At 42.6% G+C, this 71,560-nt stretch overlaps 1 protein-coding gene and 2 long non-coding RNA genes across 7 annotated transcripts; 1 reads left to right on the top strand and 2 right to left on the bottom strand.

Annotated features, from left to right (window-relative positions):
- Positions 1–17,992: 17,992 nt before the first annotated feature.
- Positions 17,993–30,127, bottom strand: LOC131194408 (uncharacterized). The gene is made up of 3 exons (XR_009154162.1): positions 29,136–30,127; positions 26,647–26,755; positions 17,993–18,163 (listed from the first exon to the last, which is right to left on the bottom strand). It is a non-coding gene; the product is annotated as an uncharacterized LOC131194408 (long non-coding RNA).
- A 137-nt stretch (positions 30,128–30,264) lies between these two features.
- On the top strand, positions 30,265–57,185 carry TFAP2A (transcription factor AP-2 alpha). Of its 5 annotated transcripts, none has more exons than XM_058175359.1 (8): positions 30,404–30,422; positions 39,310–39,336; positions 40,667–41,101; positions 44,488–44,539; positions 47,365–47,596; positions 49,424–49,542; positions 53,185–53,326; positions 55,418–57,185. In XM_058175359.1, the coding sequence occupies exons 1-8, from the start codon at positions 30,408–30,410 to the stop codon at positions 55,704–55,706; spliced, it is 1,311 nt and encodes a 436-aa protein (XP_058031342.1). In that variant the 5' UTR covers positions 30,404–30,407; the 3' UTR covers positions 55,707–57,185. The 5 variants fall into 5 exon arrangements, with proteins under 5 accessions (XP_058031343.1, XP_058031342.1, XP_058031340.1 ...); XM_058175357.1 differs by lacking the exon at positions 30,404–30,422 and adding an exon at positions 34,877–35,181; XM_058175360.1 differs by lacking the exon at positions 39,310–39,336 and having other exon boundaries at positions 30,265–30,422.
- On the bottom strand, positions 36,971–38,508 carry LOC131194407 (uncharacterized). The gene is made up of 2 exons (XR_009154161.1): positions 38,354–38,508; positions 36,971–37,420 (listed from the first exon to the last, which is right to left on the bottom strand). It is a non-coding gene; the product is annotated as an uncharacterized LOC131194407 (long non-coding RNA).
- Positions 57,186–71,560: the final 14,375 nt, after the last annotated feature.

Below are 71,560 nucleotides of genomic sequence, written 5' to 3' on the forward strand. Positions count from 1 at the left end.
GAAGCAACTTAGAACTAAGAAGAAATTTCCTGACAGTTAGAACAATTAATAAGTGGAACAACTTGCCTGCAGAAGTTGTAAATGCTCCAACACTGGAAATTTTTAATAAAATGTTGGATAACCATCTGTCTGAGATGGTGTAGGGTTTCCTGCCTGGGCAGGGGGTTGGACTAGAAGGCCTCCAAGGTCCCTTCCAACTCTGTTGTTATTAAAGGGCTGTGAGGTGAGGATAACCTTGAAAGAAAGGAGAAAGAGGCAGGCAGAGCTTGGACAATGGTCTGGTACATGAAATCTGAATGAGTAAAAAGAAGACTGAACAAAGAAATGAACAGAGTGAAAAAAGAATACCCAAAGAAAAGGGGGTCAATCTATTTTCTGAAGCATTAGAAACAATGGATGGAAACTAATCAAGGAGAGAAGCAATCTAGAACTAAGGAGAACTTTCCTAACAGTGAGAAGAATTAACCAGTGGAACAGCTTGCCTTCAGAAGTTGTGCGTGCTTCATCACTGGAGGCTTTTAAGAAGAGACTGGACAGCCACTTGTCAGGAATGATATAGGGTCTCCTGTTTGAGCAAGGGGTTGGTCTAGAAGACCTCTAAATACCTTCCAACTCTGTTATTCTCTTCTGAAAGCATCTCAGAAGGGACTTTCCTTAATTCTCTGAAAAGTAAAGGCAAAAGAGGAAGAAGTGCTTTTAGGCTTGTGAGCTTCTGTTACTATATCTGTCTGGGCTGCCTCGAAGGGCTGACATGCTTGTTCCAATGTCAGATTAGGTAAAACTAATCTGAACTGGCCAAGAAGCAAAAGCTTCTGATTGTTATGGTGTAGAGTGAGCATATGCCTCTTGTATTCCTGCAAGGCATGGGGGAAACCTTTCCTATCTCCTCCCCTTCCCGTTTCCCATTTCTTGGAGATCCAACCAGAGGTGGGTTTCAGGAGGTTCTGACCAGTTCTGGAGAACCGGTAGCGGAAATTTTGAGTAGTTCAGAGAACCGGTAGTAAAATTTCTGACTGGCCCCGCCTCCATCTATTCTCTGCCTCCTGAGTCCCAGCTGATTGGGAGGAAATGGGGATTTTACAGTATCCTTCCCCTGCCACGCTCACCAAGCCACACCCACCTAGCCATGATACGCCCACCAAGCCACACCCACAGAACCGGTAGTAAAAAAATTTGAAATCCACCACTGGATCCAACTATATGTGCCCCATAATGCAGTGCAACTTTGAATAGTCACTAAATGAATGGCTGTAAATTGAAGACTATCTATAAATAAAACATTTCGGAAGTTAGGAATACTGAACAATAACCTGAATAATAACCCTAGAAGTTTTGATCTAATCCAGAGCTTACTCTACTCTCAGGTTTTCCTCACCTGATTTTCTGTATCTATGGACAGAGGTAGGTTTTGAGGGCTGTATAGAAACCTTAGACCAGGAAACTCAGCTTGTATCACTAAGCCCTGACCTGTCTTCTGCTTGTCCCTGTGGAAAAACAAAACCACAGAAATCTTTGGCAACAGTGTTATTTTAACTGGGCATATTCACGGTATAAAAGAATGGCTAGTAAGATTACTTTCTAGTTACTGGTAGAATAGAATAGAATTTTTATTGGCCAAGTGTGATTGGACACACAAGGAATTTGTCTTGGTGCATATGCTCTCAGTGTACATAAAAGAAAAGATACCTTCATCAAGAATCATAAGGTACAACACTTAATGATGGTCATAGGGTACAAATAAGCAATCAGGAAACAATATCAATATAAATCGTAAGAATACAAGCAACAAAGCTACAGCCATACAATCATAAGAAGAAGGAGATGGGTGATGGGAACGATGAGAAGATTAATAGTAGTGCAGATTTAATAAATAGTCTGACGGTGTTGAGGGAATTATTTGTTTAGCAGAGTGATGGCGTTCGGGGAAAAAATTGTTCTTGTGTCTAGTTGTTCTGGTGTGCAGTGCTCTATAGCGTCGTTTTGAGGGTAGGAGTTGAAACAGTTTATATCCAGGATGTGAGGGATCTGTAAATGTTTTCACGGCCCTCTTCTTGATTCGTGAAGTATACAGGTCCTCAATGGAATGATGATATATGATGAAGAGATGCCAAATACTGTAAATCCAGATGGTGGATGCTAGGCAAGCATGAATTCTGCTTTATAAGTTACATACCCGTGGCAATCTCTTCTTGTTTGGGATGATAGGAACAAAATCACCACAAAACAATTTTTCTGCTAAACAAATTCTAGCCTTAAGCAGGACTAACCACTTGAGGGCACCAAAGGCTTGGAAAAAGATACCTTTGTATTCTTTTTTTTTTTCTTCAGGAAAATTTATCAACCTTAATTTCTTTCTTACTAGATATAAAATGACATACATTACCAATCCAAGCAAGTAACCTTAGAAGAAATCACTGCTAATTAATTTGTTACTGTGAATAGCGAAACTTATCTTCACGTAATGGTAACTGGATATTTTCTTGTTGGTATGAGACGTTTCTTTGCTCATCCAAGCAGTTAAAGTAAAAATTCTGACTGGCCCCGCCTCCATCTATTCTCTGCCTCCCAAGTCTCAGCTAATTGGGAGGAAATGGGGATTTTGCAGTATCCTTTCTCTGCCACGCCCACCAAGCCACACCCACAGAACCAGCAGTAAAGAAATTTGAAACCCACCACTGCTGCTGATGCACCAATGCAATTCTCTTTCTGCAAGGACACAAACAAATTTAAAAGCCGATAGGGGTAAGAAAGAAAAAAACCTTAGATATGTAAACTGGAATACTTCTAAACCAGTACTTTTCAATTTGCACATAATCCTTTTGGATGATTACCTAGAGATTTTGTTTATCAATATGACCATATTAAAAAAATCAGGCATCATATTTACACATATAAACATTTAGACAGAGTAATTTCTGCTTTCCTGGGTATTGCCAAACATCCTTTCCTGCCCTCTCCTTATAGCTTGAGTTTTTGCCTTTCTAAACTTTCGTCCTCCCATATGTTCCCAACCTATTTCCATCACCCATAGATTTCATCTTCATTTTCACCACCTCCCTCTAGTGTCCCCCTGTTGTTTCCCTGATCTTTGTGGCCCAGCTGTACGACCAGAAGTCCTTCTGCTTAAACTAGGTCAAAGTCCTGCTACAGTGTTTTCCCGAAAATAAGACCTATCCTAAAAATAAGACCTATCATGTTTTTTTTACACGGGTACCTAATATAAGCCCTACCCAAAAATAAGCCCTACTTAAGCACCTGTGCAGCTGGCCATCCATCCATTCCATCTGGCTGTTCATGGTGACGCTGATATGAGGTGAAGTAGGGGATGGAGCTGCCCGATGTGGCCTGCACCAGCTTATCTCAGGGCTGCTGCAGCCAGGCCATCCATGCCCCGACAACTGCCTTGCGGCAATAGCACTGGCAACTGGCCACTGGCCAACTTCTGCTTGCTTGCAGTGGCCACTACAGAACAGGAGGCTGAGTGATGTGTTGCTGCCATGGCTGGAAGGCAAGGCGGGGGGACGGGGTGAAGCTGCCCCACATGCCTCATACCAGCTTACCTCAGGGCCCTCGCAGCCAGGCCACCCATGCCCCAACACCTGCTTCACCTCATCGCTTGGCCTCCTGCTCCATTGTGGCCGTGTGAGCAAGCAGAAGTGGGCCAGTGGCCACGTGAGGTTAGATGGGGCTGCTGGACCTGCTGCTGCAAGGCGAGGCACTTGTTGGGGCATGGGTGATCTGGTTGCAGGGGCCCTGAGGTAAGCTGGTGTGGGGCACATGGGGTAGTTTCACCCCCTGGCCTCATGGTGGTGGCACTGGCATGCCGCACAGCCTCCTGCCCCACCGCGAGTAAGCAGAAGAAGTGGGAGTACATGGGAGTACAAATACATGGGGGGAAAAGAACACATCCCTGAAAATAAGCCCTTGTGGTTATTTATTTATTTATTTATTTATTATTTATTTTTCGCATTTTTATACCGCCCTATCTCCCTAGGGACTCAGGGTGGTTCACAGCCAAAATAAAACATACATATAAATACAGGATAAAACAACAATTAAAAAACTTATTAAATAAGGCCGAGTATTTAAAATAGAAATACAAATAATAAAACCCCATTAAAACCAAATTCAAAATTTAAAAATTCTAGTCCAGTCCTGCGCAAATAAATAGATGTGTCTTAAGCTCGCGGCGGAAGGTTCGAAGGTCAGGAAGTTGGCAAAGTCCTGGGGGAAGTTCGTTCCAGAGGGTGGGAGCCCCCACAGAAAAGGCCCTTCCCCTGGGTGTCGCTAGTCGGCACTTCCTGGCTGACAGCACCCTGAGGAGTCCCTCTCTGTGAGAGCGCACGGGTCGGTGAGAGACAATCGGTGGCAGCAGACGGTCCCGTAAGTAACCCGGCCCTATGCCATGTTATTTTGGAATCCAAAAGAAAATAAGACAACATGGTACCACCAGCCATAATAAAAGCCAATCCTTACTGGGAAGATCAAACAGATGTAGAACTGTAGAATTGCAGTTGGATTTTCAGGATGAAGTGAGATGTAGGAGGGAAGCAGAACTCTGGTGGACACCACTCTGGGTATCTGAAAGAATGTTGATGACTTGATTAGGTTTTGCCCTCCATTTAATTCATTGCAAGCTGAAGGCCTCTTCTTCATTGAAAGTGTGTGGACTATAATCTACCACGATCCTTGTGGGTTAGTAGATATAATTTTCCAATCTACAGCCAAGAGAGAGTGACTGGGACAAAGTGACCCAGCCAGCCTCCATGCCTAAGGGAAGGCTAGAACTTGCATGATTCTCCTCCTAGTTCAGAACCTTCAATTATTATACCAGCATGGAATGATTTGGATGCGGTTTGGCTATGAATAGGGTCAACCTCTTCTTCAAAGCACCTGAAGGCAGAACAAGAAGCAATGGATGGAAACTCATCAAGAAGAGAACCAACCTTGAAGTAAGGAGAAATTTCCTGATAGTTATAACAATTAATCAGTGAGATGGCTTGCCTCCAAATGTTGTTAGTGTTCCAATACGGGAGGTTTTTAAGAAGAAATCTGACAAGCATTTGTTTGAAATAGTATAGAGCTTCCTGCTTGAGCAGGTGTTTGGACTGAAAGACCTCCAACTGTGTCATTCTGTTATAGTTATGGATTTAGAACTACATTGAGCATCTAATGGACTGTCTGTTGATGGGATGTTCAACTTGATAGACTATGAATTGGACAGATCTGTGGATGAAATATCTGATGTCTGTTTATAATATATATAACTTTCTTCACCCCAATTTTCTAAACAAGAAAGCAAGCAAGAAAACAAGGAAGATCTCAAAAGGTTTGAGCTCCAGACCTAATCCAGTAGTAACAACTCCAGTTGTGTGGGTGGGTGATAACTGAGTTACTTAAGTGAGACTCAGGCACACAAAAAGCACTGGTCATGAAAAAGATGCAATCCGGAATTAAAGTCAACTCTGGGAGCATCCGCCTCCCAGCACGTTTATATAGGCAAGCCACTCCCTGTTTGATGCCTTCGTTCTCTCTCCAGCTGACTGTCAGGAGAAATTCTATATCGTAACTAAAATTTTAAATAGCTATGTGCAAATTTGATATTCCAGCTTTTCATCTAAGAGTGTTTCAGGCAATTGACAAAAATCACATAAGTATAGCAAGGAAAACTCTCATTTGAAAAGCTGATAAAAAACCACGTTTGCAAAATAGGAAGAAAACTTCCTCTGTGGCTCAGACTGGTAAGACAGTCTGTTATTAACAGCAGCTACTTGCAATTACTGCAGGTTCAAGCCCCACCTGGCCCAAGGTTGACTCAGCCTTCCATCCTTTATAAGGTAGGTAAAATGAGGACCCAGATTGTTGGGGGCAATAAGTTGACTTTGTATATAATATACAAATGGATGAAGACTATTGCTTAACATAGTGTAAGCCGCCCTGAGTCTTCAGAGAAGGGTGGGATATAAATGCAAGTTAAAAAAAACACCCCAGCCCCTAAGAAACGTTTAATAGTGGAAGGATTAATTTAACTTTTTTGAATGCATTTGACTGTAGCTGTGAATTGCCTGCCTGGATCAAAGTTCTGTTTCGCTATCTTCACAAGTCTCTAGTTTCACCCCTTAATACCAAGATGTTATATATGCATAGTACTTTGAGTCCACTCGGAAGTAGCTATTTGAATTGTTGTGATCTTCTACTTGATTTCTTCATCTCTAAGGCATCATTGAAGTTTACATCACAACAGTGATAAAATCCATTAAATTGCTTTTTTTTTGGTGTGTTTCATTATGGCTACCAGATTAAGGCAGCTAAATGCTGTGTGACCACCTGCAGCCAAGAAACCAAATTATCTAACTCTCTGCTACCATTTTGGTGGATTTTCAAATCTTCCTATGGATGGCCTATCACAATAATCTTCTCAACCTGTTGGCTTTCAAATGTGTATTGGAGTACAACTCTTATAACCCTAGACTTAGTTACTGGACAATATCCAGTGGTGTATCAACTCGCAAGAGCCAATTGATAATTTTTCTGGAATTTTGCAAGTTTCTTCACAACAGAGCTGAATCACAACACCTAGTGTGCCGATCAGCTGCTCTGTTAGTGCACCAATGATGGGGCCAGCAGAACTGGCTCTTAAACTTTATCCAGGAAACCACTGGCTCTGTGGTGAAATCTGAACTGGTTTACTACCGGTTCGCTGACTATGCATGCGTTCTGTGCGCATATGCGCAGTGTGCACCATACACCAAATGTGAGGTGCGCGCTAGCACTACACGCTAAAGGGAGGCATGTGGTAAGTAGAACAGCACACGGGGGTGGGGAAGATCAGCAGTGGCGTGCAATCTTTTTTATTATTTTTAAAAGCATTTTTTTTACAACCTATTTGGCCAAAGAGGTTGTAGAAAAAATGCTTTTAAAAGAAAAAAAAAGCCTCTGACGATCTCACAACTCAGCTGTGATTGTCAGAACCTTTTAAAAGCAATTTTTTACAATCTCTTTAGCCGAAGAGATTGTAGAAAAAATGCTTTTGAAAGTAAAAAAAAGACTCTGATGATCGTGCGGCTCAGCTGTGATCGTCAGAGCCTTTTAAAAGCATTTTTTTACAATCTCTTCAGAGGTTGCAGAAAAATGTTTTTAAAGAAAAAAAGGCTCTAATGATCGCGTGACTCAGCTGGCATGAGGAGGGGCAGGATTTCTGTTACCGGTTCTCCGAACCACCCGCCGCCATCCCTACTGGATCGGTCAATCTGGTCTGAACCGGGAGCATTTCACCCCTGCATTGGCTGTACCCAGATGTTTGGAATCGATTGGGACTGCATTTTTCAGGCAGGCATTAAAAGAATTAAACCTGGAAAGAGAAATCTATAATGGATTTTGGAATAATTGGTTGTTGATATGCATTGCTTTTCAACATCTATTTTAATACTTCCTTTCGTTAGTAGTTTGCTTTACAGAAAGTCTAGGAAGACTTCTAAGCGATTTGGCAAAAAAGTTTTTACTTCTATTTATAATATCTTTTAAGTTTTTTCTTCTCTTATAATTATTAATTTTATTTTTAATATTGTTGCGTGTTTGCATACTTTTCTTTTGTTGATTATTTGCTATGTATAATCCGATTGCAGCCCTTTTTTGTTTGTTTCATTAGAGCCCCCTCTGGTGGCGTTTAGAAAAACAGTCCTGTAGTGGAAATTTGTGGCATGGTTTTACAAAAGTCTGGGTGGGAGATACAAAAAACTAAATCCACCACATCTGAGCTGCAAAAATCTAAACAAGTACTGGACGAAAAGTAATGTAAGGCTATATATATCTATGCATATTTCTCTTTCTGTGTGTACTGTATATACAAAGTCCCATATTTATTTATTTATTTTGTCACAACAATATATGTAGGTATCATACAAAAAGATTATATAGCATATAAACACATATATGAGTAAATATTAGGAGGTATAAGCATATATATATATATAGGAAGAAGAAAAGAAAAACAATAGGACAAGAACGGTAGGCATGTTTGTGCGCTTATGCACGCCCCTTATGGTCCTCTTAGGAATGGGGTGAGGTCAATAGTAGAAAGTTTTTGGTTAAAGCTTTTAGGATTATGAGAAGAGACCACAGAGTCAGGTAAAGTATTCCAAGCACTGATGATTCTGTTACAGAAGTCATATTTTCTGCAATCTAGATTAAAGCGGTTGACATTTAGTTTAAATCTATTAGTTGCTCTGGTATTATTGCAATTAAAGCTGAAGTAGTCTTTAACAGGAAGGACATTACAATAGATGATTCTGTGAGTTAAACTTAGGTCTTGTTTTAATATGTTTTAATACACATGAACACAATAATTGCAGCGTCTCTGGCCAACTGTTCTTTCATTTTATTTCATTATTTCATTTTCATTTCTTCTTTGAGATGGTTTCTCAAGGTTCTGACTCAGCTTTTGGAAGTCCCATTCTTATCTTTGCCATTTGTTTGTGATCAGGCTGGGCAAGGAAAGAAGATGGTTGCCATGAAGAAAACGTTGGTCTCATGTCTCCAAGACTTGACAAGAAGGTTGGGCAAAGAGGCAATGCAAAGCAGGAATAATCCCATATTCTGGGAGTCACTCTGTAGGAAGTTAGCACCCACCCCTCTCCTAGAAGAATGAGATATTTTGGGAAATATTAAAAACCCACAATATATTTCCCTTAATGAGAAATGGGGAAACATGTTTTAAAGACTCCCACCTTCCTGCCTCTCCCCCACACCTTTATCAATGGATCATCATCTGCAACACAATAGGACCCATCTAGCAACAGAAACTCCCCACATGGCACCTGGGAAGATTACATCAGCCAGCAAGGCTAGCTAAAAACCCCACTCCCTGAGAGTCTGACAACCAATCAGGATACTCTTCCTGTGCCCCAGGAAGTTCAAAGCTCAGAGAGGGCATAAAACCAAGGCACGCTTAGCATCTCTGCCCTTTTCTGTTCAGGAATTCAAACCATGTGATCCTATCCACCATTAAACCATCTTTCCAAGCAGTCTCCATGTTTCCAGTTCTTTTCCCCACTTGGAACTGAACCCAGATGGACATTTCTTCCAACAAATCATAAGAAGCCAGGACAGGAAAATACTGACAGGAAAATTATATTTCAGATTTCTTTATAAGGAGCTGGAGCAGGGGCAGGCAATCTATTTGTAGGCTAAATTTCAATTGCAGGATTATTATTTTTTTGGTGTGTTTCCCTTGTGTTCACAGGGGGCATGTCTGGTGATGCAATGCTGCTGACTCTCATTTTGGAATTTAATAATGGGGAAAGGGCTGTGATTTACATTGCAAAGGCTTGACAGATCCATCTCCATCTTTACTTTTGCACTGCTGAAAAATTTACCATAACAATAGTATGTTTTTAAAACAGCCTGCAGGGTTCACAGCCTGAGGCTTAAGGGGTTTCTGTAGCTTTTGCATAGGTCAGAAAAAAACATTGGTGAAAAAAACTATTTTATTCATCTTAATTTGCCTACTTAAATTTTGCAGAGCCTTAAGATAAAAAGGGGAAATGGTTGATGACAGGATATAAAAGGAATAATATGAAAATTCAGGGGAAGGGTTTCTGAATTCTCTTCAGAAACACTGAACACAGCCCAATCTGTAAGAATTGTTAAGCCTCTAGATTTCAATAGTTTAAGGTGATTAAATGAATACTGAGACCACTGAAAGTTTAAATATGTACTTTTGCCTTATTACATGGACTTTATTTAGAGCTACAATGTTGCTTAAAAATTTGAGAAGCCTTTTGAATGTTACTTCAGCATTAACATGACCTTGTTGGAAGAAATATCCATCTGGGTTCAGTTCCAAGTGGGGACAAAGACACTGGAAACATGGAGACTGCTTGGAAAGATGGTTTAATGGTGGTCAGGATCACATGGCTTGAGTTCCTGAACAGAAAAAGGGGCTGAGATCCTGTGTGCTCCCTGGCTTTATGCTTTTTCTGAGCTTTGAACTTTCTGGGGCACAGGAAGAGTATCCTGATTGGCTGTCAAACTCCCAGGTGGTCTAGGGGTCTTAGTTAACATTGTAGGTTGTCCCTCAAGCTTGCCTGAGCCTTGCCATGTGGTGAGTTTCTGTTGCTAGATGGGTTCTGTTATGTTGCAGATGATGGCCCATTGACAAAGGTGGGGAGAATGAGTTTCTACCTCTGACCCATTGACAAAGGTGAGGGGGAAATGAGTGACCTTGGTTGAGGCTTTAGTGGCCCATTGACAAAGGTGGGGGTGGCAGGGAGTTGCAGGGAGCTGCTTTGTCTTTAAAACATGTTTCTCCATTTCTCATCCAGGGAAATATATTCTGCCTTTTTAAATATTTTCTAAAATATTTCATTCTTCTAGGAGGGGGGTGGGTGCTAAATTCCTACAACCTAAAACTTTGATTTTCCATACAAGTTCTAAGCACTACTGTACATACAAATGCATATTTAATTATTTGCATATGCACACTTTTAGTTATCGTTGCCTACACAGTTAGCAGTGTATTTTATGACAAAGTGATGCTTATCTAAATGGTTGAGTGCAAAGATATCATTCCATTCATATGACTTTATTTTTAAAAATGGTTATCACTTCATTTGTTAACGTAAGATTTTGTTTAAAACATTAAAATTGTATGTCACCTTGTAGACATTTCTGCAGCTGAGAGCAGACTCATGTAAAAAGAAAAAAGAAAATCTCTATGCACCCATGATAGAAATTGCTCTTGACATTAGTTCTTGTCTTTGGAAGCATAGATATTCAAACAGACCATTTTTGAGAGAATCACATATATTACACAAGACAGTTTAAGGAAAGCTAAAAGCTATGAAACGGGAGCTTCTGGAGGCCTTGACTTTTGCCATTTCAAGTTTTAGTTGTTGAATGGAGAAGAATTCAGAGAACAAGATGCAAAACTTAGCTCAGAAGGTCCAGTTTTCATTACATCTAGTGTTAGGTATGAAAAGTATAGTCCCCTCCCCAGTTTTTCTATTACTTTTCTATGTATTTCTATATACAATATATCACATTGTTTAGATACTATGCACTATCAGAACATAAAGAATTCTAATAAAGGAGAATATTATAGCTCAGGGTTGACATGAGAGGGTCCTTGGTGCTCTTGCTTGTTTTCTTGCAGATGTTTCATTTCCCAAACTAGGTAACATCATCACTGCTAGTCTAGACTAGCACCAGTGGTGGGATGCAACCAGTTTAACAACCAGTTCGGTGAGTGCCTGACGCACTTGCGTACAGTGTTCAAAATACAGCAATTTGAAGCTTAGCTGCTTACCTTCTAAGGCAGCCCCGGTAAGTAGAACAGTGGACGCATGGAAATCAGTTGTTGTTGTGTCTTGTCCGCTCTCACTGCAGCCGGGGTCTGCTTATCTGCTCCTGAACACGGAGGAATGTATGCCTCCCGGCCCCAGTCCTGGCTCCATGCCCAGACAAGCTGCAGAGGAGGGAGCATCCCCCGGCCCCAGCCCTGGCTCCATGCCCAGGCAAACGGAGCAGCTAGACCCCTCCCCCTCCTCCACAGCATGTGAGCCTGAGGAAAGTTTACTTCCAACAGCTGATTGGAGTGACCCTCGCATCAGAAGATTGGATAGGCGGAGGCAACAGAAGGAAGGGAGGGGCAGGCCTTAATGAGTGCTGAGTCATGGAGCCACACCCCATGGCCTATATAAAGGATCTGCTTTCTGGCAGTCTCTGAGTCAGGCAAAGTCAAACTTATCTTGCTGAAGTCACTTACTGGTCTCCTGCCTGCTCTGAGGACTTTGCTAGGACTTTGGGCAGAGCTGCAGAGGCAAGCCTGATTCGGATTTCCCTGACCCGGCTGTCAGCGGAGGAGTGAGACACGACAGTTGTGCTCCGCGAATCAGCTGAGCCAGAAAGAAGTAAATATAGGGCAGATAGGGCAGTGGTGGGTGGGCAGGGCCAGCTGATTATCGGAACTACCGGTTTGCCTGAACCGATCTGAATCAGCTGAATCCCACCCCTGACTAGCACTCCTTATTAGCACTGATGGTGTTACCTAGTTTGGATAATGAAACATCTATAAGGAAACAAGCAAACTCAGAGAACACCAAGAACCCCTCATAAAGAAATCTTTCCAAGATGCTACGTAGTATTGGAAGAAATATCCATCTGGGTTCAGTTCCAAGTGGGGACAAAGACACTGGAAACATGGAGACTGCTTGGAAAGATGGTTTAATGGTGGTCAGGATCACATGGCTTGAGTTCCTGAACAGAAAAAGGGGCTGACATCCTGTGTGCTCCCTGGCTTTATGCTTTTTCTGAGCTTTGAACTTTCTGGGGCACAGGAAGAGTATCCTGATTGGTTGTCAAACTCCCAGGTGGTCTAGGGGTCTTAGTTAACATTGTAGGTTGTCCCTCAAGCTTGCCTGAGCCTTGCCATGTGGTGAGTTTCTGTTCTATTGTGTTGCAAATGGGGGGATTGAGTGACCTTGGTTGAGGCTTTAATGGCCCATTGACAAAGGTGGGGGGGAGTCAGGAAGTTGCAGGGAGCTGCTTTGTCTTTAAAACATGTTTCTCCATTTCTCATCCAGGGAAATATATTCTGCCTTTTTAAATATTTTCTAAAATATTTCATTCTTCTAGGAGGGGGGTGGGTGCTAAATTCCTACAGTAGAAAGTACACACAAATAATTAAGTGATTGGATAAGATTGTTCCAGTGTTCAATAGTCAGGTAACATTGTATGACACCACAAGAGTTTCACACTGTAGGTTATACTTTTTTTTTAAAAGAAAATTTATTTTTCCACAACAAAAAGAAAAAAAACATTCACATCAAACAATTTCAATATGCTGAAGGGGTGTTTACATATCTTCTTATGCAATCTCAAGATAAATATCTCTTTCATAAATATATCTTTGTTTTTCGAACATATTTTTCCATCTAGCCAGTTATCGAATAAATCCCATATTTTATAATATTGCTTGTCTTCTTGATCTCTAATTTCAAATGTCAATTTACTCATCTCTGCACATTCCATCATCTTCCTAATTATTTCATTTTGCAAAGGTAATTTCTCATTTTTCCAATTTTTAGCAAACACAGTCCTGGCTGCTGTAATAATATTCACAATCAAATATTTTACATCTGTTGGAAGAAATATCCATCTGGGTTCAGTTCCAAGTGGGGACAAAGACACTGGAAACATGGAGGCTGCTTGGAAAGATGGTTTAATGGTGGTCAGGATCACATGGCTTGAGTTCCTGAACAGAAAAGGGGCCGAGATCCGATGTGCTCCCTGGTTTTATGATTTTTCTGAGCTTTGACCTTTCTGGGGCACAGGAAGAGTATCCTGATTGGTTGTCAGACTCCCAGGGGGTGGGAGTCTTAGCTAGCCTTGCTGGCTGTCTCTCAAGCTTGCTTGAGCCTTGCCATGTGGTGAGTTTCAGTTGTATTGTGTTGCAAATCATGGGGGGATTGAGTGAGCTTGGTTGAAGCCTTAATTGCCCATTGACAAAGGTGGGGAGAATGAGTGAGCTTAGCTGAGGCTTTTAATGGCCCATTGACAAAGGTGGGGGGGAGTCAGGAAGTTGCAGGGAGCTCCTTTGTCTTTAAAATATGTTTCTCCATTTCTCATCCAGGAAGGTATAATATTCTGCTTTTTAAAATATTTCCTAGAATATTTCATTCTTCTAGGAGGGGGGTGGGTGCTAAATTCCTACACATCTCTAGTATATATCTCAGGAATAATTCCCAACAGAAAGACTTCTGGCTTAAAGTCTATGTGTTTTTTAATCATTTTCTCCAACCACGTGTGTATCTTAGCCCAATATCTTTTCGCTTCAACGCATATGGTAGTATGATCCAGGTACCTGATGACATTTCCAACATTTTTCAGATTTGTCCTTAAACATTCTTGCAATTCTTGCCGGGGATAAATGCCACCTGTAAAACATCTTATACAAATTCTCTTTAAATGCTGTAGACATTGTCATTTTATAATTATAAATCCATAGTTTTTGCCAGGCATCTAAATCTATCCTATAACCAATATTCTTCCCCAAGCAATCATAGTCTCTTTTACTTGTTCTCCCATGTTTTCTTCTAATAGATATCCATACAGTTTCTTAATCAGATTGTCATCAGAACCTGTTAAAATCTTATCAAAAGCGACATGGTAGATAGTCCTTGACTTACAACTATTTGTATAGTGACTGTTTGAAGTTACAATGGCACTGAAAAAAGGGATTTATGACCGGTTTTCATGCTTAATGACCGTTGCAGCATCCCCATGGTCATGTGATCAAAACTGAGGACCTTGGCAACTGGCATGTATTTATGGCAGCTGCCCTGTCCTGGGGTCATGTGTTCATCATTTGTAACCTTCCCAGATGGCTTCTGACAAGCAAAGTCAATGGGGAAAGTCGGATTCATTTAGCAACTGCATGATTCGCTTAATTTGCTTAATAGTTATGGCAAAAAAGATCATAAAATGGGGCAAATCTCACTTAACAAATGGCCTTGCTTAGCAGTGGAAATTTTAGGTTCAATTTTGATCACGTCGAGGACTACATATTACCATAGTTATGAACAGAAAAAAATAAGATGTTTATTCATCGTAAGGTCTATGTGCAAAGCTATGCCATTCTTTTTTTCGTCTAAAAAATAATAAAAGTTTTCCCGTGTAATATTAGTCAGCCTTTTTGTTGGACCAAGCAGTTGTCATGACTGGAGTTGGGTTAATCCCTGCTTGAGGTGTCTTGTCAATAATCTCTTTTTAACCTTTAGAGGAGTGCAATTGGTAAAACAAGTTTACCTGTGTGTGGTTGAATCCAGCATCCCCCTCAAAGAATTCCAACCATGTTTACAAAAGTATGTATACATAAATAGGATGAATCCAAGATAGGATCATATTTGCATCCATCCACCCCATCAAACTGTTTCACAGCAGTTTTGCTTCTGTTTGGCTTTATGACTTTCTACCTTTGTAATACTACATGTGTCACATTCCGAAACTGCTGATCAGTGGGGTTTCAGGAAGGCCACTCAGACATGTTTGGCCAATGTGTCATCTTCTGCTCCTCCTCTGAAGGCAAATCTACTGCCAACTCATCTTTTTTGGCAGGCTTCTATAAGACATGACAACAAGCAAGATACAGGGCTTCAGACACAAGATCTGAGTGAGTCCCTCTTCTCTTGTTAGTCAACTGAGAACACATATCGTCCACAGTAGCTCCAGATCAACAGTGGCAACACTACTAATTTGTATGGTCAGTGTCTTCAAGCAAATCAACAAGAAGACCACTGGTTTCTAACTGAATATGATTTGAAGGCCCATAAAGCTTGATTCAGAACCCCAATTTTCTCATGTGGAAGCTTGGACAGAGGAAAGCTTCCTCATCTCTTAACCACCACCACCCCATGTAAAAAATGGTCTTTACCTGAATTTAAAAACACAGTAGGGTGTAATATAGTTTATTTGTTTTCATCTCAGCCTACTTGGCATATTCAGCTGATGGAGAAGGATTGAGTACAACACATGGTTGGGAATTCTGCTAAAATTACGGGGTAGTTTTAGAAAAATCATGGTGGTCAGATCTGGGCTTGATCTGTAGTTTTAAAATGAAGAAGAAGAAGGGGAAAAAAGCATGCTGGATGACACAAATTCAGACAACCATCCCTTTTATGCCATGCTCATTGTCTAGTACAGGGCTCTTCAAACTTGGCAACTTTAAAACTTGTGGATTTCAACTCCCAGAATTCCTCAGCCAGGAATTCTGGGAGTTGAAGTCCACAAATCTCAAAATTGCCAAGTTCGGAGACCCTTAGTCTAGTATATTTGGAACATTTTTTTTGAGTTTATTTCTGAGAAAAGAGGGTGTCCCTTAGACAGAAAAGGGGATCTGAAGAGATTTGGGCACTTGGGTTCATCATAATGCTTCACAGCTAAGCAGGAATATGAACATGGATTCCTTCCAGGGAAATGTGAATAAGGCAACCTAAATCCACTGCCAGTTGTGCCTGCTGGACGCCAGGATCTTACCTGATCTTGGCTTCTGGCTGGAAGGGCAAAACAAGCAAGGTGACTGGGCTTGTTCAGCTGCCTGCCAGCCACACGCTCTACTTGCATAGTGTGTGTGTGTCCAGCCACATGGCCAAAATATCAGACCTGTGTTTCCACTGGCAGCACAAGCTGCAGAGGCCTATCTGTTGTGCTCTATCTTCTCCAGGTTACAGACTCTGCCTTTAGAAACTGTTCGTGTGAATGAAGCTCTCTTAGTTGGTGCAACAAACAGAGAAATCTGAACTGAGATTCTTTAAGTCAGGGGTGTCAAACTCAAGGTCTCTGGGGCGCTTAGATCTGGCCCATGGGCCCGCCCTGGAAACAACAAAGGACCAGCCCACAGTGCCTCTGCCAGCAAAAATGGGCAGCCCTCCTGAACTCCATTTTCGCTGGCAGAGGAGGCCACGCCCACCCTGGCACGCCCATCTTGCCCCTCCCCCAGATCAAACACAACCCTGATGAAATCGAGTTTGACACCCCTGCTTTAAGCTAAGGCTCCCTTCAGTCTGTGTGGTCAAAAAAAAAACAACTCTAGATGGCAACTATAATTCTGCCTATCGTGTAGGTGCGCTGCATGCATTGAGCCATTGGAGGCAACTGTGCACAGCTGTTTCAGAGCGAAGGAATTTAAAAAAAGCTCCACCCGGAAAAGCTGGTCCCGATCAAAGGAGACAAAAGGCGAAGGTGCTTTGGTGTTGCCAGCCGCAGCTGCGCCTTGCAGAATGGAAGAGGCAGCAGCGTTGGCAGCATCTAGCTTGCAAACAGGCAAGCCCTAAATGCTGAGTTTGAGGGCAAAGGTGCACCACAGGCAGAACAGAGGCCTCCAAGCCCTCAGCCACGCTGCCCTGACACTCTGCTGGCTAAAAGCTACAGTTCTTTGTGAGAAATGTAGTTTTAAACTTAGGACCTTTGCAAGCAAGGAATCTAAGGAGCGGCTGACAGAATTACAGCCGGAACAAAATAAGAGGCTTATTCCCTTCCAGCATCTTTCTTTCTCTTCTTCCCCTCCTGTCCTGCATTGTCTCTACTGCAGTTGCTAACCTGGATAGTCCATATACCAGGGGTCTCCAACCTTGGTCCCTTTAAGACTTGTGGACTTCGACTCCCAGAATCCCTCAGCCAGCAAAGCTGGCTGAGGAACTCTGGGAGTCGAAGTCCACAAGTCTTAAAGGGTCCAAGGTTGGAGACCCTGGCCGTATACTATCCATATTGAAGATCAATCAATCAAAATAGAGCTGGAAGGGACCTTGGAAGTCTTCTAGTCTAACCCCCTGCTCAAGCAGGAGACCCTACTGGTGTTTCAGACAGGTGGCCGTCCAGTTTTTTCTTAAAAACCTCCAGTGATGAAGCATCTACATCTTCTGAAGGCAGACCATTCCACTGGTTAATTGTTCTCAACTTTATGAAGTTTCTCCTGAATTCCAGGTTGCTTCTCTCTTTGATTAATTTCCATCCATTGTTTCTTGTCCTGCCCTCTGTGTGCTTTGGAAGATAAGTTGACCCCCTCTTCTTTGTGGCAGTCCCTCAAATACTGGAATACTGTTATCCTGTCACTCTAGTTTGGCACAATAGCTAATTCATACTTTGAAACAACACTAGGAGAAAAGGCACAGATGTTGGCGAGGGGCATTGAAAGAAAACTGCAATGTGACTAGAGGTTTCCCAGAATGGTCCCCACAGCCACAGTAACTCCTGGGGCAACCTAGGAGAAATTCAATGATAGTTGCTCAGAACCCAAGTGTGTTGTCTTTCTTAATTAGCAGGAGAAGAGGGTCCTCCATCTCTATTTCAAAGTATTTCTCAGAAGCTGGCAATGTTTCGTAATAGCTCCAACCGCCAACAGCAGATTTTTCTACCTTCTTGACTTAGCTTTGAATGCACTCAAGTTGACGATCCACACACCCTGGAGAGAGAGAAAATTCAATGATAGTTGCTCAGAACCCAAGTGTGTTGTCTTTCTTAATTAGCAGGAGAAGAGGGTCCTCCATCTCTATTTCAAAGTATTTCTCAGAAGCTGGCAATGTTTCGTAATAGCTCCAACCGCCAACAGCAGATTTTTCTACCTTCTTGACTTAGCTTTGAATGCACTCAAGTTGACGATCCACACACCCTGGAGAGAGAGAGAAAAATTCAAGCAAGACAGCATTAAACCTTGAGAAACTTTGATTACCATCCAGAATCCAGAAATGCCTTTTCCCCTTCTGCTCATTCGATTGCACGGAAGTTAGGAAGTGTGGAGAAACAAGTAAATGCTCAGCCAGTGAACGTTTGTCAAATGTTTTGGTAGCCTCGCTTCCTGACAGAAAGGCTTCAGAGGATTTATTCATGCTTTAGAGAGTTGTCTTCTCCAGTACCCTTCCCCCAATCTGGTCCCTCCCAAACAGCCTTGCTGTGGGTGATACGAACTGTAATCCAGTGCATTTAGAAAATAACAAGTTGGAGAAGTGTGCTTTTGAACCAGTGGTGAAATCATTTTTTTTTACTACCGGTTCTGTGGGCGTGGCTTGGTGGGCGTGGTGTGACTTGGTAGGGGTGGCTTGGTGGGTGTGACAGGGGAAGGATACCGCCAAATTTCCATTCCCTTCCCACTCCTGGAGGAAGAATATTGCAAAATCTCCATTCCCACCCCTCTCTGGGGCCAGCCAGAGGTGGCATTTCCGGTTCTCCAGAACCTGTCAGGACCTGCTGGATTTCACTCCTGTTTTGAACCCATATGCCTTAGACAGGAAGATGAAATGTACTTTTTGTGTGATGCCTTAGAGATATGTCCGGAGAGGAGCAGTTGAAACAGCTTTTGTCCAGGATCTGAGGGGTCTGTAGCAGAGGTGGTATTTAGCAGGTTCTGACCAGTTCTGGAGAACCAGTAGCAGAAATTTTGAGTAGTTTGGATAACCAGTAAATACTACCTCTGTGTTGTGCCTCGTCCGCTTTCCCCGCAGCCGGGCCCATCTTATCTGCTTCCAAACGCTGAGGAATGTCCTAGCATGCCTCCCGCCCCCAGCTCTGGCTCCATGCCCAGACAGGCCGAGGAGGAAGAAGTGCCTCCAGCCCCCAGCTCTTGCTCCATGCCCAGGCAAACGGAGCAACTAGACCCCTCCTCCTCCCCCACAGCATGTGAGCCTGAGGAAGGTCAATTACCAACAGCTGCAGACTGGAGTGACCCTCGCTTCAGGAGAATTGATAGGCGGCGTCAACAGAAGGAAGGGAGGGGCAGGCCTGGATAAGTGCTGAGTCATGGAGCCACACCCCATGGCCTATATAAAGGATCTGCTTTCTGGCATTCTCTGAGTCAGGCAAAGTCTACCTTATCTTGCTGAAGTCACTTTCTGGTCTCCTGCCTGCCTTGAGAACTTTGCTAGGACTTTGGCAGAGCTGCAGAGGCACGCCTGATTCAGATTTCCCTGACTCGGCCGTCAGCGGAGGAGTGGGACACGATACTCTGACTGCCCCTGCCTCTGTCTATTCTCGGCCTCCTGAGTCCCAGCTGATCGGGAGGAAATGGGGATTTTGCAGTATCCTTCTCCTGCCGTGTGCACCAAGCCAAGCCCACAGAACCGGTAGTAAAAAAATTTGAATCCCACCACTGGTTTGTATTTTCTCAGCCCTCCTTCTGACCTGCACAAAATACAGATCTTCTACGGAAGGCAGGCTGGTTGCAGTTGTTCTTTTCTGCAGTCCTAATTATTGGTGGGACTCTTTTATCTGTCCTGTTTGGTTGCTGTACCAAACCAGACAGTTACTGAAGTACAAACAACAGATTCAATAATTCTTCTGTAGAATTGTATTGACAACTGTTGGGCAGTCTGAACTTTCTGAGTTGATGCAAGAAGAGCATTCTTGGTTGTGCCCTTTTGAATGATGGTTCTAATGTTAGGTGACCATTTCAAATCCTGGGAGTTTACAGAACCCCAAAAGGGGCTGGGATAGCTCAGGCAATAGAGAAGCCTGTTATTAGAACACAAAGCCTGCAATTACTGCAGGTTCGAGCCCGGCCCAAGGTTGACTCAGCCTTCCACCCTTTATAAGGTAGGTAAAATGAGGACCCAGATTGTTGGGGGGGGCAATAAGTTGACTTTGTAAAAAATATACAAATAGAATGAGACTATTGCCTTATACATTGTAAGCCGCCCTGAGTCTTCGGAGAAGGGCGGGGTATAAATGTAAACACAAAAAAAAAAGCATTCTACTGCTGATACTATGGCAACCCACTTCATGCCAGGAAGGAAAGGATTATTTGTTTTATTATTTTTCCTCTGGTAGTGAGGCATCAGGTGGGAATCTTTCTATGTGACATCTGGGCTTTGGGCTCTAAGGAGACTTAAATTATATATAAAATACGTACCAGTGTTCTACCTGCAGCAAAATGTTGTGCTTTGAAACCACTTTTATTTTGTTCTCGACTAAGTATGGGCAACTTGCATGTCTTGAAATTTTTTTTTTAAGGCCTATTGACGATTGCTGAACTCTGACAGCACCGTTTACAGTACTACCTTGTTGAATGGGAAATGACAGGATAGGTTTATCAGCAGGGGAAAAAAACCTCCCTCTGTGTTGCTAAAGTCACAGTCACAACTTATAGCCTTATTACTAGGCACTTTGTGTAGATTATTATATCCAGAAGATGCTGGGGATTATTTTTCAACTACAGCTCTGTCTTTCTCAAGCCAGAGAAGCTGCTCTCCGCTAAATATTTCTTCCCAGTAGCTTCTGAACTGATATTGCTCATTTCTGGAATATTGAAATTTCAAAGCAGGATTTTGCAGCACTTCCATTTTGCATACACATGTGCTTTCAAGCGAATTATTTTCTACTGTTGCAACATTGCCACCAGATCCTAGGCAGAACTGGGGACACAGTCCTCAATACACCTATAAAGGGAGAAATCCGTTTGAATCCCTCACCTGTTTTTGAGTAAGTATTGAATTGCTCTGTGAAAGGTTGATTGCAAGATAGTTGCTGAGCTTTATTCTGTGTAAGATTGGGCACATGGCCTTGATTTCTTTATAAGCCCCAGAGGGGATAAACAAATATATTAATCTAAGCACAGAATGGGGCTCCACCTGTGTATTAAGTGGGTGCTCTTGGAAATATCTGAATTTTATTTCAGAATAAACATATTTCTTAAGTGGGGGACAAGATCCAGCTTTACAATCCCAAGGTAATTTGATTGCTGCTTTGAAACAACTGATCTGTTTTTATTCCTGGAGAAAAAGTAGCTGGTTCAGAGATGAAAAATTTGAGCACTGCCACAGTTGAGTTGCCTATATTTTGATATTCGATGCTATGGCCATTGGGCTTCCTCTGGAATAAAAATTTACCATCTCCTTACCTTGAAACCTGCATGGCCTTTAGATAAGCTTGTGATCCTCCATGGATTTCACTGGCAGGTAATCCCTTCCAGCTATGCAAATATCAGATCATTTCTAACCCGGACTAGTACAATGCAACAAAAATAAAGCACCGGTTCTTAATCTTATTTTTTGCAAGGAGAACATTTTAAAAAAATTATGTAAGTTAACGGTGCTGTTTTCCCAGGATCAGAAAAGGGACTCTGGAAATGTTTTCAACAGGAAGGCCAAGGAGGGTGCATAGAAGAATCCTACACAGTTTGATCCTGCACCAACCCCTTGGGGCTGTGGAAATGTTCTTGCATCAGACTCTAATGATGCCCTCTAACTCCAGTAATAAGCAGCAGTAGTAAGCAGCTTGCAGCACTCATTGCTGTGCCAAGAAGAAGACTTGGTTTAAGTCTTGGAATCTGTTTCCCAGCTTCAGAAAATTCAGAGCAGAAGGGATTCCGGAAAAACTGACCTCTTTTGCGCCAGATCCTTCTTGGTCAGCCATTCCCAAGCCAATGTCTCCAGATGGGTTGGACCAGGGGTGAAATCCATCAGATTCTGACAGGTTCTGGAGAACCAGTAGTGGAAATTTTGAGAAGTTTGGAGAACTGGCAAATACCGCCTTTAGCGGAATGGGGTGGGAATGGAGATTTTGCAATATCCTTCCCCCAAGAGTAGGGAGGGACTGGGGATTTTGTAGTATCCTTTCCCTGGAGTGGGGTGGGAATGGGGATTTTGCAGTATCCTTCCCCTGCCACGCCCACCAAGCCACACCCACAGAACCAGTAGTAAAAAAATTTGGATTTCACCACTGAGTTGAACCATAACTCCAGTCAGTCCCAGGGTCTATGACAACTTGCCACAGTCAAGTCACCGCAGCCAGTTGGCCATGTCCAACTCTAGCCATGGAACAACTCGTAGGAGGAGGAGAGTTACACTAATATCCCATTCCATCAGTCCCAACCTGGACAATCATGCATCTCAAGTGTAGTCCAATACATATGAAACATGCCTGCCTGGAGTTGGGTGATCTAGTCATACATGAGTGGATGTCTGCTTTCGATCCCATCAGCCCCAGCAATGAGAAGAAGGAATTGTAAGACTATTGCTATTCGAAAATTTCTTCTGGACATCCTGATGTGTTTCAAACCATCAAGCTGTCACTTTTACTCTTTGAAAAGACTCGCCACACACACAAACCTGTGTAAGATTGGGATAAATAACAGATCTGCATTATAATGAATTACAGAATCAAGATCTGCTAAATAATATTCACCTATTTTTTAAGATGCCTGTCCTGATTAGCAGCAATCTGTGTCAGTAGCCCTTTGAATGCTCTGAAACAACATGCAGCTTTTGTTATGTTTTAGTTCTGATGGATACAATGCAAGCTCTTTTGCTGCCTGTCAGAGGCCATCAAATAAGGGCTCTTCTGCATTGTAGATTCATATACATAAGAAAGGCAGTCCTACTGTAAAACTCCAGTGTATCCCCCCCCACCCTGTCCATCAATCTCCCTTATAGAGAAATAAAAAGGCCTGCTTCCAAGAAAAGAAGTTCCAGAGAACTCAGGGGTACTTACAATTAAACCTTTGGGATCAATTGACACTGATCATCTGACTGGATTTAAATCGGAACAGTCTTGGCGTCTCAGTAAATAAAACACAGCCCACCACCTCCCAGATTAGGTGCCTGCCCTAATAAAGTTCATTAGCGTTTAAAGGGAGGCAAATTCAGGTTCTTTATCCAGATCGATGAAGCAGCTGTTCAGGTTTACACACACATACAAACACACAGAGCCCTCCAGCTTGCAGCTCTAATTGTCCATGATAGGCTTGAGTGAACCTACATTCAATAGGACCAGCCCAAGGGTGCCTATATTGTATTTTTCCAAGTCCCACTGAGTTCAAAGAGCATTTAGGAGTTAAATACAAAGGGCTTTTGAAACACCCTGAAATCAAAAGAGAAGTTGCAGTAAAACAAATCCGGTGCAAATTTCCAGTTAAATTTGAATTGGCTCTAGCTCTTTTCTCTGGGTCTCCTCCCTTAACTGTTCACAGGTAGCCCTCAACTATGAAATTGCCCCCATCCCAACTGAGCTCCAAATTTAGGCTGTGAAGTGAGAAATGTGTTAAGTGAGTTTTGCTCCATTTTGTGACTTTTCTTGCCACGTTTCTTAAATGAATCAACAGTGGTTCTTAAATTAATAACATGGCCATTAAGTGATGTGGTTTCCCCCTTGGTTTTGCTCGTCAGAAGGCTGCAGAAGGTGGTCACATGATCCCAGAACGCTGCGACCCTCCTCAATGCGAGTCAGTGGTCAAGCATCCAACTATAAATCATGTTACACCCCCCCTTGGAGATGCTGCAATGGTCGTAAGTGTGAAAAATGGTCATAAGCAGTGGTGGGATTCAGCCAGTTCGCACCACTTTGGAAGTTAACTTACTGAGCAGTTTGGCAAACTGGTTGTTGGAAGAAATCATTAAGGCAGAGAACCGGCTGTTAAATTACTGGAATCCCACCGCTGGTCATAAGTCACTTTTTCAGTGCTCTTGTAACTTCAAACGGTCATTAAGGAAACCGTTGTAAGTCGAGGACTACCTGTAAAGAGTATATGACTCCTTCCTTTTAACCTTAAGCCTTAGAATAATCCAATCTCTGAAAGAAATGCAGTTCAGTACTTTCCCCCTCCCTCCCCAAACTCCCAACTTCTTCCCCGGAAACCCCAGCCCCGGTTCGGTTCCTGGGAGCGGATGGAGGAAAGGACGAAGCAGAGTGGTGGTTGAGGGTGGGGGGTTGCAGGGAGAGGCCTTGTAGAAGGCAGTTTTGGAGAGTTTCTGTTTCCTTTCTCTTCCCTTCCCGGCCCCGCCGCCCAAATATTCAGAATGTTTTCCTCCGGGGCGGATTAAATTTTGACAGGCTGGATAAGCGGTGATTTCGCCTCCTTTGATGGCGGGATTGCTATTGTCAACAGAAGGAGAATCTCCGGGCTGATCATGGTCACGCATCAGATGCAAAGCCGCCACTTGTGCCGGGCAGGAAACCCCGTGATGGGAACTGCACCCCGAGAAGCTTCCGTCCAGGAAAGGCATTGTCTTCGGAAAATGAATAAAAAAATCTCCCCAACACCCCCCCCCTCCCATGGCTCCCTTTTCTAGAGGAGGAGCTGCCTCTTCAATCGCTGGCCGCAAAAGCAACTTTTAAAAAGGAAGAAACTAACGTGCCGCCACTTTCTCCGTAAATTTTCCACAACTTCTTTGTGCGCGGTAGAATCTCTGAACCCACCGTCTAATTATTAGAAAGAAGATGGACCGCTCTTTCATTGTATGACACGCCCCTCCGCTCCCCCAGTATTAGCAGGGTTTGGAGCCTAATTGAATTCGATCAGATCTTTTGATGTTGTCTGAGCATTCTAAACAAACGTTCCAGCGTGCCTCCAGAGTGAGAACTTCGGCCAATCACAGTTCGGCATGTAAATTAGAGTTAGAACTTTTGGAACTTTTTTTTGGAATTTTTTGAGAGCATATGCACCAGGACAAATTCCTTGTGTGTCCAATCACACTTGGCCAATAAAAAATCTATTCTATTCTGTTCTGTTCTGTTCTATCTGAATATTCTTGCTTCCGGCTCCGTTAAGTAGAAATCACTTCCGGCAAAGTGGAATCCTTGGGGGATTTGAGTTTGGCACTTGGGTGCTCTCCGGAGAATTTTGCAATCGCTTTCGGATCGGTTACCTGCCTCTCGATCTTCTCCACCTCCTATGTCCAGATTATTCTGTTGAAGATTAAAAGTCAAGTCGATTGGCTTTCTAAGACGCTACTTCTCAGCTTTGAAAGGAGGCAGACTTTGTGCTTTAAAAGCGATCTTCTGTTTGAGGTCTCAATTCTGTTCAGGATGATTGTATAGCATCAAGTCTTTTGATGTTGTCTGAGCGTTCCAAACAGACAAACGTTCCAGAGTGCACCCGTGAGAACTATGGCCAATAGCAATAGCACTTAAGCTTATATACCGCTTCACAGTGTTTACAGCTCTCAGAGTCAGCATATTGCCCCCAACAATCTGGGGCGCTGAGTCAACCTTGAGCCTGGAGAGATTCGAACTGCCAAATTGCAGTCAGCCAGCAGAAGTAGCCTGAAGTATTGCACTCTAACCACTGCGCCACCGAGCGGCTCTATCAACTACAGCCTTCCAAAAGTTCTAACTCTAATTTACATGCCGAGCTTTTGGAAGGCTGTGATTGGTCATAGTTCTCACTCTGGAACGTTTGTTTGGAACGCTCAGACAACATCAAAAGACTTGATGCTATACAATCAGTTTGGACACAAGTGAGACCTCAGAAGTAGCTTTAAAGCGCAAAATCGAGTCTGCCTGCTTTCAAAGCTGAGAAGTACGATCTCAGAAAGTCAATCGGCGTGATTTATTCTTCAGCAGCGAGATACATTTAAGAAAAAGGGCAGTCTGGTAGAAATTCAGTGTCAGGTTGCTGGTAACAGGGTTTGGAATCAAGAGCTTCGGAAAGAAAATCGGGCAATGAATGGAACGCATTAGAGGAGATCTATCCTAGGGCTACCGTACCTGAATTGCAAACATCTAGTTGACCACTAGAGGGCAGCAAAGAGTTACGATTCTGTCTCTTAGTTGCAGTTTAGTGAACATCTGGATTTTCTCAGTCCAGGTAGGTATCTAGCGAGGGAGGACACAGTGAAGGCCAAATATAGAGAAGCCAGTTACCTTATATATCATTCGGAGAGATGAGTTCTGAATGTACATGTTTCAGAGTTGGATTCAGGCTTTGAATTGGCTGGTTGAATTAAACCTCCTCTAGGATAGATACGACAGGTTTACCTTCCATTGGCTTCAATGTGTCGCTTGAAACAAATATAGCTACACCGCATTCGGTATGAAGAGAGATGCTTAAAGCTTAATCTCCTGCACCTTCAAATGACTCTCTGGAGGAGCAATTTAATCATTATAAACCTTTCCTTGGTTTTCATTCCATTATTTTGTCCCTCTCCAAACTTGATAATTTCTGAATGCTGATCATTGACTCAGAGACACGACCCATCCCCATCTTTTTTCTCACTTTCACTAGGGACCTACCAGTACATCTTGATGAATTCAAGGGAACTCCTGCCTGAACTTCCCACCCTCCTTTTTGGCCTTAGGTTCAGTCTGCTTTTTAAGAGGAAGGGGGAAAGTAACCAATTACTGCTTCTTCGCAAACTGCTTACAGTTTGATGACTTAAACCATACCTCATCTTGCCTGCTGTTAATTGCCCTTCATCTCTTTCTTAATTCTTCCACAGGAAAACATAGCAAGGTCTGGATTGAAGCTGGAAGGCTGGAAAGGTAAAAGTGGCCCCTGGAATAAAGCAGATGCAGAGATCCCTGTTGCCCAGTCTGATTGGACTACAATCACTATCATCCCAGTTCTGTAGAGTCTAGCAAAGCTCTAGCTGGCTGGGAAATAATGGCAATCTCAACTGGAGATCACTAGGATGCAATGGTTTTATTAAGTACCCCCCCCCCAAACTCATTTCTTTTTCACTTTGGTTTAACCCTCGAGTTCCTTGCATACAATAGACTGTGTAATATCAATAACTTTGTGGACTAAATATAATGTTCCAGTACTATAATTTACAGAGTAGGAGTTCATTAGGTAAATCTCACATGGACAACTAAGCCATTAACTGGGCCTTTCAAACCAGAGTCAGAGTTCATATAATGTGCTTATCAGAACCTGATGGCTTAGTGGCATATGAATCCAACCAGAACCTACATGAATCCGACTGAGACAGTCTTCCCCGCCCCCCTTGAATTTCAAAAGGGCTGTCCGGTTCCCCATCCCCTCGTGGGATCAAAAAGCGGCCATAACTCAAAGTCAACTATTTTCATACCTGCTTAACCTGGACGTCGACTAGAAAAGGGCAATTGCAGCCAGGAGGTAAAGCCCAGCGATAACCCACCTGCCCAACCCTGCCCGCCTGTGGAGGTGGCACTTTTACTCCTAAGGGGAAAGTAAGAAGAACCCAATGGTTGAGATGAAAACTTTTTCAGATTCTGGAGGCAGGAAGGAGCCGACCCTTCTATGGTGCTGCCGGGTTAATTCGAACCCAGTCAGGTTCGCTTCGCCAGCAGATTCAATTCGATAATGGGGACCATTAGTTATTTGCAGAGACCTGGTTATTACACACACATACACACACGTTCTTCCTTTCCCCGCAGGGACAAGAAACGTCAACTCGTGAGTTCCTGCGCTTCTGCTCACCTGTGCCTTTGCAGGCTCCCCATTATAGAACACTCCCCGCCCCCCGCCGCTTTTCGAACCTTGCTGACTCTCAAGAGAAGAAGGAGGGGAAGGCGAGTCGGGTCTGCACTCGCAAGAGGCTGCTGCAAGCCTCTCTTTTTCAAACCGGACAGCCCTATCGTCATCCTGTAGTTTGGGAGAGGAAGCCAAAAACATTCGGGCTGAACCCAAATCATCGGGCCGATTAAATTTCGGTCAGAATATCTGGCCACTGATCATTCGCAGCAGGAGTCACTGTGTAGTAGAGCCTAGGCTCAAACAATGTGCTTCTTTGATTGGCCCAGGATCTCTCTCCTCTCGCTAAAAGCAAATCATGATCTGGTTTATGATCCCTTTTCTTCTCACCTGCCTTCTTCCCGAGCTAAACCCTCTCTAGAGAAATATACTTCGGATCAAAGAGAGACCGGCTCGGTCTGGCACGCAAAATCTGGAATCCAGCCTTACTGTTGCGCCCTGTAGTCAAATGCAGGCGAAATGAATGCCTGGCAAAACTCTCAGCGGTTCTCGGGCACTGTTCAGCCCTCTGCGGGGAAACTGAGCACGCAGTTAGGGGTCATTGGATCGCATATACAGAAAGGTGCATTTCCCCTGGCAGCTGCAGCTTTCTCTCTCTCTCTCTCTCTTTCTTTCTCTCTCTCTCTCCCTTTCTTTCTTTCTCCCTTTCCCTGAAGTTTTGCGCTCCCTCGTCCTCCCCGTTTGCATATTCTCGGAGAAATGCTAAGAAACAACAGAAGGAATCTCTCTCTCTTCGCAAAGGATGGCGCCCAAACTGGCTGAGCTAAGCACATCTGAGCCGGTAACCAAGCGGGGGAGGGAGCCAAATGATGCCTGGCGTTCAGAAATGCTTTATGCACAATCCCAGCCAAACTTGTCTAAGCCTAGTTCCTCTCTTTCTTAAAGGGCCCACATCGCCCAATTTAAAAACGTGGTGGCATTTCGCGTCCTTGAGAAACAAACCCCCAGAATAAGATAGCCCGCTTTAAAAAAAAAGTTAGCCTTTCCTCTCCCTGACTCAATCTGTTGAAAAGTCACCCAAATTGCAGCGACAGTGATACAGCGGACACAAGTAATTGATAAGTGTGCTGTAATGTCACCTAGTCGTGGCTGCGGTGGTACCAAGCCTCTCTCTCTTCATTACTGCTAAATCCCTACAGCAGTTGTGGGATGAACTCTAAAGCGCTTGGTCGCGAGTCTCGAAATGGCTTCAGTGAGTCATCTCTCAACCTGTTGGATTACAATTCCTATCTTCGTCTACCGTAGCCAAGAGCAGTTGTAATCTCACACATTCGAATGGCACCAGTGCAGAAATAAAGGAAGCAAGATCAAAGACTTCTTAAGCAAAAAGCCCCGCTTTCTTCTTCCTATTACTTTTTTTTAAAACTCTCAATGACACGTCCCCCTTCCCGTTCCAGCCTTTCCCAGTGGAAAACTCAACTAAGCCCACCGCCTCATCCTGCGAAGTGATCCACGAGTCAAGCGAAGCTGAGATGCTAGAATTTAACCCTGCGGCCCATTCCAGTTCTGCTTCGCTCGTGAGATCCAGACCGAGCGGAATTGCAACTCTTGCTGCAGAAAAGTCCGGATTCTCAACTTCCAGCCAAGTTCTCCAGGTCTTAGTTTCTTTTTTTTTTAAAAAAAGCCTTATTGCTTTCGAGCTGCATTTACGCCGCTGAAGATGATCCCCCTTTATTTGAACGAAAAGTCCTCTTGCAGTTCGGCCGGTGAAGCGGTTCAATCGGTCACTTCATTTGCCCAGCGTCCCCATGGAAGTCAGTGGAGATCCGCGGCGACTCGAAAGGCCGGGGACTTACCTGGCTGAGTGCTGGACAAAGACGAGGCGAGGCCCCGTTCCAACCACTACAGCTACTCTAGCCGGGAGAGACCCGCGCTCTGATTAGCCATTCCTCTTGCCCGGAGGAGGTCCGTGTTGCCGCCAAAGCCGAGGAAGGAGGTGGCTCGCCGGTAAACCAACGGGACTTGGAGGCGCCCCGGCTTTCTGGGACGCTTTCCGTGCCAGAGCGCTTCAGTTCGCCAGAAGCTCCAGCTCAGAGCTGTTTTCCGAGCGGCAGAAGAGCGAAGGCCAGTTTATGTAGCTTCCTCCTTGCTCGGTCGTCACTTCTCTCCCTCGCTCATTCATTCTGTAACCCCCACCCCCAAAATCGCTTGGCGATGCACAGGAGAGCCAGGCCCACTCAGGCAGTGGCCGGCCCTGAGCGCTCCTTTGGCTTCCCTGGAGACGCGACTTGCGCTTCCCGGGTCTCCGTCCCTCTCTATCCTACCACAAAGCTTGACCATAGAAGAAGAGGACCGAGGACGAGGAATCATCCTGGCAGCTGCTCTGGTTCGCTAGTCCTCTGATCCCGGCTAAGGAAAGGCCGGGCCGACTCCCAAGAGAAACCAGGCCCTGGGAGGAGACAGGCGAGACTCACAACTCCGGAGCTGCTCGTGGCTCGTGTAAATCCATCATCAGCGGAGACAGTTTGTGAGCTCCCGAAGGGAGCTGGCCAAGTGCATTCCTGAGTCAATGCGCAGGCGCGGACAGGTAGCGCCCTGCACTTTATGACCAGGTGAGCAGTTCCTCTGGCAGGTAAAAGAAGTCTTTGCCTAAAGAGATCGCAGGAGAGGCAAGCGGGCGGATCAGTCATTCCATGACCAGCGGGGACCTGGTGATAGGCAGCCCGGAGCCAAAATGTCACTCCTTGCAAAAATGGGGGACTGGCAGGTAATTTCGCTTTCCTTTCCTTTCCTTCTTTCTCGATGCAGGGTTATTATTTTTTTGGCTTGTAATTTAAGGAAGGAAAAAGGAAGCATGGATCCAGGTCAGCAAGCTGAGTAACCAACCCACTAGTCTTAGGGGCAATGTCCCCAAGGGAAAAGAAGGAGATCTGATTAGGAAACTAAATAACCATGTAGTAAAAGGCTCCGGGACCTTTCAACAGTTGGAGAGAGTTGGTTGCTGAGAGAGAGGGGGGGAAGGGAGGGGGGAGAGGTGTGTGTGAAAGATAATTTTAAAAAGGGAGCAACAGCTTTAGCACCATAGCTTTGTCTTTACAGTAATAAGTCATCCCCACTGGAGTCTTCTTGTCTGGGAGTTGGTTGGTTTGCTGATTCTTTTTAGCATGTCTTTATGAAATCCATTACAAATACTAAAATCTTTTTTAAAAAGTTTTTCAAACCTCCTGGGTCTACTGTGACTGTGGAACTGTGTGTGTGTGTGTGTGTGCGCGTATGTGTGTGTGTGTGCATTTCTAAGAGAGCAACAGCAGGAGAGCAATGCACAAAGAAGAGTCTCAAAAAGGAGCATATAGTGTGTAAAGCACCTGGTTAGCCTTCCTGGTGCAGACTAGGGAGAAACTTAAAAGGTGCCAGAAAGTGAAAGCTATTCTGCTTCAGTCTAGGCGGGCTAGGCCTTAGTAAGGCTGTTGCTTGGACTGCCATCAGAGGTTCCACCATCCTTCAGAGGAAAAAAGCTAAACTATATCCACTGTTCCGAAGGAAAGAAAAAGGAAGGAAAGGAAGGAAAGGAAAGTCCTATGGACTGTGGACTACCTATGAACTCAATGAACGAGAAAGTCTCTTTCTATCTGAAGACAAAAAGGCTGAACCTCACAGCTCACCTTTATCCCTGTTCCATCTCTCAGCAGATTTCCAAAGCCAACCTGTAGCTCTTAGTGTGGCTGGCATTTAAGTTTCCTGCCTCTCTCCTTTGCTTTCTAATTTCAGAGCTGTTTCTGTAGAAAGCGAAAAGGTTAACTTTACCCAGGTCTGGAAGCTTGGTGGCTTTTTTTCCTTTCCAGGTCTGGACCAAGGGATAAAGAAAAGTCAAGGGTCTGAAAGCTTTTTTTAAAAGTTCTTTTGATTTCTGAAAAGTTTAAATGCTCTCCAGTTCTAGATATTGTGCAGAAGTCTCTCTCTCTCCCTCCCTCCCTCCCTCCCCCCCCCTCTCTCTGTGTAAACGTTTGCAGAGGCTTAGACAACCTTAAAAGGTTGCCTAAGTTCTTAATTCTTTTAAAGGTGTCATTGGCTTCTTCTTATGGAAGTCAGTAGCCAAAGTGCAGCCAAAGTGCAATAGTCTTAGCTGCCGATTATTTCAAATTATAATTTTTTAGGGTTGAACTGTAACTGCACACACACACACAAATTTTCATGAAAAGCTCTTTTTGTACTGCAGGGAATGGCATTTCAGGTGTGCAAAACGCCAAGCTCCCACGCCTGAGAGCAAAGGTCATAGTGGCTAGGAGCCCAACTTTTGGTCTAGGGGTCTGACCCTCCAACTGGTCTAAAATGGGCAGATCAACTAAAGGGGTGATCAGAAGGGGGCGACCTGTCTGCCTTGCCTTCCAGAAACTCTTGTGCTTCCTGATCAGGATGCCGACAATTGCTCCCTTACAGGCTTGAGACACTAGATAGGGCGATGCCTCTGGCATAATTGAGTAGGAACAGCTTGGAGACCGATGCTCCATTGTATATGCCAGAATGTTAGGAGGATCTCACAAGGTCCCTTTTGGTTCACCTGAAAGCCTACCTGAAGCTCTTCTGCCATACTCTTTTTCCACTACACCCCCCCCTTTTTTTTTACCGGGTTTGGGATCCTAACCCCGAAGGCCTTGCCGGCCAATTCATGCAGGGCAGAGTAACCCACAGTGGGTCCTCCTCGAAGAAAGGCCGAGTTTCCCATCCCTGCCTGGAGATTTCGAGAAGCCCTTTTTCCACCCTCACCGCCTGCTTGAAGTGACCCTGGGCCTGGGGGAAGAGAAATCATTCACTCCCGTTAGTGCCTGGGAGGCGAGTGGCGCAACGCCCTCGCCCGCTGGAAGGCACGGCGTGCCAAGGGAGAGGAGCGGAGAGGGGTGTGTGTTCTGCGCGCAGTTGACTCGCCCTGCCAGCGGGGCGTGAAGATGGGCCTCGTAGCGAGCCTCCCCGCGGCTGGATTTGAATGTCAAGGGAGAGAGCAAAGGCCACTTCTCCTCAGGGAGTCGGGAGGAAAAGGAAGAGCCAGAGGAAAAAAGACCAAACAGAAATTGGCCAGGTGCTCCAGAACCCGGGAAGCTGCTCCAGAACCCAGTTGTAGGGCTCTTGATCTGATACCTAAACTCCCGGATGCTTTCCAGCAGCCGGTTCAGTTCTGCTGTCTGCTTAAATTAAGGCTACCTTGAGTGGTAATGCCTGCTAAAATCTCCGCATGGACCCCCAGAATCTGAACCCAATTAATTGGCTAATCTTTTTCAGGCCCTTGCGGGAGGTGAAGGAGGGCTGAGCTAGAAGCTTTCCCAGGGACAACTGCTTTTTTTGGGGGGGGGAGTGGTAGATTTTGCTGCGCTCCAGGTTGTTTCCTTCGGGAATGCGGCTCTCCTCTGCGGAAGGGCAGAGGTGGACGCTGCGGCAAAAGGGCAGTCCCAGCAACATTTCTGGACTGCGGTGTCGGCCTCCGAATAAGGGGAAGAGGCTTGGTTTAAGTTAAGAGAAAGGCCAGCTCTGACCCTGCTCCAGTTTTGGTTACGCTGAAACGTCCGGCCTGCCTGATCAGAAATCAACCTGGATTAGCATGAAACAGGAGCAATGAGTTAATCACGGTAAACGGAGAGGAGGAGGAGGAGGAGGAGGAGGAGGAGGAGGAGGAGGAGGAGGAGGAGGAAAGCCAAACGAACAGCTTTGAACAAATGAAATAAAGGAGGAAGTAAAGTTTCGAAGCAGAGAAGTAGCCAAGGTCCACACTGTTTTAATAGAAGTGAGGCTTTTCCCCATCTCCTATCAGTCAATCCGGCTGACATTCGTGTTGGGCGACTTGGCACGCTCTGTTTGCACTCAAAATGTGTCTTTCTCCGTGGTTCCCTCCCAGCCTTAAAAAGAGAACTGATTTGGAACAGAAAAGAAAAGCTGGGTAGGAAAATCCATACCTCTGCCTGCTTGAGCCTAAATCCCCCGGAGTCATAGGGCTCGGTTCACCTCTCTTTGTCCCTTAGGAAGCAGAGGGCTATTGTCTGTAAAAACAAAACAAAACATTGTGGCCTTGAGTCAAATTTATTTCAGTCTGAATGCTACCTGCCTGAGCTCCCTCAGAAACCACCTGTTGTTCGACAAGTCTATTTTGGAATTGAGTCCGAGTAATTCTACTCAAGAACACAACCTTGGAGAATTGGGGAAACACCTCGCCGTTCAGGATTAGCTGAAAAAGCACAGAGGGGCCAATTCATGTCCTCCATATATGTAAAAAGGCAACAAATGTGCCTTAAGGTACTGACTGGGAAAAAAAAAGTTTCATCCGGGTAAAAAAAAACAAAAAACCCAGAAAGTCGACTGCGTGTTTTTTCCTCCTTGCAGGCTAAAATTTTGGGATTCACAAATATTGTGCATAGATGCGTGTGTTGGGTTTGAAGAAAAAGTGTGTGTGTGCGCGCGTGTGTGTGCGGGGGGGGGGGATCTTGTGAAACAAAAATTAATGACTTCAGAGAACGAGGAGAAAGGTTGGGTTTTAAGTCCAAACCTGGGCCATTGAACCAGTCCCGAGCATTTTAACTTGGGCGGGCGTTCGGTCCAAGGGAGCTTTTCTGAGTAAATAAGGGTCAGGCCTTAACGAACTCAGCTCGTTCACTCTTCCTCTGGCTGGAAACAGATCTCTCGGGAACCAAGGCGCTTCCCCTAGATTCCAAGTGTCCAGATTAGGGTTGGCAGGCTGCGGTGTGTTCAGATCGAGAAGAGCTACCCGGGAGTTGGTCCAACGGAAAAGGATCTCGTCGGAAAAACACCACTATGCTATTTTCCGACTGAAGAAATCGCAGGGACATTTTTTGGGGGGCGGGGGGCGGTCTGCATGGAAGCTTAGGCGGGAAGCAAAGTTCAATCGAGGATCTCCCACGGGTCGCTTTGTGAACACTGTAGAGAGGAACAGATGCCCGGAAGGCTGTTGCTTTAAAAAGGAGGACACCCCCAAGAGAAGCGCCCCTCTTCCTTCTCCCCTGCCGGGGCCCACTGCTTTACAAAGGATTGGTTTTTTTGTTTTTTTTCCAAGGGAGGCAGGCAGAGCTCGAGCGAGCGACGTCCCTGCGACCCTGGTCCCTTCGCGGGCCAGTTGCTGCGCTGCTGAGCAATTGGCCGAGGGTTGCTATGCTAATGAGGTGGCGACTGGGCGGTTGGTGAAAGACGAGTGGGAGAAGGGAAAAGTTTCGACCATTAGAGGGAGATCTCCGAGCGGGCACGGGAGATCGCCTCCGCCTCCTCCGCCTCCGCCTCCCTCCTGCTCCAGCACTCCAGCGGGCGCGCTCTGCATGCCAGAGGAGAGCGCAAGGCAGGCGGGCAGGGCAAACAGTCTCGTCTTCTTTCTCTCTCTCTCTCTTTTCCTCCCTCTCTCTTTCTCTTTTTTTTTCTTTCTTCCTTTCCTTCTCTGCTTTCTCCCCTCTCTCGCGCCCTCTTGCCTCTCGCCACGCCAATCCATGAAAATGCTTTGGAAACTGACGGATAATATCAAGTATGAGGAGTGTGAGGTAAGCGCTTTCCGGCGACTGGGGCAACCCGCCCCCGTCTCTCTCTTCCCCCAAATGAGAGAGAGAGAAAGAAAGAGAGAGAGAGAGAGAGAGTGAAAGAAGAAAGAAAGAAAGAAAGAAAGAAAGAAAGAAAGAAAGAAAGAAAGAGAATGAATTGCCAACTGCGATTGGAAAGCATCTTGCAGCACCCAACGAAGCTTTGGGAGAGCAACTTCTTCACTTGCCGACTTTGGCAAATGGGGAGACGAGGGCGGGTGGACTCGAAAAGGGGCAGGCGGAGGATGTACGCCTGTGCGGTGGGTGGTTTAGAAAAGAAAAAAAAAGCCCGACCTTTGCCGAAGCAGACCGGGAGGGGAGAAAGAAAATACACCCACACGGATCTTCCTACAAAGGCTCCGTATCCCAACAGCTACAGGGAAAGGGGTCGAGAAGATGGAATGGATGAGCAAAATGAATGCGGAAGACCAAAGTCACCACGAGACAAAATTAAAATGTGTTTTTAGCCAGTACCAAGATTCCCAGGATCTCCCAAAGAGAGCCACCTCATTGCTCTCAAAAGAGTTGTCTTGGATCCACAGGTCTGGTGTTGCAGACTTGAGAGATCTCTCTACCTGATATGGGTAGTTGTCATTTCTGCATCCAACCTCCTCCGATGCTGCAGCTTCCTTGTGCTACTCAGCCCTTTGATTAGAATTAAAGGAGGAGGAAGAAGAGAAAGAAAAGGATGGTGTTGAGAGGCAGGCAGCGTGGCTTTAAGCTCTCTTTTGAAAGTCGAAAGGGCAGCCTCGTAGGCATTGCGGGTGGGAGATGCTCGGAGTAATTCAGACGGTGTGGAGAGTAGGCAGAGATGGAGAAGCACCGCCTAAGTAAGGTGCCAAAAACAATCTGTTGGTAAATTTGTGCCCATAGGGTGCCTTGGTGATGGATCTTGCACAGAGGTATTCTATTACAGGGCAGATGTAAGAAATGATAAGTATTTGGATGAGTGGAAAGTGTTTATGGAAAGGCAGGGCATGGATCACTTCAGTAAAAGTAGTTTGCTAATTAAATAATCCCGTATCTTCCACGTGCTCGGAGAAAGATAAGAGTTAAACGCTAGTGTGTTCTTTGTGACTTGCAAGAATGATGCTATCTTTAATTGGGTTTTGAGTCTTTCAAAATTCTTTGGGGTCTTTGTTTCCATTCCAATCCTACTGTAGGTGTGTAGTACAAACACGAGCGCGTACATTACAGTTTTGCCTTTGTTAATTCTGTACACACATACAAGAATCCGGCGAGCGACACTTTGGAAGATTAATTAAGAAAACCAGCGTCGGTTGGTGTGGAGATTTATGGCTGCTTTGGAGTGGGGGGAGTCTGTCTATAAATGTAGAGAGAGCAAGATCAGGCTCCCTCTTTCATTAAACGTGTGAATTGAGAAAGTTGCGCGGTTCTTTTCTTCCCTCAGTCATTTTCGGGTGAAACCTTTCCCTTCCGCGCAGGCTGACAAAAAGCCGGGTGTGGGGATTCCCACGCTTGGGGCTTCAGACCAAGAAATTCAGAGGTGAGACTTCCGTGGCTGGCTAGAGTGGTGTTTGGGGCAACGTGCGTGGCTGATTTTTGTCTAGGACCACGGAGTTCCAAAGTCAGCGGCTAAAAGTAGCTAGCGGGGCTTAACATTGATCCGGGCTATTGGACGTTATCTTATTTTCCCATTTACTTGGGAATAACTGCACCGATCCTCGCGGCTTGTGTTTCTAGGTAAATATGCCTGAAGCCGAACGGGGAAGATAAAGCTAAATATAATCACTCTGATTATATTTGATTGTATTTATTCATTTATTTTAAGTTGGGCCACACAGGGCAGCTTTGGAAAACTCGCACAAGTCTTTTGATTGGCTTCCACGTTTTTGCCAAAGGCGACTGACATTGGAGTGAACTCTGCCGTGCCTCCCCTCTGAATTTTGTTGTCAGGTTCCGGGATTCTTCTCTTTAAAATAAAAACAAATCAACAAAACAACCAAACCAAACCAAACCAGCCCAGCCTTCATTTGGCTTCCGGTGTTTTCGGACTGCGGCGCAGCGCCCCTTTTGCTGGGTGGGTGGGGAACCTCGCGAGCGGCATCGGAAGGCTGTGGAGGGCAAAGGCAGCTGGCGACGACGAAGGGTTGGGTTCCTTTCATGCCTCTGGTGAGGTGTGCTCCAGGAGTTGTGCCGAGGCCTGCTTGCTCGGCGGCAGAATGCCTGTTGTTATGATAAGCTGGCAGGAAAAGTGGAACAGGCCTGTCATTTCCCCGGATTTGCTGGCGGTGAGCTGCCCAGCCAGTTGGACGGGTTGGGCCCAGCCTGGGAGCCCGAGCTTGTCAGGGCCAGTAAAAGAGAGGCAGTCGCCTCCCTTTTTTCCCCTTCCCTCCCTTCCTCGATCTTCTGTCCCAAAGGGGGGGAAGGCTCCTCTGGGCTCCCAGGAGGCGGAGACGAGCTCCGGAGCCCCGATTCCCCTGGGGACGGAACGCCTGGGGAGACGGGATCTCACGCGCCGGAGGGAGGGAGGGAGGGAGGGAACAGCCCTACTCCTTTGCTCGGGGATCCGGCCAAGGCCCGCAGCGCCAGCGCCAGCGCCGCCGCCGCCGCCGCCGCCGCCGCCGCCGCCGCCTCCTCCTCCTCCTCCTCCGGGCCCTGGAGTCATGGACCTGACGCAGCAGGAGGCCACCGGAGCGGAACTGCCGGGCCCGCAGCTGAAAGCCGGGGACACCAAGCCGGAACCAGAAAGCGGTACCCCTGGGATCAAGAGGGGGGCCGGAGCCCGGCAGTTGCTAGCCTTGTCTTTTGAGGCGCCTGACTTCACCCAGCCGCCGCCGCCACAACAGCCCGAGGTGCGCCTCCCTTGCCTTGAGCTTGGTTCCTAGCGCGACTTCTCCACTGCCGTGCTTCCCCTTTGCTGGGGAACCCCTAGTTGCTCTCTCCCATCCGCCCTTCTCTCTCTCTCTGTTTCTGCGAGTTTTTCAGCATGCCTGCCCTCTTTTCCAGTTTCCTCCCCCTGGTTCTGCTTTCCTTCCTTATTTCCTCCCTCCCTCCCTTCCCCCATCCCTCCTCTTTCCCCTGGTCTCTACAGATTCTTTTCCCACCCATTCTCTCTGCACCTTCTCCCGTTCTCCCCTTACTCTCTGCCTGCCTTGGCTTGCCTTGCACCCACCCGTTTGCTCTTCCTGGCTCTCTTTCTCTTTCACTTCTGCCTGCCCTGCAACCTTTTAAAATGTTGCCCCTTTCCTGTGATTCGTCAGACGCAGCAACGGCATGACTCTTCCTCCCCCCGTCCCTTTTTTGTCTCTCTCTCTCTCTCTCGCGCTCCCCCCACCTCTGATTAGATACACTGATTCTTCATTCAATGGACGTCATTTAGAACAGCCTCTGCCTTGAGTTGCTTCCTCGCTTCACGCTCGATTTCCAGCCATTCTTCCCTTATTAAGTATTCGTGTAGTATTAATAGTCATGAATATCTGCTATTAGGAGTCTTAAGGAAAGCAGGCTGCAGATTCCTCTCCCTCTCCCTCTCTCTCTCTTTCTCTCTCTCCCTCCCTCCTTCCCTCTCTCTCTCATTTAGGAACTCACGTGCAGCAGTAAAAGGAGGAAGAGAGAGAGAGGGGGGGGAGAGCGAGCGAGCGAGAGAGAGAGGTGGGGACCAACGCGCACACACGGACACACGCACACCACCCGCAAACGGATTAAGGAACACACACACACACGCGCGCGCACCCCGACTCAACTTTGAATCGTGAACTCTCACGCCAAGGATCCGGCTCTCGCCTTTGCTGCTGCAGAAACGTCGGGCATTCGGTTATGGACTGATGGATTATAGGCGCGCTTGCCCAGTGCTGGCGGACCAGTCTGGCCGTTGGGGACTCGGGGTGGTCTAGACCCGGGCTCCTTCCATTGTGTGTGTGTGAGTGAGTGAGTGAGTGAGTGAGAGAGAGAGAGAGAGAGAGAGAGAGAGAGAGAGAGACAGAGCGCTTGTATGCAAGAGGGAGAAAGAGAGAGAGGGACAGAGCAAGAGTACGGCTAGGAAGCGGGCGAGCGAGCTAGACCTAAGAGTCCACTTTTCTCTGCCTTTTTTTTCCCTGGCCCTGACTTGGTCCCCCCGAATCCGCGCAGATGTTAGTTCACAGTTTCTCAGCGATGGTGAGTGTGCTTCAGACTTCTCTATCTGGGATGGGTGGTGGGAACCTCGTCACCATCATGCTTTTTCCTCATCTTCTGGGATGGAGGGGTGGGGGTGGGTGGCCGGCTGGCCGAGTGTCACCTCCCGCCGAAACCTCTCCTCTCTCCGTGCCTCCCCTCTGCTCGTTTGCAAAAGCTTCCTGGGCCCTTACTTTGGCTGCTTCAAGTAAACTACAAAAGGCTAGCCATGCTTCCACACCCGTCCATTGTGTTTTGTTTTGCTTTGCGTTTCCCCTCCCCTTCCGATTGGGTTTCACCTCTTCTTTCCGCTCTTGTCCTTTCCCGGGTTAATAACGCTCCTCGGGAGACTAAAGTCCAAAGCATTTAACAGCACCTTTTTTTAAATTTATTTCCTCGCTACCTCTCCCCTCCCCCCCCCGACTTCTATTTGAATGGCTGTTAATTTCCTTGAGACGTACCTGCGGGCTATAATTTCATAATTTACCAAGTCCCGGTTGTACAGAAGCAAAACCTCTTGCATTTTCCTCCTCTTCGGCTTCATCTTTATGTTTCCAAATTGTTTCCTTAATTTTGTTGCCTTGTTATTTACGTAAAATTACGAGTTGCATGTACACGTTATATGGATGTGTGTATATGTCTGTGTGCATTTACACGCGCTCATACATACGAGGTTGGGTGCCCCGTATTATATTATGATTTGATTTCAATCAACGAAATAGCACATTGTTTATCCATTTTGGTCCCACTGCTAGTTCTGTAAATGCCGACTTTCATATTTAAGTATTTCCCCCACCAAACGCTATTCTTTTTCATGGCATTTTCGGTGTCGTTTTCCAGGGGGGGAAAAGAAAGACCAATGCAGCAATGGTGCACTTTCACTTTTTAGAGCATGGAAAAAGAGTATTTGTTTGCTCCATTTCACTTCTTTTTGACAATGATGCCCGTAGGCTTTTTAAAAACAAAGGTTACCCACGCCCACATACAAGCACACACAGAGAACACACGCCATTCCTCTCGAAAAAAAAAAAAAATCTTCTGGATCTGCTCTTAGTAGGAGAATTTTTTTTCCCACTGGAGTTTTGTCCCCCCACCCCCAGTTTGTTAACTGTAATTCACGCAGCTCCATTTAGAGGTTGTTCTCTGCCAGGCGAGAATATTTCGAATATCTTTTGACTCTAGTCTGAGCGCAAATATTGTATAAAAACATAGTTGTTTTTTTTATAGGGTGATAAACATTTGGGCTAATCCACAATTTAATTTTGACTTCTCTTCCTCCTTCTCTTTCTCTCTCTGGTCTCCCCGTCCCCTTTTTCGTGTTCTTATTCATCAGGACCGCCACGACGCTACCAGCAACGGGACAGCCCGGCTACCCCAGCTGGGGAGTGTGGGCCAGTCCCCCTACACCAGCGCACCTCCGCTCTCGCATACACCGAACGCCGACTTCCAGCCCCCTTATTTCCCACCTCCATATCAGCCCATTTACCCGCAGTCTCAAGACCCGTATTCTCACGTTAACGATCCGTATAGCTTGAACCCTCTTCACGCCCAGCCTCAGCCCCAGCACCCGGGCTGGCCGGGACAGAGACAAAACCAGGACACGGGGCTTTTGCATACGCACCGCGGACTTCCCCACCAGCTCTCCGGCTTGGATCCCCGAAGGGATTACCGGCGGCATGAAGATCTCTTGCACGGACCTCACGGCTTGAGCTCAGGACTAGGAGATATTCCCATTCACTCGATACCTCACTCGCTGGAAGACGTGTCGGTAAGGAGACCCGCGAGGCGGGGAGGCAGGCGGCTTCGTGCTGGCTCGCTCTTTTTTTTTTTCTTTTCCCGTCCTCGCCCTGCCACCCTTCTTTTCCTTTTTCCCCTCCCCCGCTCCCCACTAGGGGATGGGAATTACAGTATGCATTTCAAGCCTCCAGCACACCTTCCATGAAGGCAAGCAGCAATGGTGTCTCGCGGTTGGCAACCAGAGTTGAATTGTCTCCGGCCAATGTCTTCAGTTGCTAATGCTGAAAAATAGGTCTTTGCTTTTGTTGATGGGGAGTGGAGGGAAGAAGAGGGAAGGAAGGAGAAAGAGAGAAAGAAAGACACCAAGATCAGTATACCTCCTTACTGGCGTCGTTGGCCATGCTGCCTTGTTAGTGACAAAGCGAGGTAACTCTTAGAAAGGCTGTGTCACCTTAGAAAGCCTGGCCTTCAGTCGGATTTTTGGCTGGCTTGAAAAAGAAAGCAAAAACTAACCCAAAGCTTTCTTCCCACTTCGGAGCTGCTTGTTTGGAAGGTGGGGAAGAGGAAGAGGAAGCAAAGAATGAATTGCAGTTCTTCGGATTGCAAACATGGCGTAGGAAATGATCTAGGCCTGTCACCCCCAAACAGGGAAAAAGAACAATGTGCTGCTGCTGCTGCTGCTATTGTGGTTATTATTATTTTAGTTAAGATTTTGGAGCGCCTTAAATGTTTTTATTATTATTATTATTAGGGTCAGGATCTGGTTTCTTTTATCCGCAAATATAATTTGAAAAGAAAACTGGTGTCTCTCCTCCCATCTTTTCACAGCCTAGAGCCCTTTATAGCCAGGGGCAAGCACCATCTGAATCTGGCTGCAAAAGAGGGTTATTTCTATTAAAAAAAACCACACCACTCTCCTATTGAATGCAGAATTTAAACAAGCCACTAATTTTACTCCTGCTTCTTGTGCTGGTTACATTGGATAGAATACATTTGTGGGCAAAGGGAAAGGAAGTTTCTAATATTAGCCTAGGATTTGCTTTGGTTCCCCTTACTAAAATGTCACTGCAGATTATTGGATCAAATATTATCATAGTATGTTCACTGACAGTTTAATGATTTCCAATTCCATGTTGCAAGGATAATTTTGCTATGGGTTCCTTTCAGAAAGCGATTTCCCCACCTCCTTTATTCCATTCCCTTTTATTAATCCATATTTGAAGAAAACGGAGGAATTCATTACAGCCCCAACTCTCTTATTCCTCCAGGAAAATCGCGCTTAGGTTTTGTTTAAAAAAAAAATAAAAAAAATAAGCCATGCCTTGAAGTATCCATATCTCTATGGGAATTGGGCGCTTTTGAAGAAGAAGAAAAAAAGCCACACCAGCCAGTTCTCTTTTCATTTAAAAAACAAACCCCAAAACAACACCAAGGATACTTGGTTTGGAACTTGGGTTACTTAGGCGGAAAAAAAACCACCCCAGTTTGAATCAGCACTTTTAACTAAAAATAGTTGCACCGAAATCAGGGGGAACTTCCACTAGTGTTTTGTTTTAGGTATCGAATTGCAAACGATTTGATTTTGCTAGGATTTCAGTTGCGAGGAGAATTGTATGTGCATTTTTTTTTTTTTTTGGAAATAATAAATATAGGTTATTTTACTATGCCAGCAGTTAAGAGAGATCTGGCCTATTTTAAGAAAGGCCGTTACCAAGGAGTTTAAAATAAAAACATTTAACAGGAACACCTCTCTCTTTATTCGGGGTCGAGTATTCCCAAAGCTGGTAAATCTGATCCCTTTAAAAGGGAAGGGCATTGATCTTAGACGGAGGCGGGCGGGCGGCATCACGTTAGGATGCGTGCTTTGACAATGGAATAGAGAGCGGCCTTGCAAAGGCATCACGGTGGACACGGAGCGAATGAAGTTCGTTGAAAACAATTGTCAAAATAGGAAAAGCTATTTTCAATTTTTCTCCTGCTACCGCAGTTAGCTATAGATATAAGGACGGCTGCTTGATACGGAATAGTTGCTTAAGCTGAGGACCGGTATTATTTAAACATAAGTATCTCGGCGGGATTTTAAAACCTAACAGCCGGTGGCTTCCGTAGACTCTGTCTAGGTGAAGAAATCAGACAAATAAAAACGTTACGCCTCACTGCATTTTTAAATGGGTTTAAGGCTCTTTGCTTGAAGGGATATTTCCCCATATAGTAAAAAACAACAACAAACAAATACAAGAAAACGGCAGCCATAGTCATTTCTGAACATTTCTCAATTTAATTATGCTCAAATCCAGAAGCACTTTAGGCAAGTTACAAATGAGAGCATTGAGTACAATAAAACCTGTAATAAAGCAACTTCGTACCATCCACCCGGAATCATTGAGATCAGGCACAATTAACAGGAGCATAAATCCAGGGCAGAATGGAAAAATGTTAGACTCGGTATTATTGTTGGACGGAGGCTTAGTGAAGGAGAGGAAGGGGGTTTGAGGGGGGGGTGTCCCTCCGTAGGAGTCGGGGGGGGCGCGCGCACCTGCGCTAAATAGTAGCGCTGAAGTTCGGCAGCGCGAGGGGAAATTCTCTAGCTCAGCAGCGTTAGTGCTAATTTGTAAACACAGACAGACACGTTAGATTGACTGTCAGTTTGGGAATTAGAAAACACGACTTTCATTTTACTTTCTAATCACGTCTGAAACTCAAGCGCGCGCCGTACCCGCGTGCCCAGAGCATCAAGCCTTCCGAGCAGAATTTAAAAGCAGCGGCAAACGCTGCCTGGGACTAGAGGGGAGCCAGAATTGCTATTGGCTTGGGAAGCTCACAGGGTTATTCTCCCCTCCTCTCTCACCCCAATATTCTGGACATTTCCCCCCGTTTTCTGTAGGCAGAGGTGGCACAAAAACAGTCTTCTAGAATCTTATTACAGTGTTAACCTCCATTTAAAAATAGCACAAAGAGCCGGGAAAGCTTTCCCTTAAAATGCTTATTTCAGAGTGAGAGGCATTGATAGAAATTCAGTTTAAGCCACGTGCGTTAAAAAGCACGGTAAAATGGATAATTTATGCACGTGTACTTAGGGGTTGCCCTTAATGCAGGAAGCCTGAATTATAAGTAAGTTCAGGCATTCTTAACTGAAGGTAATTGCTATTGAAATCAAATAATTGCTATTGAAATCAGATGCCACTAAAGGAGGACTGTCCCAAAACCTAGCCATTTCTGCTTTCCAAAGATTCTGTGCAATTGGAACCCAGTATTTCCTTTTTAAATTCAAAAACGTCAATATAGGGAAATGAATATTATTCTATTTTTTTTTTAAAAAACACAAAACTATTTAAGATACAGGGAAATAAAGAGCTCCGTGTGTTTCTCTTGGTGTGTTTAGAAATTCATATCCCTTTTGTATTGCTTTTGTTGCAGCACGTAGAGGACCCCGGTATTAACATCCCAGATCAAACTGTAATTAAGAAAGGTAAGCCACTTCTTTAGCATTCCAAGCATGTCCTCACAAGCTTGATACCGAAGCTGAGAGAACTTACTAAAGCAATTGTTTCTCCCCCTGCCCCCTCCCCGTAATTTACAACAGAGCTGAAAATGGAAAACGAAATTGACAATCTCGGTTGATAACCCTTTTACTTAATCGCACTCTCTGTATATGTATGATTATATTATCGAGCTAAACAGATCCATGTTTTAGCTGTTCCTAATGACATTGTGGTTCAGAACTGACTTCTAATTTCTTTAGTTGCCTTGAAAGTATGTTTCATTACCTAAGAAAGAGCCAATCCTGTTCAGTTCCCCCCCTCCGCCCCTATCCCTCTTCCTTCCCCCTCCCCTCCGCTTCAGGTTGAGGAGATTGTTCTGGATTGTTTACATCAGAGGGCTTTGTTGTAACAAGCGAGCAGGATGGCGGAAGAGTACTCGCTTGCTTAGCCTGCTCGCTGCAACGGGGGCTGTGGTTGGCTTTTCCTATGATTTCAGCTGCTTCCTCTTAATGTCGTTGCACTTGTTTTTTCGTCTGGAAGGTAGCTTCCTTTCGCCTCCCAAACCTTGTCTGGCTTCGGAATTTCGTTGTTGTTGGTTTTTTTAAAAAGTATTCGCGATGTTGGCAGCAGAGCAGAGCGGTTGGCTTTAATTTTAAACCCTGTTCAGGGAAATGCCGGATTCTGATCATTTGGCATGAAAGGGTTGGGAAAAGATCAGTGCGGCTTTCTTACATAGTAGCTGGGTCTTGTGCTCTACAAAACAGTACTTCCTTGAAAATCTCAGCACTACACAATGAAAGCTAAAAAATTTACCCCTCCTCCCAGTCTGGAGAGTCTTTGTCACGTCAAATTAGATGTGCAAGGAATAAATCTTAAAGTGATGCTCTTTCCAAGTCGACATGATAATTGGCTCTTTTATTAGTAATCTCAAGAGTTCGTTTAACTCCTATTGTCTCTATTAGCCTCCCCAGAGCTATTAATGTCACAAGTGATCTATCCAAAACCTAGATATCCCTCCTCCACGCTCCACCCTTTAACATTTGGATTAGACCTATTAAAGTGAAAATGGAAAGTATACGAGTGTAGGATGAAGGATAAGAGGAACAAACAGATACTGATAAGAGTAAATATTTGTAGTGTAACCAGGTTGGAAGATAATGCCTGGTCTATTTTCCTCCAAACAAGACTGCCCTTATTTTTCAGTGATGTTAGCCAAACTGAACAAGCAAAAAGATTTGGGAGAATTTTACCCTTCTCCTGCACATTATTTTAATAATGTCCTAGAACTTTCTGTCATTAGGGGAAAAGTGAAAGTTCTGCCAAGGAAGTTTCTTTGGGAAGCAGGTTGTAGTAAGGAGATAGACAAAAATGAATCCATTTTCCTTTATTTTGTTTCAGGTGTAATTATTACTTAAAGAAAATTGTACTATTACCTTTAAAAACAATGAAAATACCACTATGGCGCCTCTCTTTCCAATATAAAAAGTTGCAATTGCAGAAAATGTGACATCTAATTCAATTACTTTAAAAGTATTCAATTGGAAATACTACGGGCTACTCTAGTACAAATTAAGCCCATAGTCGTGTAGCTTGTAGCATTACATCCCCCCAAACAAGCAAAGGTATATTATGTGGTCGAAGGTATATTATGTGGTTGCCCTTTATAAATATAACAGCGAATACTCTTCCGGTAACCCTTCACGATTTAAGCCCCCCCCCATCTTTAAGATTACCAGCGAACTGCTGTTCCTAGAATTTAGGACAGAGGAGGTAATTTTAACCCCATCTCTTCTCCCCACCGGTGGAAAATCCTTAATTTTGATCCAGTCCCGATCTGGTCTTTCAATGGGGGGGGGGGCTGGGAAGTAGCCAATCCAGACGTTGAAACTCATCTGTGTGCTTCTGCCTGAAAAGATCCGCTTACTTTTAAAAAAAAAAAAATTACCCAAAGTACGTAAAAACTAGATTTTTAAGCTAGGGCGCAGAGTCCCATCCCCCTCTTTGAGCTTTCCCATTCTCCCTCGTGTTCCCCCCTCCCCCTCAGACACTGAGAATTTTAAAATTGAGGTTCTCCACGAAGGTCGTTTATGGCTAGGTCAAGTGGTGTAGTTCAGGGGTCTCCAGCCTTGGCAACGTTAAGCCTGGAGGACTTCAACTCCCAGAATTCCCCAGCCACCAAAGCTGGCTGGGGAATTCTGGGAGTTGAAGTCCTCCAGGCTTAACGTTGCCAAGGTTGGAGACCCCTGATGTACTTAGTCCCCACCAAGTTGCTGCGGAAGGAAATTGGTATATTCCACCCACCCTCCCTCCCCACCCACGGTTGCTAAGCGTGTTTCCAAGTTTTCCTGGTCCGAAGTCGAATGCTGCCCAGTGTGGACGATGCGTAGACTCGAGAGGGAGGTCTGAGGCGGAGGGTGTTGGTCAGCTCGGTTGGTGGCCTTCAAAGCAAAAACAAAAAAAACAGACTGGCTTAGAGGAAATGGAGGAAAGGGGCCGTGCCAGCCTCGGGGCTACCCCCTTATTCCAAAAAAGCTTTCTGCCCTCCCCCCCCACCCCCGTCATTCTCGTTGTTGCCCATCTGCCATCATCTCTCAGCCACCTTTCCTGGCTTGTTTTCATCCCCTTCCCCCACTCCTGTCATCGCCCACGCCTCCCCCTCCTCCCCCCCCACACGTTTCCCAAGCCTGCCGCCCCACCATCGCCTTAGGCTCCTTAGCAGCTGCTAATCCCTTCAGCGTTTGTGCACTAACGCGGCTCTGCCTTCCCTCGGCCTCCCTTCTACCCCCCACTTCCTCCCCCCCTCCCTCTGCAGGCCCCGTGTCCCTCTCCAAGTCTAACGCCAACGCCGTCTCCTCCATCCCCATCAACAAGGACGCGCTCTTCGGCGGCGTGGTGAATCCCAACGAAGTCTTCTGCTCGGTGCCCGGCCGCCTGTCTCTGCTCAGCTCCACCTCCAAATACAAAGTCACCGTGGCAGAAGTGCAGAGGCGCCTGTCCCCGCCGGAGTGCCTCAACGCGTCTCTGCTGGGCGGAGTGCTACGGAGGTGAGGCGGCCCGACCTAACCGGGCTTCTCAGTCGCGCGCGAAGACAACTGAGGAGGGGGAGAAAAAATAATAATCCAGCCCCGGATTCGGTGCGAAAGGCGATGTGGCGGGAAGGGAGCCCATTGGCAGAGAGGAGTGGGCACGTGGTTGCGGTGTTCCTCCTCAGCCAATCATCTCTTTCCCCAAAGGCTCCAGCTCCCACCTCCCACCTCTCTCTCTACCGCCTGTCTATTGTTTTAATTTCTCACAGTGGATATGCTACCCCACACTTTTAAACCCCTCCCCCAACTCCCCCCCCCGCACATCTCCATTTTCCCCCCTCCCCTCCAAAGCTGCTTTTCTCCTTTTTTTTTTTTTTTTTAAAGAAAGCAGCTGCTGTTACTAGGAGGAGAAATAAAGCCTTTCTTTCCAATATCCCCAAATGCCACTTCGTCAATTATCTGCTGCAACCTTCTGGGCTCCCTCAGACATTGCTGGTTTTAACTTTTGCTCCACATTTTTTTTAAAAAAAACAACCATATTTGTTTTGTTTTGCACTTCATGGTGCTTCTCCTGGCTCATTCATTCATGTTTATTTTTCACTGTAAGGGTTAATAACAGATTTTTGTAAAGAAAGGACTGTTGACACAGTAGTCTTGTGTTAAGTGTTTTCTCATAATTCCATCATGTTAATTTCCTCAGTAACCATTTCCCCTTGTTTAAAAATTTGGTGGAGATAATGGGGTTATACCTCAAAGCACCATGTTTTGAAATCAGAGCCACAACTTTCCCACGTTTTCCTTTAAAAATGATCCTAGGATCTTTGGGTTTTTTACTATTCCCTTCAAATCTTTAAACCTTACATTTGAGTTTCAGGTGTTCTTTTAGAATAGAAAATATGAAAGAAGCTACCTATATTCTCATTATTAAATCTGCACCTGAAAAAGAATGACAGCATGAACAAGCCATTTCAAAGAATTTTGACTAAAAAATTACCGATTGCAATATATTTATTGAAAATGCAGTGACAATTAGAATAATTAGTATTAGGAGTTTTCATTGCTGTCATTATCTGTAGCCTGGACCATAATACAGCACAGCATCACATATCTGTGGAAATTAGGCTGCATTCAGTTAAAAGCAGGCAGCATGTCCTGTTAATGAGACTCACTCATACAGTCAACATCGGCAATCATAGGAAGGACCCTTTAGTGTGTAGCAAGGTCACTCATCCTAGTATAGCGTGTTGAAAGCTCATACACACCAGCTGAGGGCACTGCCAGCATTACTTTCTTGAGGAAGGCCAATGCAAGAGGCTAGGAATTTATTAGAAAGTCATTTTTAAAAAAAAATAAATCTCATACTAGTGTGCATGATAAGAGATATATTTCCTGTTTAATCTGAATGTAGTACTGTATGTATAATGAAAGGCAAATGATGATTGTAAATCTTACATAATGCAAGGAAATCAGGCTAAAATATATCTCCCATTGGTTCACAACTGTGCAAAAATCTCACAGCTGTACGCTTGATCACAATATATAAACATTTTATAACCTTGTGAGTGTAATTGGTGTCTACATATGATTTGCAGCTGATATTGTAAGAATACAAAAGATTTAATCTGTTTAATATGCATAATTTTAGTGAATTATATATTTCAATGAATCATGCACAGAAGTGTATAACTAATTATAGCACCCAAATTTATTTTTTTCCTAATTAAACTTACTAAATTATTTTAATAAGCATTTATAGATTTGTAGCAAAGTATCTGAAAAAGTTGCACTATGAACCTGAAGGTACTTGTGTATTAAGTGCTGTTGTTTTTTTAATGTGTGGAACAGGGCAAAATCAAAAAATGGAGGGAGATCTTTGAGAGAAAAACTGGACAAAATAGGATTAAATTTGCCAGCCGGGAGACGTAAAGCTGCTAATGTTACCCTGCTGACATCACTAGTGGAGGGTAAGTGATGGCTTTTTGGCAGTAGGAAAGGCATTATTTGGAAATGTTTCTTTTTGTTAGCTGAGGAAAACAAACCGCATGGATCTTGAAATGTTTATGCATATTGTTTAATTTAAATTATTATTGGTCAATGTGACCTTTTCCTCTTGTATTTTTTTTTAAAAAAGGGACTCTCAGCCAAAATCCATTGATGTCAAAACATTGGATGTGGCTTTATTGATATTTATTTGGATTTAAACCCTTGCAATGCATTTCAGAGTTGGATGCTAAAACTCAGTGAAATGAATGTAACCAAATTGGCATGCAGTGTAATGCTTCATTTTAACTGGGTTGCTGGGTTGATTGATCACTTGGATTAAAAAGTAGGACTGAAAACATTAACAGAGTAAACATAACTAATGGATTAATTTATTAATCACTGATTGACATGGTAGATTTTAATTGGATTTTAATCAGTGTAATCCCAAGTGAAAGGGGCAAAATAGTGACATGTACAATTATTGTATATATCTTGATTTATATAACAAGGATTTGGGTTATGATGATTTTCCATACAATGCGTGACTTGACTGAACTACTTTCTTAAAAGAAACTGCTACTCTTCAACAGCATCTCAAATTTTAATAGATTAATTATCATGCTAAGACATATAATTGAGCTAAAACTTATAAACTAGTAGAATTAGAAAATATATAGTCATGCTGAAGATTATTTAGTCCATTTATCACACAAGATAGTTGCTCCTTAAATGCATGTTATTGTAAATATGTTTAAGAAATGAATGGATTTTATTATTTAAATATATATTAAATACAAATAATTCATCTATATTATATAGTTAATAGAAGATCCAATTATAAGCCCTATAAAATTCAGACTGAAAAGCAAGTTAAATGTGAACAGTATTTGTCACTTCAAATTCTGCAACCATGCCTTTGAAGTCCATAGATTTATTGCATTATTTCTGCTGAAGTGAAGATAGCTTAAATAACTCAAAATGACTCCTTAGTTATAGACAGTATAACACCAATCCAGAGAAACATTAGGAATATAAGGATGAATTCTGAGAGCAAGTCCCTGTTCACTATTATATGAGTAAAGGCTTTAAAACACTGTCTTTGGGTGAAAATGTTAATTGTTTCATTAATTGAATCCCAAATAATGTGTTTTGTTTAACTTTGGTTTTATTTTTATTCTGTTTAGCTCTGTCTTTATTTTCTAGTGTCTTCAGAGTTGAACAGAATATGTGTATGCACATATATAATGGCCTACGAAATATGGAAACATTGTTCAGATTTTAAAAAAACATAAAATGTACTATATCTATTCTTGATTCTCTGTTTTTATGCTTGATAATGGTATAACAGACAATAATGACTGCCAGCATTACTGGCAGCATGACCACTAAGGAGTTACCATCTCTGCTAGTTGCTTCAGAAACTAACTATATGAATAATTTTAGACCAACAGATGGGGGGGGGGGGAAGAAATCTGTTGAGAAATGAGATCAGGAATATTTTTTATTTTGGCACATAAAAACCTTGCTGTATATATTTGCTGTAACAGGTAGGCTGTTATTGGACCCAACAACATTTAAGATCTGTTTCCAGTGCTCAGGATCTCAATCTTTACACATTAAAAAGTTAGATCCTACAGCTACCTTAAGATACAACTCTGCTATTTTAAGCTACATACCAGTAGCTTATTTATATTTAAATCATTTTAACATCTGCATTTGAAAACTATAGAACCTTAACTTCTTGAATTAATTTGGGAATCCTTGATCTAAACCACGATTTAATGGTGTCCTAATCTTACTGCAAGCTTCTGATCTCCTCTTTGCTTGGTATAATTAAGCAAAATAGAAATGCTTTATTTTCCTTCTGTTTTAATTGTGAAAAGAGGATGGGTGAATGTGCTGTTTGAACATTAAGAAGTCAAAAGGGGTGAACATGTATCTTCCTTTATGTTAAAATAGTTATAAAGTTTATAATGAGAACAAGAAATGCAAGGGGCATGCTAAATTGAGAATTACTTTGTAGTAGCTATTGACCCAAGGAAGTTGATACAAGCTGTCCTATACATGCAGTCTTCACTAGGTTTTAATTTTGAGGTCTTTAACCTTGATTTTGGTTATGTAGAGTGAATTTTAAGTCATTCTTCATGCCAAGTTAGCTTTAGTTTTGCTTACTGTCAGCTTATAGCCATCTTTTCTCCTTTTTTTGCTTGCTTTCCTTTTTTTTAAAAGTTCAAAGAAGAGAAGCTACAGCATTATAAAAAAATGCCAGCTGCCACTGAAAGTCCATCAAGGAGTCTTGCCATTAATAAAGAGTGTACTTAAATGCCACCAGCAACTAATGGGTAATCAAGGAAAGCAAAAGAAAGTTTACAAGTAGCTGAAGAAAAAAAACAAAAAACAGGAGAGCAGGAAAAAGGGGGAAGGGGAAAGGAGATAAATGCTAATATCTTGATGTTAGGGAATATTTTAAACGTTTAATAGAAACTATAATTTCAAAGGAGCGTTCTTTTTTTTTTAAAGCCACGGTTTGATCATCATATTAGGATGAAGAGAAACACAGGAATAAGGCTAATGCATAGATAAACTAATAATAGTGGCTAATTTCCCCCCCTCTCAACTCAAGGGATAATAGACGATTGTTTGGGTTGTGGTCCTTACGCGATGAAGCCGCTTCCAAAGTCCTGTTATTGTTTATGATCCGCTCCATTTTATGGAAACAAGCTCCGTGGACTGAGGCTTTGAAGCTCTAATTGGCGCATGCGTTCTTCCGGACCTCGAGCTAATGGCAGGAAGCCCTGCGGTGAAAACCAACTGGTTCAGGAAATTAAAACCAAAGATTTGAAAATCAACAAAACAGACAGTCTCAATGGAATGACCTTAAAATTCTTATGGTTAATCGTTTGAAAAAAAAAAAGGGGGGGGGAGGAGAGAGGAAGGGAAGGAAGGATAATTATATGCAATCAAGTTAAATTTTAAGCACTTAACTATTTAATGCAGTCTACGGGGTGGGGATTGAAATAATGATCAATGATCAATATTAATCTCTAGGAACAGAATAATTATATGTTTCGTGTGTTTTTCTTTTCTGTGTATATACATAATGTATTCCCGTAATGTAATATAAACTAAAAGCACAACTAGAAACATAATTAAACTTTACAAAACTGAGATAAAATACTTGGGACACTTTTGTTAGTGTTAAATAAAATGCCATAAATATATTGCAACATAATTTAGGACTAAAAGCTGACTACATCTACCATTTTATGAACTGCCTTATCTACCGCCCCCAAAGGATTCTTTAGGATCAGCATTAACACGATCGTGGTTTGATATAAAACAATGCATTTGACTGCCGCCCCCCCCCCATAGCAACTTATTTCCTTCAGGAAATTTCTTCAGCACCCTGAGATACTAGTCTTTTTCTAAAGCAGCGATTTACTAGTAGATTGCAAAGTGCCAGTTAATCTTGATTGACTGGATATCACGTGAAGAACCCAAAGATGCACCAAGCAAAGTCTAATAACAAATCTCATAGATTTGTTGGCGCGAGTTCCCACCTTCCTGTCGCCCGCTTATGCTTTGGGTATTAATTATGTATTTCCTCCCAATCCGCATTTCAGGAGAAGCCGTGCATCTCGCGAGAGATTTTGGTTACGTCTGTGAAACAGAATTTCCTGCCAAAGCAGTAGCTGAATTTCTCAACCGGCAACATTCCGATCCAAACGAGCAAGTCACAAGAAAAAACATGCTTCTAGCGACGAAGTAAGACTTTTTACCTCTGCGGAATATTCCTAAGGAAGATTTTGTTTATTATGTTTGGTTGTGCGCTGAGCTTTTCCTCTGGTGCATTTACATTTGTTTGCTGCGGATATATTATTCTCCGTACCTGCGTGATTGCCTTGGCAAGGTAACTAAAAAGTACACAACTCCTCATCGAGGGGAAATGGTATTATTGCCAATGACGCTATTGTTGAAATCAAGCAGACGTATGAGAGTGATTCTCTCCCCCCCCCTCCCTGGAATGGTGTTACTAGAGGCGTTCAAATGGGAAAAAAATGGCATATTATAATGGCGGGGCTCTGTAGATTTATCAAAGAGTAAGCCCCGTTAAGTATAGTGGGATTTATTTTGAGGATTGTAGACAAGATTGCGTAGTTATTTGGAAGTAAGTAAAATTGATCTCAATGGAACTTACATGCTGAATAAAAATGCTGAAGATTGATTAACTGTGAATTCAGGTATTAAAAGTATTTCACTTCTAAGCAACTAAAATGCCAGTGGGGGTTTATTTTAAGGGAAAGACTCTAGGGATAACTTAATAGAAAAGATATTCAATATTCAGGTTAGGTGGTGGGGGAAGAGGAGAGGGAACTCTCAATTATTGTAAATGATGTGTTTGCTGGAAATTAAAATGCTTTCCCCCTCATAGTAGTTAATTACAGATGGTGATTCACCAAAGAACAGTGGGCCAGAGGGCACCCAGTTATTGGGAGAGATATACAGCTAAAATATGTCTCAATACTTCCCTTTAGAAACTCAATTGCTGCCATATATATGCTCTCCTCTGCTGGCAGTTTATTTAGATACTGGTATGAATCTAATTTCTGAGCAGATCCCTTTATTCCAGTGCTTTGTGACCTACATAAACAGTACTGCATCCTTCTAATGCCACCAAATCTTATATGAAATGAGAGTCCTGGGATTGATAAACTAAAGAAGTAGCTTTGAGAACTGTTCACTTCCTAAATTGGAGTTTTGTTTTGTCCATAAAATTAAAGTAGCTCTCACACTTTATTGTCAATTTGCTTGCTGAGAATAATGGAACTTTTTATAAACACATGTAGAGGGTCCTAAGTGAAAAAAAGAAAAGAAAAAATAGTATATTGAGATCAATGCAACTTACTTTCAAGGAAAATTACAAGGTAATACTTAGATCTAAAAAATAACTGTTGATTTAAAGCCAGAAGATTAGACACTAATGTTAATTACAGAATTTGTAATTAACAAGTTTGATGGGGTAAACAATGGGTATTACTCTGGAGGAAGGAAGTGGGAAATGTGTTTTGTATCAAAGAGCAATGTATATGCGTGTGTGATTTCCATAGAACTTTCTGACATTTTTCACGTGATTATGAAAATGTGGATGTATATGAGAGGAAAGAGTTAAATTAAAACAGAGAGATGTATTGAATATGACAGAGAAACCTCAGATATCAGCATCAGTAAATAAATGTGAGGGCATATTGGGATGAAGAATACATTTGATGCAAACTGCTGATCCAATAATTATTGATACAGTAGTAGCTTTGTATCACATTTTCATATTTTCCACACAGTAATCTAAAACTGTTATCCTTGATACATAGCTACACATAGCTAGACACATAGCTTAAGGGATTAGTAATATCTTATAGGTACCTAATGTACTTGTATGTAACACATGCACATGCAGAGAGTGGGAGGGAGAGGGAGAGAGAGAGACAAATGTGGAAAAAAGATTTTTGATGCCACAAGATAAGAGGGTGATCTAGTGTAAAAATGCATCTTGCATTGAAGTGTGTTGAAAGACACAAAAAGGAAAATATTGTTCCTGGGAGAAGTGGATGTAAATCAGTGCAGAGGAGAAGCCAGGGAGATGAGAGAAAGAGAAAGGCTGTTATATTGATGTCAATATTTCTATATAGGGCATCAGCGGTGCAGAACATGAGAGAGCGGGTAAAAGAGTAGAGATTCTTTCTGTGCGTGCATTTATGATTTTGCTGTGGAGGCAACTGACTCCTTGGCTCCCCTGCTTGCTGACAAGACTGGCTTATTTTCCTCCCTCCCCTTCTCTCTGCTCCATTTATGCTGCAGACAGATCTGTAAGGAGTTCACCGACCTGCTGGCTCAGGATCGATCTCCACTGGGGAACTCTCGGCCCACCCCCATTCTGGAGCCGGGCATCCAGAGCTGCCTGACCCACTTCAACCTCATCTCTCACGGCTTTGGCAGCCCTGCTGTGTGCGCAGCGGTCACTGCCCTGCAGAACTATCTCACCGAGGCACTCAAGGCCATGGACAAAATGTACCTCAGCAACAATCCTAATAGTCACACAGATAACAGCACCAAAAGTGGCGACAAAGAAGAGAAGCACAGAAAATGAGGATTTTCTTCTTGCAGCCCCAACCAGACCAGCCAGCCTGGCCCTCCCTCCCCTTCCTCCTCACCCTGAGGCTACAGCAAGAGAAGCTCAGAAATCTGTCCCAGCCTATTCACTCAGGAGGACCGGCTAATTCACATCTCTTTCACCCCCTTACCCACCATTCTCCTTTTTCTTCCCTCCTTCCCTACCTCCATCACTTCCCAGTTCATTTCCAGTTGCTAACCAATTTGGAGCCCAAGAAAACAAATATGGTGATTGGGCCATCCTAAGAGGAAAAGGAAAAAAAACACACATTTTTTTGTCGTCTATGTGAACTTTTATTATTTTTAACAAAAATAAATAAACTGATAAAAATAAAACAACTTTTTTTTCTAAAAAAAGAGAAAGAACTAAGTTTAAAGGTTAATTAATGAAATGTGGGGGAAAAAAAACAAATGAGCTTCATCGGACTGGATCACCACCTTCTCTTATACAAACTTCCGTTTAAGATTGTAGCCATATTTAAACAAAACAAAACAGGAAAGAAAGGATAATGATTATGATGATGATGACATTTTATCAGTATTGTGAATAAACTTGAACACAAACCACATGCAGTTCCATGTCATGTCTTCAGTTTTAGCACCTCTCTCCTGCCAAGGTAAAGCGACTAATTTGAACTTTCTTATGGTGACACCGATTCATACTGCTTCTATAAGGGAATCAGTGTTCTGTATGTATATATTTATTTATGTGTAATTTAATGGGAACTGTAAATATGGTGAGTCTGTTTGAAGCTTTTTTTATTATTTATCTGGTGATCTCGTTTACCTCTTGTTTAGTGGGTTTTTAAGTCTTTCCCATCTTAGTTCCATCACTGTGGTTCATAGTTACTTATTTAGAAAATGGGAGGGGAGTTTTTTAGGGGGAGGTGGGGTGGTATTTTCTGGGATTCATCACTTCAGCCCTGTTGTAGCATGTTATAAAAAGGCGACAATAAAGCAGCTAAGCGATTGAAGCAACTTGGATTTTTACAAATACATTATTAACATGATACTTAATTTCCACATTGATAAAGGAAAATAAATCAACCGTCCAACCCAGACCGACCACCATTTCCACTGAAATAATTTAGGTCCCCCTTCCAAAAACATTTTTTCCGCACATTGATAATTTTTAACAACTCTGTATGCTGTGGCTTTAAAAAAGTTTATAACCAGGGTCTTTCAATTGAAAGCATAATCAGAGCAATAAGTTGATATTGTCTATTCAGATAAAGAACTGGGGATCTTCACTTCCCTCTCCCCTTTTTCATTTTGAGTTGCCTTTTGGTTCAAAAAACTTCCATACATTGGGGACCACCTGGTATCCTCTATTTCCACCGGCCATATTGGAAGCAGTTACAGTTGTATTGTATTGAGTTGTGCTGGCAGTAGTTTCCATGCCTGTCAATGTATCATAGTCCTTTGTTGCCCAGATAAATAAATATTTGATACGCTTTATGTCGATTTTTTTTATTCAGTGGCTGTCTTTACCCAGGCGTATTTTTGTTCTTGGCAGTATTTTTTATTCAGTATGGTTACAGTAATTGAGTTTAACTCTCCCTTGACAATTGCTCTTTGCAATAAGCAGCTGAACCCATTGTTTCCCTCAAGTATAATAAAAACTTACTTTCAAGTTGGAGTTCAGAGCAGGGTATCATTTAGATATTCCACTGAGTCTGTATTCAGACAAATTACACAATAAAACAAAATGTATTCTTTTGGATTAAAAAAAATATTGTACTGTTGAAGAAATGGCATTTTAATTTCCTTTAACTGAAAGGTGATTTTATTTTTTAAAAATAAAGTTTTATTTTATTTATTTGATCTTTAGGTTTTGTTCTTGTTTCATAATTATATACCAGGGTTACCCATTTTAAATATGTGACATAATATGAATTGCTTTTTAATTTTCAATGCCATTTAAAGGATGGGGAAGATAATTATATCTGACTGAGAATTATGGGTAACTGTATATTCACATATAAATGTTCATACAGAACACATTTTTTTTAAAAAAATTGTGTCTATGGAAATGCATGGGATACATTTTCATATTAGGGAAAATAAGTAATCATACTCATCTTGGTTGACATATTACTTCAGATTTATTTTAGGTTTGATCTTATGAATGTGTGCGGGTCACATTATTCTAAACATTTAATCATGTGATAATAGCTTTTCCAATATTTTGGATGGGGAAGATCTTATTTTGAAATGATACATGTTTGAATGATAAGCAATACAACTCAAACTTTTAGATAAGCGTGAAATATTTTATTTTCATATTGGCTAGATTTTAGTTCCAGAGAATGAGGATATTCATTTGGAAGAGATGCTAGCATGCTTTTTATATTAGAAATTGGCTCCAAGTGCACTCTTAGAAAAATTGCATTTTTAACTCTATTTCATTTTCTTTAGGTTCATATGGTAGAAAATTAGCTTTATGCAAATATGGTTTGATAGAAATAGAAGCAGAGAGTGAAATGTTGATATTAAGGTATTATTTTGGTGGAAATACATGCTTAAAATGCTGATTTGGAGTATTGAAGCTGAAGTGTTTGAGCAAACATTGTGAAACTTATTTTCAGCATGATGATTGATACCAATCCAGATTAATTTTGTGTAGTCTTCTGATAAGTATTGCAAAAAGTTAATGGTGTGATGTCATACCTGAGAAGACAGTGTAGGGACTTCTGCTTCTACCCCAAAAGCAGAATGGAAAAGTCTTAACTAGTTGGTACCTTTTCTCAACAAAGAGAAATTTAAATCTGTTATTTCTATTTGATTGTTGATAGAGGAAGCCAATCCAGTAGATAAAGAAGTTATGTTTCTTCCTGACTGATTCTTTACTTAGGGAAGACAACAGAAAACCAAAATAGTTGGTTTGCTGCTTTTAAAATGCAGTTTTACAGTGAAATATTCTTCCTCGGATGGCATATGAATGTGTTGTTATGTCTGTGAGATAGACATTGAAAGTGGATCTTCTGCATATCTTTTTGAAAATGCTTATTCATCCCCTTGCCCCAGATACATTGGTTAACTGTAAAGCGGATGTAACCAAATAATGAGGTGAATGAACCCTAACTGTACACGCAGCCTTGACATAAATGAAATGCACAGCATTGTAGCAGGTGAAGTGAAGCATTGTCTATCTGGGCTGTTTTTCTTGGCTGCAACTCAGATTGTGTGGGGGATCCTAACCTCAGGCACAATGGCATTCATAAACAGCAATGCACACACTGCTGCTCTTTCTCCAGCAATGCATAAATACTCATTTTTAAATGAAAAACAATCTTATTAAATACCATTCATTCATATCTGGATTTATAGATGCTTGTTACTTTTTAAAAAAAATCTGCCTAATAGTTTTTAGCTGTAACTGGGGAATGTGTAAAGCATATTTAATCTTAACAACATTCCTAATAATTTAAAAGATATGAATAATGTATCTGGTAGTAAAATACAATTTCAGAAATGAAATTTAATAAATATTGCATAGTTATTTATTGCAAACAATTAAGAATTAGAGTTGTAAAAATAACATTAAACCTTAAATGATATTTATGCATTGCTTGATCCATATGTTAAAATATTAATTGATCATTAGTTTAGTTAAAATGTTAATTATTAACACCCCATTTTTTTTTACTTTTTTTGAAAAATGAAACTTAGTTAACTTAAGACAGTAAGTCTGATGATTGTTTATTCTTTAGAAACCTGCGATAAACATTGAGAATATATCTCACTATTTCATTTTGACCTGTTTTTTTTTTTTAAAGTGCTTATTGCAGGAGATAATAATAGGTTCATTACAGTTTGGGGCTCATCTGCTGTGACAAAAGTGCAGTTACCAAATCATGGTAATTACTTTCACAGTATTTTTCAGGGAGGGGGGATGTATTTTAAGTGTGGTAATCAATCACTGTTGCAGCCTTTCAAATTCTAGGCTATGCTTTTAGCTGCTAACCTTAACACACACACCCCCTAATAGAAATTAGTATGAATGGTTAAATGTTAATGAGCTATAGTGCAGTCCCTTCATGCTATGCTAATTTATGCATTTTTTAAAAATGTACTACAATGTGTCTTCAAGCTGAATGGTTACCACCCTCCTCTGTAATAAATCATAATCTACCCCTCCTTCCTCCCAAACTCCAAAATCGAATATTAATATAATTTGAGATTTAACTGGTGGAACAGCCATCAGGACAGCAATGCCCTGCAGCTGAAATAATATTTAAAATAGAAGAGATTTGACATTTGATAAGTCAGTGGCTTGAAATACCCAGTTGTACTTAGCTAATTCAGTCCTTAACCTCTGGTTTCAAATAAATCAATTACAGTCGATTCCACTTCAGTTCAGAAGTGCATGAGGTTTTCAGTTAATTGAATACATTTTATTTGCTAGGAATATTCATTTATCCAAATCTTTAAATATAAAGGAGTTTTCTTTGATTGTCCGTGTTAAATTTAACTGCATAATCCAATCAAGACATGCTTGTTTGCTTAGATTCTCTCTAAATTCTATAATGGGTAGCTTGTTTTCTTTATAATGCATACCTCAGCAAATTGCAATTTTGTTGAATTTTGTTTAAAACAACTGTGGTCTTAAATCACTTAAGGTAAATTTAAATTCTCAAAAACTAGTGAAAGTTACTCCTCAGGTTACTATTTAGGATAGGTTGGTAGAATAAGGCTGGAATTCTGAAATACTTCTAGAATGAGGCATTTAGTTTAGTTATATCTGATTTGTTGACAAGACTGTTGATTAAACTCCTGTCAAAACCAGGTTTAGGATGTTATTTACTTTACAAATAAACCCCAAGAAAACAAGGTACATCATCTTAACGTACTCTCAAGTATTGTCTTTCCTAACCTGGTACCACAAGATGTTTTGAATTACATCTCCTAAAATGCTCAGCCTGCATATCCACGGTGGCAGAAATTTTGGGAAATGTAATTCAATACATGAGTGCACAGAGAATCACCCAGCCATCTCTGAAGTGATAGAAAACCTGCCCTCATTGCTGTTTTTTGGCACAATGATGGTTGAATAAGTTAGTTTTGAAGATACTGTAAATTGCTAGTGGGGAAATGACCTAAAGCTTGAGGGCTTTCCTTTAGGTTCCTTCTCCAAAGTAAAACCCCGCTGATGTTAGAGTTTATTCCCTGGCAATAAATTGAAGGTATATAACTAGCATGTAAGAATACAATCCTGTATACTGTAGATTTATCAGAAGTTAAGTGCTGGTGTAGATGGAAATTTACTTCCAGTTGAGCCTGCAGAGTTTTGAGTCATAGACAAAAAACAAAGCACATTGATTATCGTGGTGCAAGACAGCAGTCTAAATAAGCAAATGAATATGCTTATTAAAAAAAGTTTGCAGCAGAAATAAAATGGGAAGTCAGTAGCTTAACGAAGTTAAAGATGCAATGCATTTACAATTGCTTTTTACAATTTCTGTTTTGCCATTGAACTCCTTGGTGTTCATCGTTCAGTTAGAAAAGACTCAGTTGCTTGCTATCTCTATTACATGACCAATTATAGTCCAAACCAGGATATAATGAGAAGGTTGTCATTAATTGAGTGGAATGAGAATTGCATAGATCTCCATGCCATTTCATCCTTGGGATTCTTATATGATGTTTGGTGTTACTAATGCCAATATTACTAATACTGCTAATATAACTTTATAATAATTGGTAGTGATTGTGATTTTTTGGGGGGTGGGTGGGGTGGTCCAAAAAGTTTCACTACCTTATGGCAGTGATGCATGAAACAAACTTGCAAGGTAGGTCAATAAAGTTCATCATAAATTGATAAAGTTTTGGAATAACAGTTAATTGAAGGCCACTTAATGAATTTGAAATCGATTGCAAGAAGTTCCCGGTTCATCTCCTATCTCTATTTTAAAATTATAAATAGAATATTGATGAAGGAATAATTCAAGTCCAGAATCATAATTGTTTGAAGGGCATTCCTTGCAGACTGTCCTTTCTACAGTGAGCAAGAAATCCTCCCTATTTCCTATAAAATGCCTAGACACCCACATCTTCTAAAAGCAAAATCGGCCTCCTCAAACTTCCCTAGCGCTGGACTGCCATTGCAATCCTTTTGTTGAGGTCGGCCAATGTTCAGGGAAGGAAGCGAGTTAAGCAGACTTAGTTTACAATTGCGCGTTGCTTCTTTGCTGGGGAGGTTTTCCAGGTCTTGGGTGTGCACTGGCCGTAGTTTGCCTGTTTTTGGGAACAGAGAACAACCGATTAGCGCCCTCTTTGCCTCTTTCAGACCTGACGGCGCACCGAACGTGCCCAGAGGATAATCGGGTTAGGCAACTGCTGGGAATCAACATCTGCTCCTTTTCCCACCTCCATTTTAGCCCTCTCCCTTTTCCCACCCCGTTATTGAAAAGCAGGCAAGGCTTGGCGGGGGTTGGGGTGTCAGGGCTATAGCACCGGGGAGCAGCGTTTCGATCCAGGCTGGAGGGGAAAATGCGTGGGAGATAACAGCAGATTTTTCTTGGCCGGTCTCTCTTCTGCAACAGCGAAGGACCAAAAGGTCCGGAGAGATTCTTTCCTTTCTCTCCCACGCTGCGACTCAGGGTTTTCTTCTGGCCCGAAGCAACTTTGGGAAACGCGGCGGGAGAGCCTGTGAACCTTCCATCCACGAATTCGCTCCTCAAACCCACGTGGTTACACCTGGTTACTTTGAGGAAGCAAGCAAAGGAAAAGGAAACTTGTTGCTAGTTCCCGCGTTCCCGGTTAAAACAGCCGTCCTATTAGTAGGAAAAAAGAATAGTTTACAGGGGAAGTTCCATTGAGTTGCTTGTGTGTATTCCCAGCTCGCAAAAAGGCCTTGCCAAGCTGGGGCTCTCTAGAATAGTTGAAGCACAACATGCAAAATCTTCTAGCAGGTTATTATAACACTTCTACTGCGAGAAAACTGGGAGTGAGCAAGTTAGGGTTATGATGAAATTACTCTAAATGGTGTTGGTGTTTGGGGTGCCAAGTTCTAGATAAAATGAATCTGTAGCTAGGGAGAACATATGGAGAAAAAGTTTTCTTGAGGGTGTATATAGAGTTTGACTTGCCTAGTAGTGAGAAGATAGACAAATTTGTGCAGATAGCATGATTTCTTTTTCTGAGCCAGGAAACCTGCCTGAAAATAGATGTTCCATTGCTTTTTTATAATGTATTCAATGTATTTTACTCATTTTTTTCAATAAGTTCCCTCCATACCACTAGTTATGGCTATAGTTATGAATTAAATAAAAAAAATCATAGTAGTCTGTCTCCCACCTGAACCACACTGTAACCCAATTTGAGTAACCCTGAGGCTGTAGCCCATAACACACCTGCTAAATTCACTCAATGGCACCTAATTGAAAATAAACATGTTCAGAATACCAGATTAAATGCCAGCATTTTGCTGAGCTGGTTTGGAGATTCCTTACAACAATTGGTGATATTCAAATGTTTGCATTTCAGCCTCCATCACCTCTGTTGCAGAGCCAATGCTGTTACCGTCCCAAAAACTTGGGGCCATCAATTTGGGGGGGGGGGGAGAGAGATGCTACTGGCTCCCACAGCCACCGTGACCAGCAGTTATAAGTTAAGATAGTTGCATTCCTGAACAGCTTCCAATTTGCTGAAACTGGAAGTGCTCAGCTACCCAAGGAAGGATATATGTGGCAATGTAGAATTGTTTGGGTTGATGGAACAAAATAATTTCTGTTGCATTGTAGCAAGCCAGATTGCTTCAGGGATTTTGATAGTAGGAAGGGATTCCTGACTTCTATGCTCTAGATAACTTGTTGGACTATCTATTTCAGAATATCTTACCCTAACCAGAATCTTTTTCATGGTGAGAGGCTGCTGCTTTGCTTTGTGGGCAATTTCAACATACAAGATGCAATTGCAGATGATGGGAAAAGTTCCCAGCCTAAGCACTGAGAATGGCCAGCCACTCAGAATGGGCAATCCTAGCAGAACCATTAGCTTGGCATTAAAAGACTTGGGGGCTCCAGTTGCCCCCTTTGATTCAGTGAACTCTATGACAGACAAAATCTCATGGTGTTCCAGCAACTTCAGTTGTGGTGGTTCATTATCAGAGACATGCAGAGAAAAGACTTTCAGGCAAAATGACAAGTAAATTCAAAATGCATCCGTTTTCCCAATTGTGACATTATTGGCAATTTGCTTTTGGTTAAGTAGCGGTCTTTAAGCATGTGTTTCAAAGGGAAAAAAGAAGATTGAAACTACTTGGGGTGAATGCACTGTTTATAATAAATATGTACAGGAAAAACATTATGAGGTTGTCCTTTGCTTAGATTGCCAGTATTTTGGAGAAACTAAATCTAATTCTTCATATCAATTAGTACTTTTTGTTCTGTGTGACGATCATATATTATTAGTATGTCTGTATTACCAACATATGGTTCTTAATTATATTAAAGGCAGAACTGGTTCAATTTTTGGATTACTAAGAGGGTAAACTAGTTCTAGATTTACATAAACCTCTTAATCCCGTGTGGATTTACCCAGAAGCAAGTCTTGATGAGTTCTGCAGTTTATTATATCCTAACTGTGGTTGCATCATGTCTTTTGCTCTTGGTCCTTCCTGAGTTAGAAGTCTTATATTCATCATGCTTTCTTTGTATTCCAGTCTAGAAGCTGAACAATGCTTTGATTAAGTAATGTTTGTATATGTGCATGTATGTAAGGTTTTCAAACCAATTCCCTGTTTAAAAGAAGGAACATATTCCTTTGTTTTGAAGACTCCAATTCTGACATATTTTCCCTCTTTCCTATATTACACATATCAAAAGTTTCTAACTGGTTATGCAATTGGGAGAGAAGGGCTGGGAGTGAATTGTTTTACCACTCTGTTTGGCACCTTCCCTTTAGATTTTCTCTACCGTTTTGTGATTACAGCACTATTACAATGACTCCCCTTTGCCAATGTTATTTGGAACTAATTTCAATGAACAGGTTTCCTGTAGATTATAGAGTTTTGTTCAACCATGGTTTGAAATACATCTGCAGAAGTCTTAAGATTCTTTTTAGTGATAAAGTTGTGGAACTTTTTCTTTTTTAATGATGGTGGCCATCTTACTGCTTAAAGTTAAAGTAACCAGGTCTAGAAATTCCATTCAGTGCCATTTCCCCGAATACACATATTGTTTCTTTGGCCATAGGCTTCATTTGGTGGAACTCTGGGTTTTAAATGTGCAGTGGTTGTGGTAAGAATGATAGATGTGCAAGTTATAGAAGTCTGTTTATACCCAAGAGTACTTTTATTAGAAATATGTTTCCCTAAATGTAAATCTTAAAGCTTTATTTACATTACTTGTTTTGCCATTGCTCAGTTCATTTTACTAAGATCTTCTCCAAGCACTTGCCCTCACCAATTAGTATGATTCTAAGTTTGGCCTTATTTAAACTAATTGAAACCAATGGGATTTTAATTAGACACAACTGGCCAGTCTCATTTGAATGAGTTTATTCTAAAATATGATTCACAAATTAAACTATAGTAGGTTTAACCCAAGTTTAAAAAACATTGTGTTCACCCAGCAGGCTAAACTAACACAAAGCAGTTTGAACTAGGTGAGTACAACTAAATCCAGTTCCATGATTAATTAATTACTCCTGTTCCTATCATTCCTTCCTTGCTAATTCACGCAATAAATTTCTCTACTACATCAGTAATCCTGGGTATGTGACTCATACGTAGATGGCCTCTAGAGATGCTTTAGGGCAGTCCCCAGAATTCCCAGTTGTGGTCCCAACACAACCTAGGACAGGGGTCTGCAAACTTGGTTCTTTTAAGACTTGCGGACTTCAACTCCCAGAGTGGAAGTTGAAGTCCGCAAGTCTTAAAAGAGCCTAGTTTGCAGACCCCTGACCTAGGAGAAGGCCTTAGGAAAAGACTGCTGAGTTAATGTTTCCCATTCTGCTTAAGAAAATAACCAGCTATTTCGGTAGCAAATTAAGCTCCATTTTTGAGTTTTTGGTTTCAATACTAGATGGTGATGATAATTCACCTATATAGGCTTCAAAGAAGGAAAGGGGAATTCAACTAATACCTCTTTATTATTGATGTGTTAAGCATTTTACACCCTTACCCTACTTTTTTAACCCTTACTGTTAATTTATCATGTTATCCCTATGGGGTGAATTGCTATTATTATTAACTATCTCCTTAATTTTGGTGGCATCTTAGTAGATGTGGTTTTTAAAAAAACAAGGAAGGAAAGGGTCCCATCGGCCATGTGTTATCACACATGACCATGCTTCATCTGAATTGAACAGAGAAATTCCACAGCATCCTTTGTTACCTCACATCCTATGCTCTTCCTTGGAGAAATAGTTTACGTTGGTTAGCCTTCAAGTCACGATCAGGTGTACTTACCCAAAAATCAGTCTGAACACATCTGATAAAGTTTATCCTAAAGTCCAGTGCATAGTATTATGTCCAAGGCAGGAAAAAGCATGCCCACATCAGAGGTGGGTTTCAGCAGGTTCTGACCAGTTCTGGAGAACCAGTAGCAGAAATTTTGAGTAGTTCAGAGAACCGTTAGTAAAAATTCTGACTGGCCCTGCCCCCCTCTATTCTCTGCCTCCCAAATCCCAGCTGATTGGGAGGAAATGGGGATTTTGCAGTAACCTTGCCCTGGAGTGGGGTGGGAATGCAGATTTTACAGTATCCTTCCCCTGCCACGCCCACCAAGCCATGCCCACCAAGCCATGCCACGCCCACCAAGCCACGCCACGCCCACCAAGCCACGGCCACAGAACCGGTAGTAAAAAAATTTGAAACCCACCACTGGCCCACATCTCTTAAGTTCTTCCCTACAATGAAAAGCTGGGACAATTGGGGTAGGGGTAGAAAGAGAAGCACCCCTGAAGTCTCCTTGTGGTTTTTAAATGAAGACGTGAACCTTTCCTTCTGAGACTATTAAGGCCAGGACAGCTTAAAAACCAATCCTGCCCAATTACCCTTTTTTTTTCATCTTTGCCAGAAAGGAAATTCATGCTGTTCAAGTGAGATAGAGACAAGACCTTTACAAAGACCAGCAGAAGGGCTCAGGGCATGCCAAAACCTGAATTTAACTTCATGCATGGAGCCGCCCTTCCTCCACCATGGAAAAGCAATCAAAGGCCCCCTCACAGATTTAAGCATTATCACTGTTTTGCTTTTGAAAAGGCAAGATTGGCTTTTTATTGCTGCAGGGGTGCCCCAGAGCTAGGCAGAAGCATGGTCCTTGATTCCTTGACTCAGATTCAGCTCCTGCAGAGAGAGATTCAGAACCGACTGATTACTGGTTTCCCATCAGTGTCAGGTTGAATCCTGGTCTCTCTTTCTCTCCCCTCCCCTCCCTGCCTGGCCTTCTCCTGATATTCCAGGTTCAGCCTCTTTTCCTGGCTCTCATTCTCCCCAGCCAGTCAGGGGAGAGTTGCCCCAGGCCAAACATATGCTGCTTTCCTCCATAGCACTAATCCACCTTCAGCGTGGAGGAATAATTGCTCGAGTGGCCATGGATTCGGGGCGCTTTTGTCCCTCACTGGCTTCCATCCGCTTGGCATACGCCATTTCAATCAAAGGCTTTCTCTCCCACTGTCTGCTTTTATCAACCCCCCCAGCCTCAGCAAATGAGGGAGGGGCCAAGGAAAAGGAAAGGGAAAACCAGACAGTGAGGTTCAGCTTCACTGTGTCACGGGTGAAAGGGGCAATTTATGACAGTTGGGGGCATGAGCAATATGTGGATCACTTCTGCCGCCTCAGTATATAAATGTAGTCTGCCAAAAATGATCTTTTCTCATTGATACAAGCTTGACAGATTCTCCAAAGGAGGCTTGGCTTGTTGTCCATATCAGCTGCAACATTCAGTTTAGCAGAATTTCTCAAATCTGGTTCTACTGTGGTGGGGAGTAGAAGAGGAAAGAGGAGAAAAAAACCCCCCAGATAAAATAAATCCAGTGGTTTAGATCTTCCCATGAATTTGCTCTCTCCCAGTCAGAGAACGCCACATCAAACTCAAGCTTCTTGTGGTAGAAAAAAGGATCAGCAAACTGCTTCCACGATGGGAAGCTACATGGACTTGTTCTCCTTGACTTAAGGCAGGCTTTGCCTTTATATCTTAGAGAAGAATGTCAACCACAAAAAGCCTTCTCCTTATCGTGAAACAAATAATACTTAACTTGCATTTGTAATATTGGAATAGTCATTATAAAATATAAACAGTAACGAATGCTCTCTGAACTTGCTTATTGCTGCTTTGAAAATGAATTTTGGATCAGACCAAGACTGGTTTGCTCTTGGGCTAGTACCCTCCTATTAAGATATCTTTGTACCCTGTCTACTGAAAAACGTACTTTTGTAATTTTCAATTTCAGCATACTTCTTTCAGTTCTGTTTCTGAAATTAACTTGGGTGGTAAAACAAACCACATTGCATGACCATAATATTTAAACTTACTTTCTAAATATATTAGCCAAATTTAGGCAAACTCCACGTATAAATGTTTGGGTTTATTTATTCCATAAAATAGCCAGATATGTAAATATAGTTGATCTCCCATTTTATCATTGGATAAGCCTTTGAGATTAGTTTAGAGTGAGAAGTAAATTATTGGCTCAAGTTTACTCAGTGGAGATTTCAATGTGGTTCTCTTTAGCCCTACTTTAACATTATAATCATTACATTGCTTCAATTTATGGAGCTATGCGGTTACATAAAACATATCTATATAATATCCCCAGGGATTTGGATATACAGTCTTTAGGTCAGGTTTAAAAATACTGTTTAAGTTTGGGATATGCCTCAAACCCGATCAATTTTTCTATAAAATACATTATCACATAGTGGAATGTATTCCTCCTTCCCCCATGCCTGCAGTCTGAAAGCACAGCACATGTTTATTCATTTCTTTTTCTCTTTGTGAAGTAGCAATAGCACTTAGACTTATATACCGCTTCACAGTGCTTTACAGCCCTCTCTGAAGACCTATTTGTTTGTTCGCGCAGGACTGGCATAGGATTTTAATAGGATTTTAATTAGTCTCAATGTTTTAACATTTTAAAATTTGGGTTTTATTCTAAATGTTTTAATTCGGCCATTTGTAAAATAAGTTTTTTAAATTATGGTTTTATGTGTATCCTGTTGTTGTTTTTATCATGGCTGTAAACCGCCTGAGTCCTTCAGGAGAAGGGCGGTATAAAAATTTAATAAATAATAATAATAATAATCAGTGGTTTACAGAGTTGCTCCCAGCAATCTGGGTCCTCTTTTTACCTCGGAAGGTAAAGGCTGAGTCAAACTTGAGCCAGTCAGGATCGAACTGCTGGCAGTTGGCAGAGTTAATAATAATAATAATAATAATAATAATAATAATAATAATAATAATAATAACAACAACAACAACAACAACAACAACAACAACAACAACAACAACAGAGTTGGAAGGGACCTTGGAGATCTTCTAGTTCAACCAGGCAAGTTGTTCCACTTATTAATTGTTCTAATTGTCAGGCAATTTTTCCTTAGTTCCAAGTTGCTTTTCTAGCCTGCAGTTCTGCATTCTAACCACTGCACCACCATGGCTCTGGCCTTACTTGTGAATAGTTTCCATGCATGCAAGAATGGGTTATTAAAAACAGCTAAACCCCTCAGGTGCCAGGCATGAGTGCCATTTCTAGTAAAGGTTCTTGGGCCCACATATTAACCAGCTACCGGAAGGCAAGCAAAGTCAGTATAGTCATTGTTTCTCAGTGGCTTGCATTGTTAGGTTACAATATTTGAGAGGAAGCTTTGGTTTCCTCCTTTGGTTTTCCAAGAGTTCTGAAACTCTGTCAAAGGGGTGGGGGTGGGGATTGAGCTGGGACTTTAAAACTGACAAGTAAAGATAGGTTGGATGGCCAACGAAATGTCTAGTGCAACCTGTATCTATTATGGCTGATACTTCTTCCTCCTCCCCCATCTCAGCTGGTTTTAGGAAATGAATCAGTACATCCACAATTAGAAGACAAAGTTCTGGTTTTGAAACTTCGGGAAGTAAAATGAAGTGAAATTGCATAGAAAAATCTGTCCCTCTGCAAAAATGGTAACACACCCTACTAAATGCATTTACTACTGGTACATATCTTTATTTAAATTACCTTTAACATTTATCTAGGCTGGTGTTTCCTCCCCCCCTTCCTCCTCCTCCTCCTCCTCCCCTCCTAGGAAAAGCCTAATATCTTATTTCATGAAATAATGTTTGAATCTATCACTTTATGGCTAATGCTCCCTGCAAGCTTCAGAAGGGGAAGATAGTTTTTAAAAAAGGTATATTCACAAGTCAACTTCAATCTTAGTCTCTAGCTTCACTTTTACACTGTACCTTCTCTGTGCTTTTATAGCATGGTTTTCCATCATCATATATTCTGTGTACTTTAGAAAAGTTATACCTTGTTTCTTGGGTAATAGATTCCCAGAGCAGCTTGCATGAAACCAATACAAGTCATCAACATTCTAAGACTATTGGCTTTTCTAATTGATGATGTGATCATATGACTTGAGAATGACAGGTTGGGGAAAGTGGCTGTATAGGTTCAAGCTATTGGTGCCTGGAAATGGAATGGTATTCACTATTGTTGCTTCAAAACTGGGATATTATATACAAGATGCCTCTCTGTGATTAACAGAGATTTCCTTCTTGACTGTTTCAAAGGCATTGATTATAACTGATTTTGTGCTATTAGCTTGGTGTCGACTTTTCACCATCACATAGATGGCCCTTCTACAAGATGGTTTGTCTTCACCATGGCCCTTCAGCTCTTCCAATAGGGCATCTCCAGTTCTGTGATTTTCAAAGGTATGGTCCCTGGTATTTGGAATTCAAAGAAGATTAAATTAAATCACATCTTCACTATGAAATCTCTTTCATTTAATCCCTTTCAGCCCATCACCTGCAATATGCAGTGGCTGAAATAATGCAACTTACTAACAATGATGTGATAATTGGAAGCATAACTGAGCTGTGAAATGCTTTGTGCACTTAGAAAATACGAAAAGGAATATTAATATGTAAAAACCTTTAAAAACTTGCCATTACTTTTTGAATCCCATTCTAGCCTGAGCTATTGCGAAAGATGTGATTTAAAGCTGCCTTTTATGGGGACAACAGTTCTTGGACCAGTATTAAACCTTCTGATACTAAAATAACAAGTACTGTATTGAGAACAAATAATGAATAATGTTCCATAATCTTGGTTCCTTTCTAGAACTAAATTCACATATTGCTGATGCTTCTGATTATCATCCTTAAAAACCTCATTGAACACTTATGAAGACTTCCTATATTCTCTTTTACAAAATGGTTAAGGCAGCACTGAAACTTTGGTATATAGGAAATTGACATATTAAATTAGAGTTAGACCATTCTTCCTCCTAGCTGATTTTGTCAAATTAGATTGATATAACAATCTCAGTATTTTCTATCATCTGCAACCAGAACTGTTTTGGCAGGAAATTTCATTTATTGAATTCAAGATCCTCACAGCAGATTGTAAATCACCAAATAAGATCCATCCAGGATTTTGGAATATTAATAATTTAAAGAGTGAAGAACTCAAGAAGGATCATAAAATCAGATTGGCCCACATGTTACTTATCAACTGTTGTACTCTCAGTGTAAGAAGGATCAGCAACAGCACAAGAAATAGTGGCTATGCCTCTCATGATTTTATGCCACAAAATATTGTGGAACAGCCAGATGATGGAAAATGGAAAACCCTTTTACGCAGAGGATAGAAAAAACACTTCAGAATCCAGAAAGTGGCCATCTA

This window comes from Ahaetulla prasina, chromosome 3 (assembly GCF_028640845.1).
Source record: "Ahaetulla prasina isolate Xishuangbanna chromosome 3, ASM2864084v1, whole genome shotgun sequence".
Classification (NCBI taxonomy): domain Eukaryota; kingdom Metazoa; phylum Chordata; class Lepidosauria; order Squamata; family Colubridae; genus Ahaetulla; species Ahaetulla prasina.

Coding starts and splice junctions, on each gene's coding strand:
- TFAP2A (XM_058175357.1), top strand. CDS start 34,966: ATGCCAGAGGAGAGCGCAAGGCAGGCGGGCAGGGCAAACAGTCTCGTC. Junction 41,102..44,487: donor ACTCGCTGGAAGACGTGTCG/GTAAGGAGACCC, acceptor CTTTTGTTGCAG/CACGTAGAGGACCCCGGTAT. Junction 44,540..47,364: donor TCAAACTGTAATTAAGAAAG/GTAAGCCACTTC, acceptor CTCCCTCTGCAG/GCCCCGTGTCCCTCTCCAAG.